Genomic DNA, 72,089 nt, shown 5'->3' with positions numbered 1-72,089 from the left:
GTGGTTCTTAGGTACCTAACTTTTCACCTTTTTCAAGCAAAAAAAGCTTCTCTCACCCGAACAATTAGTCGCTGGTGTATACGGGGTGGGTAAAATTCTTTGTCTACTGAGGGAAACTCGAGAACTATGGCACCTGGAGGAAAACGGATGACACATTCTCGAGCACTTTTTCAGAGAAACAAAGAATGGTGAAAACCGATTTTGAGTTATTAGCAAAAAATTAAACTTTGACGATTTCGAAAATTTTTCATAACTTTTTTTGTCTTTGAAGTTACAGATCTGAAACTTGAACCTTTTACAGACCCTTTTCACGTAGAATCCACTGACGAGCAGCAAATATTTTTTTATTTCGAAACATTAGGCGAACTTTCGTTTTTTTAAATGCAAACTTTCATTGAATTTGTTCATTTTTGAATTGGAAAAAAGATTCTGTCAGTAGAATCTACGTATAAAAGTAACTAAGAAGGTAAGTTTCAGATATGTAACTTCAAACGCAAAAAAGCTATGAGAACTTTTCGAATTCGTCACAATCCCAATTTTTGATTATAACTCAAAATCTAGAAAAGATAAGCCGGTTCTGTTTTCAGATTTGGATTAGTCATGAAAAAAGAGCTAGAGAATGTGTCATCCGTTTTCTTCTAGCTGCGATACTTCTCGGGATCCCCTCAGTAGACGACGAATTTTGCTCACCTTGTAAATAGAGCCATAGATACGAACTTCTGTACAAACATTTCTTGAATTGGGTTTACGTAGGAACCGAAGAAACACATCCCAACGATTCAGAATCTGGTTTCACCAAAATTTTTCACCCCCACGAAGTTTCAGAATAAAGCCAAAATAAGAGTGAAACAGGAAAATAGTAATGAACCACTACTTGGTCAGTTTTTTTGATAATTAGGGAAAATCAGATGTAGATAGATATTAAAATATCTATGAAATACAAGCATTTCAGTTTCTATAATTAGTGCAAACAAAATTTTCCCCAAATCTGCCACCCTAGGCTGCAGCCTACTCAGCCTCTATGGTAAATCCGCCACTGGCGTCAAGAAAGGAAAAGGAGAGTTACTAGCTCCTATTTCCTGTTTTTTGTTTTTATTTTATTATCCCTGTTTATACTCTTAACTCACTATGGAAGCTTTCATCACCAAAATTTTTACAGAACTTTGAATTCTCGAAGGTGAACGCGATTCTTCCAATAATACGAAATCTCCATTTCGTACTAATAAAACTGAATTTTCAGCAGAAAATATTAACTTTCATTGATCCACTTGGTAATGAGCCGAAAAATATAGATTTTTATGCAGGACAAATTTTTAACTTTATGGAATTGAAAGAGATGGACTGCCTCAATTGGAGGAAAGAAATCCTTGAACATGTAATTCAGAAAGATGTGTTCAATTGCGGGGTTTTTGTGATTCACTTCTTTTATAAATAGTAAAGAAGGAATGTTAAACTGATTCCATCAATAGAAATAAATACAGGAACGACTTGAAGTATTTATTGATCAAGAAAAGTTCAGCAGTGGATAAATGTTGTTTTTTCTGTGCATGTTAATGTAGCGAGGAACATTTCAGGTGTAGACTTTGTATGAGATCCACACACGAAGAATGTCTATTGATCTCTGCTGAAATAAATGCTGGTTATTCAAAAAGTGAAAAAACAACATATGGCATTTGTGATCTATGTAGACTGTACTGAAGACACATTTCCATATGTACAGGGTATTCCACTTTTAAGGGATATTTCCCTCACCTTTTGAGATAGAGGGGATCGAGGTTTTCGCAATCTCTTCAGGTGCTTCCCAAAAAATAAATAATTATATTCAAATATTTTCAAAAACTAGTTCAGAATTGAAATTTTGTCAATATTTTTCTGGGGCTGATTTAATTAGGTAGTCTATGTCTTATTTGTCTGGAACAAAATGCAGAAAGTCAAAAACTTCACGTGCTCTTTTCTGATTCTCAATATTTCTGCTGTTTTGGTGTTTCTAATTCAGAATATGGAAGAAATTTTGATTCACAACAATGGCGAATTACGAAAAGTATGATGTGATGATTTGTTCTATAAAATCGAATGGAATCCGAAAGAAATTGTGGAATTATGATACACAGGTAGCATGGAAAATATTTAATTCTGAGTTTGTTTTTGAAAATACGGCATGTACCTACTACATTTCAAGTAGATATTTATATTATTCATTCCAACCATTCCTATCGATGTACTTTTATCTATTATGTTTCAGAAAATAAAATAAAGGCGCTTAAACTGGAGTGTTGTACACACAGTACTCCTTCCTTCTTTTTGTTTTTGTATTATGTTTCATTTCAAATTGATATTGAGTCATTCGGGGAAACTGAGCGCAGTGGGTAAGTGTGCGCAGTGCGTTTATCTCGACTATGCAATGTATGAAAGAGTGGTTCATTTGGATAAAGCAAGGGTGCAGAATCGCCAAATTAGTTTTTCATAGGAGTTCGCCGTGCGACGTTTCGTTAACTTTTTATTTGCTATCAATCAAATTCAATGTTTCTTGTTAATTTTTAGCATTTCTGCAAATTCTGCCAGGTCCGAATTCCGAGTCCGACAGTGTAAGAGAGTATTTTATTCGATTATGGGCATATTAATCTAAATATATAATAAAAAATTTTAGGTTCTCTTAGCTGCTCAACTCTATAAGAATGTCAATTTAAATTTTGGCTTACTTGGGAAAGTATGCGCGGGTAAGTGTGCGCATAGATTCATTATATGGGCATTAGTTCAGTGAGGAATAAATTATGACATTGTTGATTTTCTTGGTTAAGACTCGATCCTAATGGTTCAGAAAAATATGAAGAGCCACCAACAAGGGAATGTATCAAGTGTTGTGTTCACCAGGAATGGTGGCACGAACAATAATGCAGTGCTTGTAAAAAGGCGCTTCTGTATTGACAATGAACAGCATTTCTCTAATATTGTAACATTTTGATGACATTATTTTGTAATTTGTTTTTATTGTGTGCTTCACTAAGCACTGCGTTCACTTACCCCGTGAGGGTGCGCACACTTACCCGCAATACGGGGCATGTGGACGCACTCCGACTTTCTCTATTAAATTCTTTTTTGCGGAAAGAAAACGTTTTTGTTTGTTTGCTTTTTGATGTTTTCTTATAGACTAGAACATTCTCTATCTTATGAATATGTTTTAATTTTCCTAGCTTCAACATTTGAAACAGGGTATGGCTTGAAAGACAAAAGTGCGCACAGTTGCCCCGAATGACTCTACTTCAAAGAATTTCTATAAGGTTTAACAAATGCGTATTCCGCAAATACTGTAGTCTCGTCTCGTCTCGCCGATATGACACAAAGTCTCGTCTCGTAGGCTCCTAGTCTCGTCTGGTCTCGAGTCTCCTTCGAGAGTCTCGTAAAAGCCTCGTGGTCTCGTCGTTGATAACATTTTTTAAGAGCGAAAGATTTAAATCTAGTGATTTTAACGCATATTCTAGTTTATCTACCGAGGAATTCTTTCCAATTATTTGTCTTTGGAAGTATAATTATAATATTATATGAAATTCATTTATTGATTGTTGTACTTGCTTCAAGACCTATAGAAGTAAATGAAGCAAAAACTTCCGTCTATCGTTCAGTATCAGAAATCGAATATCTAGTTATAATTCTCTTAAATCTGGTGAATGAATCGAGTGCTTCCCGGAGAAGATTTTCGACCTCATTCGACTTATTCTGAAGTTGAATATCAAAATCGAATTTCGAATTATCTTATATCTTTTCACACATTGAATTTTTATGGGTTCAGTTGTATTCGATTAATTCTAGTTTGAAACTCTTTGTTATTTACATAAATCGTATCACTCATATCGGTTAGGTTATAAAACTGTTTGAATGAATTGGGGAAATTTGAGGCAACTATTTGAATACATCAATGCGTGAAAGAAACAGAGTCTTTTAAAAATTCCGTATACAGGATGATTCGTAACTATTAGGATATATGGGTACCTAATAGCTTTTCAAGGCACAATTGGTCCTATTAATAGTTATGAATTCCCCTTTATATAATCATTGAATGTTTGGTCCAAAATAATGAGAATAACAGACTGTAGCTAGGAAATTGTCAACAAGTAGAGAATTGTCCCACCCATTCATGCCATAACCCATAGGGTAATATAATACCAATTTATTGAGGGCCGACAAAGGGTTTTGCTGCAAAACAGGCACCGGCTGCATCATTTTACGATCTATTCAGTTTTTCAGAGTAAAAGCAGAAATGAACGGAATATTTATGAAATATATCAAAGACCACCGGCTGGTGTTTTCCATACCCTGAAAGTTTTAACCAATAAGAGTGCGTTGGTCTTGGGAAGTTTATTGCAATGAAATGAAGAATTTCTGCTCTCCTTATTCTGATAAAATTTTCCATACAAACAATTTTTTTTCGTGCTTTCGAAGACATGTATGGGAAAAAATAGTAACATTCATGATATGACTTAAAAACTCGGCGAATTATTTTGTATAACTTGTAATAGGATATTCGGTCTCCCCTTACGCAAATATAAAAGCTCTTTGAATTTCACAAAAAATGCCGAATAAATATCTCACTATTTCAAATTAAAATTGAAAGGGCAATATTTTCGACCTGAACGAGCCTCGAACTCGAACGATTCTTAACAATACGGATTATTTCATTTTGGGGTGAATATAATTTATATTGAGCTCATTTTCCATTATCAGGAATGATGAGACAGAAAAGGTCAAGGGTGTGAGAATACCAATATCTATCATTTATTTGAATGACAAATACAATTATGTTCCCATAATTTGAAATTCGAACATAATATTCATATTGTTAGATGTGAAATGTTTCAATAAATTCTACTACGGTCGATTGATGGTTTTGAATTTCAATCAATCATTCCCGATCTCGATTTGCTTGCTAATGAAGCTTCTGCACCCGAAATGATTCCAAAGTTTTGAAATTCGAAAGCAATACTCCTATCTTCTATCGTCCGAATTATTTACGAGACTACGAGACCACTACGAGACTCGAAACGAGACCGAGAAACGTCTAGTCTCTATCTCGGAATGACACAAATACAGATGATTTAATAGATGTCGTCAATCTACAGCAGAAATATCCTGATTTCATAAGAGAAATAAGCCTGCCATTCAGTATAAAACTTCAAAGAAACCAACAAATTAAAGTTCTCAAGGCACAAAAGTGCCTGTTTTTTTCGATGCAACTGGTTCTGTTGTTAGAAAACCGAATAATTTTTGTAGAAGGATATATTTTTATACAGGTGTAATAAAACTTGAGATGTCCGAAAGAATCTTCCCAATTTTTTCCACGATCTCAGCTATTCACGATTTTAATTCTATTTTCAAATTGCTAAATGTTTTTCGATATGCCTGAGAAGAATAGTTATTTTCCTATCAAGTGCGGAAAGTGATACTTGCCCGCACGAAACTGCCGTTGCCCGAACGATGCGAAGCAGAGTTCGGGTAAGCAGTTGAGTGCGGGCAAGACACTTTCCGCAAGAGTTAGGAACAATATTTTTTCTACAAGCGCTTGAAATATATAAATATATCCATTTCACGAAACAGATCATATCTCATTTGATTAATTCATATATAATGACAGACGTAATACTGCATGTCATTACTATGGGTTTCTCATCGTTGACGTTCTGTGCATAGAAACATGATTGAATTTAATTTATTCTATAAGATTTGCGTGCGGGAAAAACCCCTGCTAATCCATTCCCGCACGCAAATGCGTGCGGGAAAGAAATAGCAGGTGTTTTTCCCGCACGTTTTGGGAAAGTGACTCTTTGCAACTTGGAATGCGTGCGGGAAAAAGGTTGAACGCGCACGCTTGTAGAAAATAGTTATTTTCCTATCAAGTGCGGAAAGTGATACTTGCCCGCACGAAACTGCCGTTGCCCGAACGATGCGAAGCAGAGTTCGGGTAAGCAGTTGAGTGCGGGCAAGACACTTTCCGCAAGAGTTAGGAACAATATTTTTTCTACAAGCGCTTGAAATATATAAATGTATCCATTTCTCGAAACAGATCATACCTCATTTGATTAATTCATATATAATGACAGACGTAATTCTGCATGTCATTACTATGGGTTTCTCATCGTTGACGTTCTATGCATAGAAACATGATAGAATTTAATTTACTCTATAATATTTGCGTGCGGGAAAAACCCCTGCTAATCCATTCCCGCACGCAAATGCGTGCGGGAAAGAAATAGCAGGCGTTTTTCCGGCACGTTTTGAGAAAGTGACTCTTTGCAACTTGGAATGCGTGCGGGAAAAAGGTTGAACGCGCACGCTTGTAGAAAAAATCATTATAAGTCTGTTCGCGCCTTTTTTTTTGTTGTTCCCTGTTTTGGTCTTTTTGTAGATTCATTCCCGGTAACGGGATACAGCAATGAATGAATGAATGAATGTATTGGTGCGAGATTTCTCTTTCGCGAACATTCACGCTATGTGCTTTGCATTGAATATATGTTTATTAAGGGAATATTTGACTTTTTGTTAACAAATTTTGAATGTGACTGATTAATTAAGTTTAAAAAGTCGGATAACAATACATTTATGTTGTGCGCATTTCATCAAAATGGTATGCAAGGATATCGATCGTTTGGCCAAAAATGATTTAAAAAAAAAATATTATAAGGATATATCAGCTGCCTCAATTCTTATTCATGACATGAATATTTTTGATTCTTTTGTCATCAATATATCTGTTGATGAATCAACAAAAGATGAGGAAAACTATTTACGTACAATTTGTCCTCAAACACTCAAAATATCTGAACTCACTCAGTGGAACCGAATGAAAATAGTGAAGAAGAAGCAGTTTTGTATAAATCGCGTCCATTCTATAGAAGATTGCTGCTGAAATTGCAAAATATTAAATTAGAGAATGATGAAGGACGAAAAGAAAACATTTTCTGAATGAGGAATTAAGAGACTCATTTAAGAGAAATACTTACTCTTCGTTCCTGTTTGAAGTGCTCTGATGTTTAGAGATCAATCTCGAGTGAACAACTCCATGGTTGAAGCATAATTTGGACAATTGAAAAAATATATTTTGGATGGTCAGAGGAACTTGAAATGTTCGCGTTTTATAACTGCATTACGTGAGGACATTTTGTCTTTAGTAGTATAGAGTCAGATACGAAAAAAAAATTGGCTCACAAAATGTTACACAGATGAAAATCTTCACAGGAAAAGTGGGCTAAGAAAGTCAGAACATTTCAATGGAGAATTTTTGAAATCGTATAAATTGGAAAACAGATTATATTATTAATTATATATTAAGATTACATGCCTATTGACGTGAACGTCAATAGGCATGTAATAGTAGGCAATTCGAACCTGAAGTTCGAAAATTTTCTCTGCTACCTAAAGGTTGCTAGGAAAGGAGAAAAATAATTGATGTACGGAGGAAGGAAGGATCTTACCAGTTCAACACTGACGAGAATCTAAATTCGGGGGATCTTATCGTCACACGGAGGCCAATGAAAAATTTGAAGAAAACTATGAATGATTATAAAATATGCCCCTCTTCGAAGGGCATGTTCTCCAAAAATACGTTACGGAAACACTACCCTAAATGCTTACCCTCTTATAAAAAAGGGGGCAGATTCACGACAATATTAAGTAACAGGGTAATATATATGATATACATAAAATTGCAAGCCCTGTATTGAGGGATATAGTTTTCCCGGTCCTCCGGGAAGATGAGGTCACAAAATATCGACTGTCACATCTCCATAAGATGATTAGATCAAAACTACGATTAATCGGGAGATTTTTAATCGAATTGAAAAAAATTTACCCCCAAATTCGTGACTTTTCAACAATTTACTGCCCCGATTATTTTGATAAAGTGTTGGAGGCAGTAAATAAAACTGCAAAATTGGACACTCTGCTGTACCACACTAAAAAAATGTGGAAAACTACTAGTGACCATGTCCATAAAGGAGAGGGACAGTAATAAAGAAACCTTAGTGTAAGACTTTTTTAAACTTCTAGAGGAGGACTTCTCCTCGAAAGTGAATAAAACCGTGATGGAAAATCAACTACAGCAAAAAAGGAACAAAAAAAATTAAGTTGCCGACCGTTGATGATGTTTCGACATTTAATAAGTATCTACTTGGATGTTAATCGTGAAAAGTATTACAATGACCGGCTAGACAACTTCAATGCCCACACGTGGAAGGAATTAGCCTCTTAGACCCTTATTGCAATACAATCATTCAATAGGAGGAGAGCAGGAGAAATTGAGAGAGCGACCATCGAGGATTATAAAAATAATCAATCACTGGTGGAAAATGACGATCCCGCATTTTATAGATCTCTGCCCGAAGAATACAGAAAAAATGCGGAAAGGTATTCTCGATTTGAAATAAGGGGGAAAAAAGCTCGAGGGGTGCCAGTGCTAATTTCAAAAAAATTAGTGGCATGCCTCGAAATGGTACTGAAGCACAGGAAGAGAGCAAGGGTTTCACCATCCAACCCATATTTATTTGGGATTCCGGGAGGTTCTCTTGTTCCCAACACCTTAAGGCCTGTGATTTGATGAGGAGGTTGGCAGAGGATTCGTGCATATCGAATCACCACCTCATCAGAGGAACACAGTTAAGGAAGCAGTTGGCTACGCAATCTTCTGTGCTCAATTTGGATGAAAACGAGGTCAGCGATTTGGCCAATTTCCTTGGGCACGATGATAATTCACCGTGACCACTACAGGATGCATGTCGTAAGCCTGTAGTAAGCAGGAAATTGGAACAGTCTCGAGGTTACTAGAAATGGGGGTTCAAAATACTCCCCCATACGTACCTGCTGGGCGCGTTGGTACGTATTTATCTATTTTCAAGAATCCAGTATTTTATTTAACACGATAGCTGTAAACAAAAATCAGACCTCAAAAATTTTGATAAAATTTTCAAAGACAATTGAATTCTCAAACGTCTCTAAAAATCCATAGTGTACAACTTTTTCTAGAGTTAACTCTTTCTTGATGTTGGATTTTTGACACACAAAAGATGATCATAACCAGGATTGCCAACAGATCTATGCCTATGGATGGATTCAGAAACGTGATCTAGACAGCCCTAGCCGACCTTTCCTTTCGGTATTCTGTATCATGTATCTCGAACAGAGGATGTGAAAAATGGGTGTTTCAAATTGAAGGGTCGAAAATGATCGGAATGATTGAATCATTTCGATTTCAAGATCCTTTATCCGTATGATCGAATCCGTGATCTACACAACCCTACCCGACCTCTCATTTCGTGTTCTTACATGATATCGTATCAGAGGCATATGTGCTCCCATACAGTTGGTTTACGGTCAATGGTTTTTCGTTTTTCACGAAACCATCATATTTGAGAAAAGTAATTGGCACTAACATTACTGTTTTTTTTTATCGCTTGTAAAATTTACGATAAAAATACGTATGTATTAGTTTTATTCGATGATGGAGTATATCATTGTACGAAATCATCAAATATAAAACTACGCGAAAATGGACGGTGTAGTGCCAAATGGCATTCGAAATGGTTTGATGCGGAACTCTTGTATAGTGGAAGTCTTTCTATTAAAAATTCGTTGGTTTTCAATGTACCTCGTGTTGGTAAGTATTTTTGGTAAATTGAATTTATTGTTACCGTAAAAAAATGTCTTTCTTTTATCATCTCAGTTCAGAAGAAGGTGATAGAGAGAAAGTTTGTCAGACATTCTTTTTGAATACATGGGGTATAAGTCATCAAGTAGTGAAGATTGGTGCGAAAAAATTTGTTGAAAATAATAATAGATTGATAGAGTAGATGAAGATCAAGGAGGTAGACAGATAGCAAAGAGTTGCATTGACGATAAACGAAAGGAGTTGGTAAAAAATCATATCAACTCCTTTGATACAGTGTAAAGTCATTACACCAGAAAAGATTCTTCGAAAAAATATTGGTCTGGTTCCTTGCACATTTCAAAAATGTACAGATTATTGCAAAGAAAAAGGTGAACAACCTGTTCGTGAATCTATGTATCGCAGGATCTTTGTGAATGAATTCCATCTAGGATTTCATATTCCCAAAAAGGATCAGTGTGATTTGTGCGTAAATTATCATAACGCGAATGCGACTGAGAAATATCAAACCCGATAACTTTCTCCCTATATTATTATTCTTGGTCGATACTCCATTAGAAACTTGATGTTCTTCCCCAGTAAATTATAAACATACTTGGTCTATCTTCCTTTATAAGTCTGTGGGTATGAATCAGTTCTTTGAAAAAAAATTATATTCATTATCTTCCACCATGAATTGAAAAAAATAAGTATCATCCCCAATTAATCAAGGCTCTAAATCAATTATTTTGCAGCTTCTCAAAAACTCCACTTTGAGGGTGATCAACTGGTTCTTGAATCTGATGTTGATGGTACCCGTTTGGATGAAGATGAAATTGTCATCCATCTCAGCAGGGAAACATATATGTTGTTTCAAAAAGGCGGCAAATGGGTCTCGAAATATAATCTGCTCCAATCTGATAGTACGAGCTTTAAGGCTAGTTCTGCGGATTTTTTCATCCCTCTAAGTGATGATACCCCCATGCAAATAGATATAGGAAAGGAAGATCTCCTCGTCAACTCAATAGCGACTGACACCAACATGGAAATAGCGACTGACACCAATATGGAAGAAGTATGGTCTAATTTCAGAATTCCTTGGCTTCTACTGGAAGTCATAAAACATTGCCAAGACGGAAAACGTGAGAAACAATATATTACACACATTTTTCACACCATTGTTCATGAAATGAGACGAATAAAAACTTGAATATCCGGCAAAATAATTGGTTGAGAAATATCCTCAAACATTTAAGGATATTGATAGTGATGGTGTTGTCATAGGAGATGGTACCCACTCCGCCATTTCAAAAATGTCTGATCGAAATCATTATCTCAACAGAGTTCATAAGAGGAGCAGTGTGATCGCCCCCAGTTTGAGAAAAAAAACAAATGAATTCAGTAGCAGGCTGTTTCAATATAATGATAATAATAATTGGGCCCCCACCGTCGAAGGAATCGAAGAGAGTAAAAAAAGAGAGACTAAATTCATTGAATATAGAAAACGGGGAATTTCACAACCTCTTAGAAGAAAATTACGCAGCAATTAGCCAATTTTTAAAAAATTCGAATTCCCCCAACGGTAAATGATCTGAAAAGCAATTGGTCCGTTCTTTTAGGGAAAAGTGACGTACTATGGCATTTTAAATGACTCACAGGAGTTGATTTAATCCATATGCAGGACAAAATGGAATCCTTCGCAGAAAAAATTGTGCACTATGCTGTGGCGAAAAGAATTCCAAGTGCTTCTAATCAAGACAATTCTACAGAAGTTTTATGCCAAGCATTTTGAGCAGAACTTGGGTTTGATTTTTCTCAAAATTCAGGTACGTCTGTCTATTCATGCATCAGAATAATGTTGTCATTATTATTTATTACTTTTATCATTATATGTAATGAACTAATTGTTTTCATTATTCATATATCGTTCCTAAAAGTAAAAAATCGACACGAGGTTCCTTGTGTCGATATAGATATTGGAATTTTTTTATTACTACTTGCCAATTTTTTCATGCTATACTGATGTGTGGAAAAGCTTTCCCATAAGAAAAAGCCAGGTAAAAATTTAAGCAATTGGTACATTCTCCTTTATTTCATCACAATGAATGCGGTTAAATTAGTAGTAGTAGTATTTATTATTCATAACCTTCCAGGATTCAGACATGGAGGTATCATCGATGATTGGGATCATGGAGTCATGCGTGGTAGAATATGGTAAGAGTATTTCTATATTTCTAGTTCATTCCAACTTTTGAGGATTTCTTCTTTTATTCTTCTGTATCGAAATTTTGCTTGTTGGAGTCCTACTTATCTCCTTTTTTTTCAGATAAAGACCATCGATACTAGGTCTTCATGGAGGAATAAAATCTGTTCACAACCCATGAATTCAGGGAGGCATTCAATTTCATGTTTGCCCTCCATTTTATATTCAATTTAGAATACCCAAAACAAATTGGTGCAACTCTAGAAATGTTCCAAAGGATGCACTGTAAGATTCTGGAAGCAAGTCGAGCAGCACAAAGAAAAGAGTTATAGGGTTCATGAATAGATCAAAACGAGTTGTATGATTTTTTCTGAATAAATTTCTGGTAAGGTGGAAAAGATAACACTGATCGGTCACAGTTTATTATTTTACCGTTTGATTAGTACAATGATATAAAATCTCAATTCTGATGTGAATCGACTAGTCTGCTAGTTATATATCGGTACTTGTTTAAAAACATAGTCACCGACGATATACAGGCTGTCAGTATCGCACTACATTTGTACACATTTTTTTTTATATTTATAGAGAGAAATATTTTTCATTTCAGGTGACAATGAAAAACTCCATTGCGTCAGATCACATGACTCCAAACAATCTGAGGCGGTTAGAAAAATTCTTGGTAAAAATTTCAACTGATATCCACTATTTTCATACGTAAGAGACATCAGTAATCTTGAATGGATCGTGGTATTTGTTTTCAGTATTTCAGTAATATGAATGAAGCACAGTAAGAATCTCAATATGTTTATTAATTGTCTATAAATGTTGAATTGATTTGGTCATTACTAAAAAACCATGACGTAAACTGAAGAACTGAATTAGATGAAAATAAATATTGGACAATTTATCGAAATTCAATTTAGCTATAAAAAGGCATGATGCTTTCTCCTTCATAACGTTCTACTGTTCCATAAAGGAAAATAGGTCTCACTTTGTAATATATTTAATATAGAAAATATCTTTGCGCATCTCCCCTCCCTAAATATAATTTACTGTAGGGAAAATCATAATCCGGTTTTCAACTCTGCACTAGTCAATGTACATATGCGAAAGAAAATAAATGTATCTGCTTTAAGTTACTTTCTTTCCTCTGTACTAATCCGGCACGTAAATTAAAAACTGCCAAAAGACACTTCAGTGGCGACGAGGATAACGGACATTAAAAGTTATATTTTCGGACTTGAATAATATTATTTACAAGTATTCAACGAATTTTATTTCTTGTGAAGTGAAATTTATCAGTGACACACGTGTCCATCATGCCGGGCGATCGAGCAGCGGCGACGTCGGCGATCACATCTTTCATCGGTCAACTACGAGAATTTCAGTTGAATATCACCGACTGGAATATTTACAAGGCAAGGTTGAGAAATTATTTCAGTGCTAATGATATAACAGACTCTGATAAGAAAAAAGCAATCTTTCTCAACATGCTGGACGAAGAATCTTATAAAATCATCTTCAGCATATGTAGTCCAGAATTGCCTGAAGCAAAAAGTTTTGATGCTCTGATACAATTATTTGATAGAAATTTTCAACCGAAGAAATCAGTGTTGGCTGAACGTTTCAAATTCTTCGCTTCAAGAAAAGAGCCGGAAGAAACAATTCGAGAGTGGGCTGCACGCTTAAGGAGTTTGGCAGTCTCTTCAGAGTTTGGGGCTGAATTGGACATTTGTTTGCGAGATCGTTTTGTCTGTGGTTTTGGAAAAGGGATGATTCTAGACAGACTGCTGGAAGAAAACAAAAATATCACATTTGAGCAAGCGATCACCGTAGCAGAAAAAAAGATGGCGGCATCCCAAATTTATCAAATTTCGCAATCAGTCAAGACCGAACCAATCAACCTCATACGAAACCGCAGCAATGACAGGCCACGTCATAGGTCAGGTGACCAGAGACACGCCGCCGCAGAGAAATCATCAGGAAAACCAAAGCAACATAGATGCTCCTGTTGTGGGGAAAAAAGACACTTCAGTGGCACACAAAAGATAAGTGCTTTTTCAAAAATAATTTTTGTAAAAAGAAAGGTACTTTTTCAAGTGTTTGTTTCAATAGAAAAAACAAAAATCATTATAATTATATAAACAATGATAGTGATGAAATTCCTGATCAAACAGATGTTCCATTATATGTTTTGAATGAAAATAATGAAAACATTCCTTTTCAAATTGATATAATGATAGAATCGATAATTATTTCTTGTCAAATCGATTCAGGAGCCAGTGTCTCTTGTATGTCAGAAAAATTATTTGAAAAAAATTTAAAAGAACGCATAAGTGAAAACCATCTGATAAGTCTTTATACTTTTACAATGGAACTAGAGTTCAACCTTTAGGCATAGGCGTACCCAGGTAGGGGCAGGGAGGGGCAGCTGCCCCTTCCTTGAAGATAAAATAAACGTTAATTTTCCTGGCAAGTGGGAAATAAAACGTGTTACCTACTCTGCGCAAAGTGTTGGAAAAAAATATCTTTACAGTCAGATATTTTGATTTAAATTTTTTTATCTATAATTAAATATTTTACAACACTCCAGATAGTATACTGTTGGCGACGCAGTATAATTTAAATTTCCCGCGGAACCGTTGCATCTCGTAGTTTCCGCTCCCGACGAGACAATCAGAGCCATCTAGGATTAAAGCCGAATATAATTTGGAGAAAACAACATCTAGCGCTGTCTCGTTACGGACGACAGTACTTTTTGCAGTAGAGAAATAGCATCAATTTTTATACGGTCAATAGCGACATCTTGTATTGAACAGCAATGCCACGAAGAACCTTCTAGCATGGACTATTCTGGAAAGAAAAGACAGTGATAGAAAGTATGAGACAAGGATGGAAATAGAGTCGAGTGCAGTGACGGGAGCGAAAATATTTGAATATATAAGGCAATTCAGTTAGGAGTTTAAGGGCCAGATCATAGAATATAATTATTCTAAGGGCCAGATAAACGCTTGATCTGTGGTTTAAGTGGAACTGTAGTTCAAGCCACAAGAATTCTTATGCGCATGAACTACAGTTCACGTTGAACTACAGATCAAGCGTGTATGCAACTGGCCCTTAAATATTTCATGCGCCATAGTGTCTCATTTTTATAGTTTAGTTGCGGCGACACGAGATTTACGTTTACTGTAAAACAATTGGAAATATTTCTCCGCCAAATGGATATCAGGAAATTCTTTGAAAGAGGTGAGTCAAAACAAAACACATATATGGATTAGTATTATTTGATTTGATTTGTTATAATTGTATTGTGTTCAACTGCTCTTTCATTTATCAAACATGAACGGATATAGAGCATAGAAAATATATGTATGATTTCAATTATTGTAGGTACGTATATTTTTTGCTGGAAGGAAAACATTTAAAAGTAGTTTTGTTTGGTGGGGGTGGTCGTGGTCATGTTCAGGGCAGGGTAGCAACCTATATAATAATAGGGGAGAGTGTCCTAAAATGACATACCGTGTAAAATGACATAGTGCTATTTATTTCGGAACTGCTAGCTCTATCTGGCGAATAGTAGTGGTTTTATGTATACAAAAGTAACCGAATGTCATGTTTCCAACCCATTTGATGTGCGGCTGTGATAAGTTAAAGTTAACCTCAAAAAATATTTTTTACGGGTGTAGAAATTTTTATAGTCGTCTGCTACAAGTTTGTTCTTACTGCCAAATTGTGTTTGTTTGAGGGAGAAATTTCTCTGGCAGGTAGTCGTTAAATATCCAGATAAAATAATTCGGTTACAAGAGAGACCAGAGCTCTGATCTTCCCTAGGAAAAATAGAAAGGAGGAACTTCTAGATGCTTTGCCTCCAGGGTCCTTGGGATTATTCCACGAAACTGGATGGATGACGAGTGATACTTTCATTTTGTGGTTGGAGCATTTTCAGAAATTTGTCAAGGCATCAAGTGAATCAAAAGTTTTATTACTTCTGGATGGACACACTAGCCACAAATCCCTGAAAGCATTGGAATATGCCAAAAAAAATGGAATAGTTATTTTATGTTTTCCTGCCCATTGCACACATCGTATGCAGCCGCTCGATGTCTGCTTTTATGGTCCTTTGAAGACATTTTATAATCAGGAATGTGCAGTTTGGTTAAAGAACCATCCAGGACGAATAATCACGCAAAATCAAATCAGTGAACTGTTTTCTTCTGCTTACGGAAAAGCAGCAACAATAAAAAATGCCACAAGCGGATTGTTGGCCACTGGCATTTACCCATTTAACCCAAATATTTTTCCAGACGAGTTATTTGAGCCGGCTGAAACCACAGATAGGTTATTGGAACCAAGCAGTACAGAAGGAGAAACTTGTCAAACAGAGTCAATCAGCTATGAAATAGAACAAAGCGGTGTTATGGAAGATACAGAGCAATAAGAACAAGACGGAACTAACAATAAAGAAAATGAGGCCAGAGATTACCAGAGAGATAACAATAAAAATCAAAAATCACTTTTGAAAAACAAAATTACTCTGCAGGAAATTTCACCAGTGCCTACAGCAAGTGGAACTAGAAAAAGAAAGACAAGCCAGACTATAACCGGTGTTTTAACAGCGACTCCTAATTTGGAAGAACTTAAGCAGAAAGAAAAGAAGAAGAGACCAGGAAATGTTCTTCAATGCAAAAAGAACGTTTTCGGTACGCCATCAAATTCCACTACGCAGATAGAAAATGATGAAGAAAATCCATTTGGGGTTGAGGATGATGAGGATGAGGTAGCTTGTCTTTACTGCAATGATTTGTTTGGAAATTCTCGTTCCAGGGAACCTTGGATTAGTTGCATGAAGTGCAAGAAGTGGGCACATTGTGAATGCGCCGGCGTATTTCCGAAGATAAAAAAGTTCATTTGTGACATTTGTCTAGACTAATTTCTTGTTTTGTGGCTTTTGATTGTTTTTACTATTTGTTTAGGGAATATGCCATTTTATACCCCATGACTGTGTCATTTTACATTATACATGTTGGTAAAATGACACAGTGTAAGGTTTTTGAAAAACTTATTTTTTTTGGTTTTCAATAGAGTTCAGATGTCTTCGTTTGGAATATTAATAAAGTTTATTCGAAGGAACGCGTAACTTTTTTTTGAACCTGATATTTTGAATGATACCTGCAAAAACAAGTTTCAAATAAAAAGTATGTCATTTTAGGACACCTTCCCCTACAACAGGAATAAAAATTATCCTACGTTCTGGGGACGAGATGGTCCGAAAAATATAAATCAATCAGAAAGTTTTCTCAACATTTCCCAGAGCTTGTGAAATCTCTAGAAACGTTATCCGTAGAGGGAAATTATGCCACCAGAAAATCTGCATATCAGTTGCATTCAGCCGTTACAAAAGCAGTGTTTATTATTGCTCTACAAACAATAGCCAAATATTCAGCAGTTTTAGAACCAGTAGTTAACGCACTGCAAGCCAAATCGATCGACATGATCTCGCTGGGGGAACACATCAAAAATATCAAGGACATTCTCAGAAATGACCGCGAGTTTCCTAATAGAATGAGTGATGAAATGCTTCAAAGAGCCCGAGCTGTTGCAATGGATTTGAACATAGAAATTTCGATTCCACGTCTTGCTCACAAGCAAACACATAGAAGTAATCCGCCATCAGACAATGATAACGAATATTGGCGGCGTTCCCTGATAATACCATACATTGATTCACTCATTTCATCGTTGAATATTCGATTCTCCCAAGAAAATACTCCGGCGTTTGCTTTAAGTAAGCTACATCCCTTGTATATGACCAAAACCAGCATTACAGACTTACACAAGAACGCAGAATCATTCCAAGAATTTTATAACCTGAATATCACCGGAGAACTGAACCTTTGGCATAATTTATGGGTGAAGAAGGCTTTAACAGATGATCAATTAAGGGACATAGAAGTAGTTGATCTGTTCAACGAAGCCAACATTTTTTACCCTGCTGTCAGAAAGGCATTGATTATTTTAAGCACTATCCCATGCACCACGGCGACCGTAGAACGGTCCTTCAGTACGCTGCGAAGGGTTAAAACGTGGCTTAGAAGCACCATGGGTGAAGAAAGGCTTACAGGTTTATGTCTGATGAGCGTACATCGCAATTATTTAAAAGAAAACAGTGAGTTTATTGAAAAGACCATCATAGACAAGTTTTCGGCAAATCCGAGAAGATTACTGTTAAATTAATATATATATCTAGTCAATTTTGATGATTTTTTGTTTCAATATACCCGACCGACCATCTTCTCAGGTATGAGCTGCCCCCCTCTTGCTGAAATCCTGGGTAATATGCCTAAAGGCTTTAGGCATATTACCATTAAATGTAAAGTATAAAAATGTTGTAAATAGTATAAATTTTTACATTATGAAAGACGGTGGTGCACCAATTTTGGGTAGAGATTTCATGAATATGTATAATATGGGTTTTTCTGGTTTACAATTTATCAATGAAGATGTTGGAAGCAAGAAGAAGAAGTTTAATTGCCGAATTTCATGAAGTTTTTTCTGAAGGTTTAGGAAAATTTAATAAAGGCAATATCAATCTAAAATTAAAAGACACTTCAGTTACGCCTGAATTTTTTAGAGCTCGTCCTATTCCATATGCTCTACAAGAACTTGTTGAAACTGAAATAATCGTCTGCTTTCTCTAGGCATCATCTCTCCAGTGGATTATTGTAGATGGGGGACTCCAGTAGTACCTGTGTTAAAGAAAAATGGGTCTTTGAGGCTATGTGGCGACTACAAGGTTACCATTAACCCTTGTATTGAAGTCGACCAATACCCCCTTCCACGCATTGAGGATTTGTTTAGACGTCTACAAGGAGGATCTCAGTTTTCGAAGATGGACCTCTCTGATGCATATCAACAAATCTGCCTAGATGAAGAATCGAAAGAACTTACCACGATTGTAACACATAAGGGATTGTTCAAATATAATAGACTGACTTACGGAATTTCCTCAGCACCTTCCAAATTTAGAAAATTGATGGAATCTTTACTAAGTGGTTTGGAAGGAGTAGTAGTATTCCTGGATGATATTCTAGTCACGGGTAAAGATGAAATCGAACATTCAAGTAGATTAAGAGAAGTTTTGAAAATATGAAAGAATTCTGGCCTTATCGAAATGTAAATTTTTTTCAAAATAGTGTTGAATATTTGGGTTATATAATAGATAGAGAAGGTTTACATACAAGTGAATCTAAAACTTTGGCAATTGAAAATTTCGTTGAACCTAAGAATGTTAGTGAGCTGAAATCTTTTTTAGGCATGGTTAACTACTATGGTAAATTTGTTAAAAACCTGTCTACTGTTCTTTATCCCTTGCATCAATTATTTAAAGAAGATGCAAAGTGGGAATGGACAGAAAGTCGCAAAAAATCTTTTCAAAACATTAAATATCTGTTGAAATCAACAGAAGTCTTGGTCCATTTCGATCCAAACTTAGAAATTAAATTAACTATAGATGCTAGTCCTCACGGTATTGGGGCAATATTGAGTCATACTTATCCTTCCGGAGCTGAAAGACCTATTGCTTATGCTTCAAAGTCGTTAACCAGGGCTGAAAAAAATTACTCTCAAATAGAACGCGAGGGCCTTGCTATAATTTTTGGAGTAATAAAATTTCACCAATATTTGTACGCAAAAAGATTTACCTTGGTAACAGATAATAAGCCTTTGATGGCAATTTTTGTAAATAAAAAATCCATTCCTCAATTTTCGGCAAACAGGCTTTGACGTTGGGCAGTCATTCTTTCGAACTACGATTATGAAATTGAATACGTCAAATCTACAGAAAATAACGCAGATGCCCTGTCTAGAATGTTGCCTGAAACTTCAACACAAGACACTTTTCAGAATGATGTTGATTTACCTTATTGTAATTTCTGAGCAAAAAGTGATCTTTTTCCGGTAAATTTTGAGGAGGTTCAAAAGGAAACACTCAAAGATGTTGAATTGAGTAGAATTGAGGATTTAATGATCAAGGGTTGGCCAAAGTATGTAAATGACCCAAGTATCCGACCCTATTTTTCAAGACGATCTGAACTTGCCATATCTCATAATAATTGTTTGTTTTGGAACCATCGGATTGTGGTTCTCACTAAATAACGTCAAGATTTTCTTGGGAATTTACATCTGAGTCATTTGGGTATTGTAAAAATGAAAAGTATTGCCAGATCTCATTTTTGGTGGCCTAGCCTAGATAAAGATATTGAACGTTTGGTTAAGAAATGTATTGGCTGTTCAAGTAATTCTAACAATCCTCCCAAAGTCCCCTTGGCAGGATGGAAATGGCCTACAGAAGTGTGGCAAAGACTGCATATTGATTTTTAGGGCCTATTGAAAATAAACATTATCTGATTGTTTTGGATGCTCATTCTAAATGGCTTGAAATATTTGAACCTGCATCTACGAGTACCCAGATGACAGATAAATTTTTAAGACAATCGTTTGCCAGGTTTGGTTTGCCTGAAACAATCGTTTCCGATGATAACGCTTCTTGTTTCACTTCCGCAGATTTTCAAAATTTTCTGAAAAATATAATAATAATATTTCTCATGTAACTAGTCCACCTTTTCATCCTCAATCGAATGGTGCTGCGGAAATTTCTGTTAAGACTATTAAAAATTGCCTCAAGAGGTCTTTTTCGGAAGGCACTCCTGTGGACACTAACTAACACAATTCTTTCGCTGTTTTTATTAGCACTCTAGTACTGGTGTTAGCCCATCTCAACTTACGTTTGGCAGAAATATAAGAACCAGATTTGATGCTTTACTACATAAGTCACCCTGTGAGTCTATAGAAAATAGGGTAAGACATAATCAACAAGTACAGAAGCCAAATTTTAAGGGTAAAAATAAAGTTAATTTCGAGGTGAATGATGTTGTCATGTCATAGTTAAAGATTATAGAGATCCAAATTCTGTTAATTGGATAAAAGGCCAAATAGTCAAGAAAGTTGTCAAAGTAACATTTCTAGTCAAAATTTTCAGTTTGGATAGAATATGGAAGACATTCGAATCAAATTATAAAGACATTTAATGACATTAATTATCCAGTAGAAAATGTGATTAATAAATAATGAAACAATTCTTAATTCAAGCTCAGAAACAGATGTAAATAGGGATAATGCAGAAGTAGATCCACCTATTGTTCATTCAAATAGACCAAAAAGAATTGTTGAACCTCCAACACGTTTTGTTCCATGATATCTGAATTGTACATTTAAATTTGTTATATTTAGTAGGTATAGGTATGTAAAATTATCAAGTTTGAAATGTATAATATGTTAACTTACCTTATGAAAAATTATTATTGTTAATTGTAAAGGGGGAAGAATGTAATATATTTAATATAGAAAATATCTTTGCGCATCTCCCCTCCCTAAATATAATTTACTATAGGGAAAATCATAATCCGGTTTTCAACTCTGCACTAGTCAATGTACATATGCGAAAGAATATTAATGTATCTGCTTTAAGTTACTTTCTTTCCTGTACTAATCCGGCACGTAAACTAAAAACTGCTAAAAGACACTTCACACTTTTTGTCATTGACTGATGCATACAAGATAATCAATCTTTTCAATTTTTTGATAACATGTCAATCTTCATGGAAACAAACTGATGTCATTCAAAATCGTGTGGCATAAAATATGCCAACAGATACTCCAGCCACTTGAGATAATGAGATAAAACCCGAACAGAGGTTCGTGGAGCTTCTGTCTTCTGTCATCATTATTGCTTATTTATTTTATTCAAGAAAAGGTACAAACAGATAATGAATCCACAATAGCACCAACTGAATTGAAATTCAAAAAAAAAAAATACACTCATACATCATACTTAATTTCTTAATTTCCCAATTAAAAATAAACATGTCTCAAACAGAAAATTCAAACAATACCCATATGTGTCCAATGGACAAACTTCCGGCTTAACAATAGCAACAAAAATAAATTTACGAGAAAGAAACCACATACACAGTTGAACCCCAAACGAAACCCACCGATCCCACATTACCCTAGTGAAGGAGTTCACGCTTCGGCTCCCTCTTGAAAACATTTGAGGTGGAATTGAACAAATCAACCCTAGGTGTCAGAGTGTTGTAACAGGTGACCAATCTACAAAAAGGAGAATTCTGAGTGACATTAACCCTCCTAAAAGGTATACTGAAAACCTCCCTCGATCTTGTCACTCTCTCCGGCACTGCTGAATAACTCTTGTTTTTATGCTGTGTTTCTCGTACATATTACTTTTTATTTGGACTTATTTACAACACATTTAATGATATATTTTGGGTAGTCGTTTTCCCTTAAAATTTTGCAAACCTACTGTGTAATCTCGTCTCTAAATTTGTTGTCACTTAAGGACAATGCTCTATACATCAGATTAATTGCAGTGTTGACTTTTTGGGTGTTACTATGGTTGCTCTAGTAGTTTATAATCCTGTTGGAACTTATAGTTTTTGTGTACCAAAAGGTTGTCAAATTGTTCTCTTCTCTGGTTATTAAAAAGTCTAAGAAAGGAATCTTGTTTTCAATTTCATCTTCTATAGTGAACCTTATACTGGGATGGTATCAGTTGAACAGGGCCCTAAATGGAGTACGCTCAGTCGAAGAAAAGCAGATGCTGACCATGGTTTCGGTCTCATTCAAGCTCGTCAGAGCAACATAGGCTTCTTCTCCGATGGAGAACGTTCGGAATTGATGAACTCTTATTCAATACTGGCAAGCGCTACTGAGTACTATCCAGTGACATTCCGATAGAATTAATGGAGAATGCTCATAGGTTCGCAAAATAGATTGAAACTTCGTCAAAGTATAGCCTATATGTGAATAAACACATTAGCTTTCGTTTCGATGAAAACGACCTGGCAGTTTGGATTTTACAGCCCCTTGAATATTCAATTCCTGACGGGAGCAGTAAGCCCCTGTGTGATGTCATAGTGCTACACACATCATTTGACAAAATATATAGAAAGTTGTTTAGTAGAACCTGAACGAAACATTGACCGAAACAGAGATTTTCATTCGGATAGAATAGCAGGCACAGCTACTATATATTAATATGCTTATACTTGTAGGTACTTATAACTTACTGTATATAAATTATACAATATTGTAAGAAATCGAATACACGAATATGGTGAGCCGCTGCCGGTCAAAGGGGATGAGCGCTGAGTAAACATAAACGACAGCCGAGATTTGAAGCTGTGCTACTCAGGCAATTCGATTTGAAGATCCCTTCGTGCTCAGATGTACAAGCCGCTCGATATTTCTTGTGTTTACGAAAATAAATAATTAAGTTTGGAATTCTTGAGTTTCATTTCTAACATCAGAAGTGGGATTGTGCCTATCGTTCATAGTGAACTGTTATTTTGTGACTTGTGTTGTTCTATTGGTACAAAAACGATAATTACTAAGACTGCTTTCGAGCTTTTATGGACATTTACTAATACTGAGTGGTTATTACGTCGTATCCTGAAATTTTATCCTGGACTGTGTGTTTACAAGACAAGTGAAAAAAAAAATGGCATCATCGGATGGCGATTCGACTCAAAGCTTACTGGCGGAGTTAGTTAAAGTTCTACAATCGCAGAGATCTGGTGAACAGGTAGATTTACCGTATTTCAAACCCGAAATTAATGAATCGAATATATGGGTGAGTTATGTTGAGACTATTAAGCATGAAGTAGTGTGGTCTGATGTTCAAACCTTGGCAAGGATTGGCCGATTTTTATTGAATGAAGCGAAAAGATGGTTTGAACGTTGGAATCCCGACAACAGAGATTGGGCTACTTTCCGTATCGATTTCATCGAAGCATTTCCCCCGAAAAGGAATCTTGGTCGTATGTTGGAAGAGGCAGTTAAATTCTCAAGTGCTTGTGTAAACACTTATGAAACTTATGTGCATGAGAAGTCAGCTTTATTAAATAATTTACGCGCTAACTGGAGTGAGGGAGATCGAGTAGAATTGATTGTTTATGGAATTTCGGAGCTTGAGATACGAAATGCCGCAATGAATGCTAACTGTCGCACTATTTCCGAGTTGTTAGTTTTCTTGTCATCGTTCGTCAAACCTTCACGATATAACGATGGACAGCAACGAATGATTGGTTATGAGTCATCTCTAAAAAGAAAATATCCTTTTTCCGACAAGAAGGGAAGCAGTTTCAAAATTTCTAAGAAGTGTTACCAATGTGGTAAAATGGGACATGTTCAAGCAAATTGTCGGGTTAAAGACAACAAATTTCAATCAGATAACAAAAAGTTCCCTGTTAATGACCAAGGTGTTTCTAGTACATCTCAAAATCACGAGAGTTGTAGTTTTTGTGCTAAGAAGGGTCACAATATTTCAAATTGTTTTACGAAAGCTGCCATCGAAAAAGTCGTAGTATCAACTTGTGTTCCACAGGGAAACCTGCCGGCTCAACAAAGATTTTCATCGATGGTCATCATCAATTTTGGGCCTTAATTGATACTGGGGCTGACCTTTTCCTTATTTCAGACAAGTACACTCATTTATTCCAAAATAAAGTAACAGGATGTAATATAATTTTGAAAGGACTTAGTAATGTAACCATTGAAGCAACGAAGAAATTTGTTGGTTTCACAAACATCTCTGATGTGAATATTCCAGTTACTTACGTTTTTGTATCTGCCAAGAGTCTTGATTACGATGTTTTGATTGGACGTAATATTTTCGAAGATCAGAGTCTTGTTACCATTACGGATCATCAAGGATCGCGCATCGTACGTCGTGAGTTGCCTGGAATCAACCAGGTTTCGGAGAGTTTCGATTCTGAAATAACTGAGATTGATGTACCTGCTGAGTACCAAATTATTCTACGAGATTTTAGTGGCATGATAACAACTGGAAATAAAGTAGGCGCGGTAAACAATGTGAGTCTTCAGATACGCCTATCAGAAGATACTGTAGTTGCTCGTAATCCTTATCGACTATCCGCTACCGAAAGGGAAGCTGTTCGTGAAATCACAAACGATTTGATGGCGAACAACATTATACGTCCTAGTGAATCACCCTTTGCAAGTCCAATACTATTGGTGAGAAAAAAGGATAAATCCTTCAGAATGTGCGTCGACTATAGTGAACTTAACCGAATTACTATAATATTAAAGATCGATTTCCATTGCCATTAATTGAGGATCAGTTGGATAGGTTAGGAAAAGGATGTTATTTCACATCTTTGGATATGGCTTCCGGTTTCCACCAAATACCGATACATAAAGAATCCATTCCGATGACTGCTTTTGTGACATCTGATGGTCATTTCGAATACCTTCGTATGCCCTTTGGTCTAACCAATGCACCGGCTGTATTCCAGAAGGCTGTCAATCGAGCCCTTGGAAGTTTGAAAGATACTATTGCATTAGTTTATGTGGACGATATTCTCATTCCTAGTGCCACCCCGGAAGAAGGTCTTACCAACTTAAGACGCGTCCTGGAAGCACTTAGTTCTGCTGGTTTTTCTCTGAACATAAAAAAATGCCACTTCCTGCAACCAAGCTTAGAATACCTTGGGAGAGAAATATCAGGTGAAGGTGTAAGACCAGGGAAAGCCAAGGTCGAAGCGCTAATGAAGTCGCCAATTCCAACAAATGTAAAGCAAGTTCGTCAATTTATGGGTCAAGCAGGGTATTTCAGGAAATTTGTCCCAGAATTCGCTAGTAAAACGGCATGTATAACTCGCCTGACGAAACAAGGAATTTCCTTTCAATGGGGAGAAGAGCAGGAGGAAGCAAGAAAATATGTCATTGATCATCTGACATCGAGGCCTCTGCTCGTTGTTTATGTTCCAGAAGCACCCACAGAGCTGCACACCGATGCTAGCAGTATTGGATATGGTGCCATACTTATACAAAAACATGAAAACCAGCCAAAGGTTGTAGCTTACTTCAGTAAAAGGACAACAGACAGTGAATCGAAGTATCACTCATACGAGTTAGAAACTCAGGCAATAGTGCAAGCACTTAAACACTTTCGAACTTATTTGCTTGGGATCAAATTCACCATAGTCACAGATTGCAATTCCGTTAAGGCAACAGCTACTAAAAAGGATTTTATTCCTCGAATAGCCCGTTGGTGGGTTTACCTTCAAGATTTCGATTTTGAGATAAAGTACCGTAAAGGAAGCAACCTTCCAAGTGTTGTACCACAAGCACCACAACCCAGATGGAACAATGAATCTGCAGTGGTTCGTTCCTAGACAAAGTCGCTTAGGGTTACTCTGTATCTTCCATGACGAGCAGTGTCATATCGGCGATGACAAAACTTACCAGTCGATAGCTGAAAATTTTTGGTTTCCACGAATGAGACACTTCATCAAATGTTATGTTAGGCATTGTGTAATATGTGCAGTAAAAAAGATAAGAACAGGACCACTACAAGGTTTTGTACATCCAGTAGAGATTCCCAAAGAACCATTTCACACCTTACATTTGGATTGTTTAGGACCATTACCTGTGTCTACTGACGGTTACAAGCACATTTTGGTTATCGTTGATAACCCCAATTACCATAAAAATGGTGTAGGGAATTGCATTTTGTTGCCAATGAAAAGTGTCACCGCAGAAACTCGTGAAAAATTAGAAACTGTGTTATCATTATTTGGAACCCCTAAACGAGTTATAATGGATGCCGCTACGTCGTTCAAGAATACAACTTTTCCAAAGTATCTGGAGAATTGGAATATCGAGCATCATTATGTTACGCCAGACATACACAGAGGAAATGGACAGGTGGAACGCTATATGAGAACCATTAGGAATTGAAACTCGAGTAAAGGCAGAATGGCCGAGTGGTTTATGGAAAATCCAGCTTGTTCTTAACACAACTGTGCAGAAATCAACTAATTTGACTCCACTGCAATTACTCCTGGGAACCCAAAGTTCGACACCATTGATACAGGCGTTATTGAAAAATGTGTCAAAGGATCTGTCTTCAATAAGAAACCGAGATTTGGATAGACAGCGAGTAGCAGAAAAATTGTCCTCGACACGTGATCTGAACGATGTCAATAAGAGAAGAAGAGATAACGTTCAGTACTCGCCTAGTGACTTTGTGCTGATGCACCGTGATTCTCAGATGCACATTAGTAAAAGCGATTATGAGTTTCTGGGCCCATACGAGGTGGTGAACTGCCTGGATAATGGACGCTATGAAATTAAGAAGGTTGGCACGAACATCGTGACGAAAGCAGCCAAGGAGCAGCTCAGACGATGGCCTATACAATGGGCTTTGAATGTTGACATGAATGAAGTATTGGATTTTCTGGAGTCAGAAAGTGACTCTGTTGAAAAAGAAGGTTAGTGTAGAAAAATCAATTTCAATTATTTTCAGCTTATTCTTTATACAAATACATCATCATTACACTTATACGGGCAAACAGAGAGTTTTTTCTGAGGTTTTTATCTCTGTTTTTTTCATGTATCATACGAAGATATGTATGGTACTCCGTTGACATTTTTCCTCTGCTTACACTGAGATCTGGAACGTGGAACAGGTTTTTAGGATCTGTCTCTTGTTCCATTTCTTTACACCCGCTTCATTGTTATTTTCAGATTGTAAAAGTTTGTAACACTCTTTTTCAAAGAATATATATAATGCTGTTATTGCATTGTCAGTCTCTGTCCCGTTAGTGGTAGAGCTGGGTAATGGCCGAGGCCATTACAGCTACAATTGGTAAAATTTTAATATTTGTCAGTCTCTGTCCCGTTAGTGGTAGAGCTGAGTGATGGCTGGGGTCATTACAGGTACAATTTTGATTTTTGTCAGTCTCTGTACCCTTAGTGGTAGAGCTGAGTGATGGCTGAGGTCATTACAGGTATAATTTTGATTTTTGTCAGTCTCTGTACCCTGAGTGGTAGAGCTGAGTGATGGCTGAGGTCATTACAGGTATAATTTTGATTTTTGTCAGTCTCTGTTCCGTTAGTGGTAGAGCTGGGTGATGGCCGAGGTCATTACAGGTATAATTTTGATTTTTGTCAGTCTCTGTCCCGTTAGTGGTAGAGCTGGGTGATGACCGAGGTCATTACAGGTATAATTTTGATTTTTGTCAGTCTCGGTGCCCATAGTGGTAGAGCTGAGAGATGTCTTTACAGGTGTAATTTCGATATTTGTCTGTCTCTGTAACGTAAGTGATAGAGCAGGGTAATGGCTGAGGTCATTACAGATATAATTTTGATTATGTGAGACTCTGACCAGCAAGTGGTACAGCTGATTGATAGCTGAGGTCATTACGAGCATAATTTGATAAGAGCAGAGTGATGATCGAGATTATCACTGAATTGTATGTCTCTGGGTCTCAGTCCCGTGAGTGGTTGAGCCAGGTGAAAGAAAAAAATAATATTTCTATTTCACAGATAGGTCTTCTGGAAAAAATGCGTCGAGAGCGTCGCAGTTGTCAGGAAGGCCGTGTAAGAAATCGAATACACGAATATGGTGAGCCGCTGCCGGTCAAAGGGGATAAGCGCTGAGTAAACATAAACGACAGCCGAGATTTGAAGCTGTGCTACTCAGGCAATTCGATTTGAAGATCCCTTCGTGCTCGAATGTACAAGCCGCTCGATATTTCTTGTGTTTACGAAAATAAATAATTAAGTTTGGAATTCTTGAGTTTCATTTCTAACAATATAGACCAAATTAGTGAGGTTAGGCGGGAAATTTGAAACGCGATCCATTCGTGGATCTCGTCATTGAATTCCCCAAGTATTTCTTATGGGCCTAAAAATGACGCGTACTTCTCGCCTTTTTTTGGATATTTTAGCTAATTTCTTAAGATTTATTTCTATTGAAATACGTTTTATGAACCCTTCTTTACAAACTAAAAAAAAGAATTTACCAATAAAACGGCATATTTTTCAAATAATTGAATAATATAAAAGACGTCGGTAAATTCCATTCCAGCTTCATCCCGTGTCTGATTGGTGGATGCGAATTGCGGCGGCAAATTTAAAAATGTAAATAAACAAGATTTCGAGTCAAAGACGATACGAAGTGTAAGTTTTAGATTTTTGAGAATCAAAAACAAAATAGAAAAAATGCATTGCTTTGCTCCTGTTTGCAATGATAGGCACCCAAGTGATTGCAAATTCTTTCTGATGCCTAAAAATGAAGAAGATTTTAAAAAGTAGGAAAAATATTTGGCATGGTATGTAACATTCATTCAGGAAATGGGGTATGAATATTGTATATTATTTTGAACCTGAGTTTTCAGCCGAATTGACAGAAAACCAAAAAAAATAGCAGGGTGTGCAGTTGCCATTTTAAAGATGGTCTGAAAGAAAAGGGACTTACGATATTTGCGCATAACAAAAATAAACAAATTGATTTTGAGAGTGATGAAATCCTTAAAAATAAAAGAAAGAGACGGAATTCACCGCCCCCAACTACCAGCACGGGATTGCAGGATACTAGTAGCAATATTGAGTTGAATACAACGGAAACTTGTTCTTCCATGGAACATGAAACTAGAGAAGAACATATCCCAATTTATCATACAGTCAAAGAATCTTTTTAATATGATCAAATAAAACAGAGGAATGATTTAATATAACTCCATAATGGGTTACCAAACCAAAAAGCTTTCCAAGCTTTATTAGATTTTTCGACAACTTTCCAGTTTCAATATTATTTGGGCTAGAAAGTCACAGAAATATTGCCAGAAAATCAACTATTTATAACGTTAATGAAATTGAGACTAAATTTACCCCATCTAGACCTTAGCACTAGATTTAACACAAGCCCGACTACAATTTCGAATATTTTTTTTTTACTTTGGTGCTTCCAATGCATCGTACTATTTATTGTAATATTATGTCAAAAATCCCATCGAGACAAAAAGTATAGTCATCTTTGCCTAAATCTTTTTCATCATTCACGAATTGTAGGCTTGTGATTGACTGTACAGAAATAAAAATTGCAGTTCCAAACGAAATGAGATTGAAACAAGAAACTTACAGTCACTATAAACATGCGCATACATATAAAGTACTTGTAGGAGTTACTCCCAATGGAGTTATTTCTTTTGTAAGTAACAGTTTCCTGGTTCAGCATCAGATAAGAAAATTTTTCTTCTAAGCAAGTTGAACGACTTGTTAGAACCAGGTGACATGTTACTTACCGACAGGGGGGTTCCTAATACACGACGTAGTGAAACCAGGGTTGACGGTCAACATACCCCCATTCTTGATGACACAATAATTCAGTGCAAATGAATGCATGAAAACCCTGGAAATTGCCAGGTCAAGAATCGTTGTTGAGAGAGTGAATGCGAGGATAAAAATTTTAGGATATTACATACTATTCCAGGATCTTTAAAAAAATTTTCCTCTGCAATTTTTCAAACAGTATGTGTGAGGGCGTACCCCGGTGAACTGGTGCATTTAAATTTTGACTTGACTGAATTCCGTTGATTTTTTTTTTTAAACCGTTCGTACTTTTCATTCAATTGTGGCTTGCCTTAGTTGAAATATTTTTCCGAAACCGTGCATGTTTCTTTACACTTAGGGTCCTTTCGCACCAAGCCAGTCCAGTTTAGTCGCATCCAGCCAAGTCTTGTCAAGTCAAGTCACGTCAAAATTTGCTTTCGCACTGGTCGCATCAAGTAGCGTGCGTCAAGCGTCAGTATTCTGCAGAATCTGTATCACGATGGATGACTACTTCGGGCGATAATGTTACGGCGGTTACATAGAAGAAGGCGTATGAAGAAAAGACATTTGTATTGGGTTCATCCAATACACACAAGAAGACCACTGTTCGGTTCTTTCAATCATTTATTTCCGGACTTACTGGATAATCCAAAAAAATTTTATAATTACTTTCGTATGAGCCCGGAATTGTTTCTGCAACTAAGAAATTTGATTGCTGAGTGTATTCGAAAAGAGAATACCAACTATAGAGCTGCCATTTCACCAGAAGAACGAGTAGCCGTTTTCCTCAGGTGAGATAATTATTTCAAATATAACTGCTGATTCTTATGAAAACGTATAATGTTACAAGAAAAAAATAAAATGAGTTTCTGAACAATAATCATAAATGAACTATAGGTAACCACTTACAAGTTCTGAAGTACATAAGAGTCCACAGAATCATCCTCATTAGCCTGTCCTACCGAATATTCATTACCAATGGAATAATGAGGCAAAGTAGAAACGGCATTAAATGGTGTATTTATATTGAAACTTATCACTTCACCTTTAAATTGTAAATTTTGGAGAGAGTTCAATTGTTTGATCGATGGAAGTAAGCTGCGGAGAAACAATAAATCAGGGTCTTTGTCATCGTTCGCTTTAGCAGCAATTGCACTTAGGTGCTTAAGGTATTCTCTATCTATTTTATTTTCGATGTCAGCTTTTTTTTTTTCGTTTTTTCCCTCGAAGTAGCAAGTCATCAGAACGTGTAGAACAACTTGGCGAAAGAATATCTTGATACCCCTCCTGATGGTCCCTCTGAGACTCACGTGGAAAATCTTGCATATTATTTTCAACTCTCTTTGACTGAATGTTACTTTGTTGATGAGAGTCCCCTTCTTCTTGAAGCGACTCTTGGCTTTCTTCTTGCAGCTCATAATCAAATTCAGTGTTATCCTCAGCAATTTCACAAGTATTGAAATTGACGGATTCTGGAACGTTTCCTGAAGTTGCTTTATGTTTCACTGGTGGATCGAGAAACCACAGTGACTTGGAGTACGGCCATGTAATTTTCGCCCTTTTTGCATCGGCCCCAGAAGGGATATTTTTCAGCTTTCGCTTTTCCCTCATATAATTACTTCTTAAATTTTGTCATTCTGCCTTGACTTCTGCTTCTGAAGCAATAATCAGGAGTACAATTGTTGATTTTAGCAGACAATTATTTCAATAAAAAGTTATCTATTTTATTTAAACAGCAACTAGTTGAATAAATGACGTCGATTTCTTTTTTAGATATCTCGCAACAGGAGAATCATTTACATCCCTCAGCTGCACTTTTCGGATGGGAATCAGTACAATTTATTATATAGTGAAAGAACTGGCTGAAGTAGTTTGGACTCTTTTGCAACCATTATATGCCTGTGCCTACAACAGAAAAATGGATAGACATTCGCACAATTTGCCAAATGCCGAACTGTATCGGGAGCATCGACGGTAAACACTGCCGAATAAAATGTCCGCCAAACGCTGGTTCCCAGTTTTACAATTACAAACATTTTCATTCTGCAGTTTTAATGGCTGTCGCCGATGCAAACAGCAATTTCATTTTAATCGACGTAGGAGCCTATGGTAAAGACAGTGATAGCACAGTTTTCTCAGAATCTACAATGGGCAGAGCATTTAAGGCAAACGCACTGAATATACCTAGCTCCGAAAACATTTCTAATACAGACATTAATATACCTTTCTACTTTGTAGGCGATGAGGCTTTTCCTTTGAGTGAAAACCTTATGCGCCCTTATGCTCGTCGCCACTTAAATTTTGCCAATAGAATATTTAATTATCGTTTATCCAGAGCACGTGTGCTTTTGGCATATTAACTAAGAAATTCGGTATGTTTCAAAAAGCTATAGAAACGGATGTTCAATAAACAGAAAACCTAATCAAAAGTGCTTGCATATTACACAATTTTATACGCCAAGCTCGAAATGAAAGTGACAAGATTCTGGAAACAGAGTTTTTGGAACAAAACTCAATTAATCTTGAACTTCAGTCCTTGAGACCTACAAGTATACACATCAGTATAGTATTTTATTTTAGTATTTTATTTCTCCAGGAGGTTCGGTACCATGGCAAAACGAGAAATGTCGAGATGTTATATAGACTTTTCAGATTTGTATACTTTTCCTTTCATAAAAACATATATTAATAAATACCAATTTACTTACCAGTTGTGTTTAATTTTCTGGCTATGCCTCTCCATATATCAGCAATAAAATCCCGATCTCTGTGCTTTGGGTGTTATATTGGCTTGTTTCCTTGCACCAACACAATTAATGCCTCCACATCCATTGTACATGTTCAAGCGACTGTCACGACTGGCATAAAAATATTCAACCGGCTGAGTCGCAATCAGTCCTAACAAGTCTTGACGTGATTGGACTTGACGCGACGCGCCTAGTGTGAAAGTAAATTTCACATTGCATTTGTTTTTAACGGTAAGTTAATGATTCCAATCCTGAAGGGTCCGACTTGACTTGACTCGACTGGACTGGCTTGGTGCGAAAGGACCCTTAGTTTAGTTGAGACTTGACTTAATTCAGTTTATTTTTCCGAAACCGTGCATATTTCTTTACACTTAGTTTAGTTGAGACTTGACTTACTTCCGTATATTTCTCCGAGACTGTACAGGGTGGGCAAAATTCGTTGTCTACTGAAGGGATCTCAAGAACTATAGCAGCTAGAAGAAAACGGACGGCACATTCGCGAGCTCTTTTTTCTTGACTAATCCAAAACTGAAAAAACAGATCCAGCCTAACGTTCATAGATTTTGAGTTATGAACGAAAATTGGAAAATTGTCATTTTCAATGAAACTGAATAACTCGCTCATTTGAACTCGTATTCGAAATCCGTTGTTACATTCTACAGGCACTTTTTTATGAGGAATTCGAATATGATATTATCAAATTTTTCGATCCAGTCATTTTCGAGATACGATAGGGATTTCTGACTTTTCAAATGTAAACTATAGTTAGAAGTTCTTTAATCTTGCTGCAATTGTTTTGCTGATTTCAAAAATGTATCATATGTTGCTATTCACATGAATGTTACACGAGAAAAAAATTCAATACTTTTTCCTGCTTTTCGATTCTATGTTGCATTATAAGTAGGCTGGGTTACCATAGCAACCGTTGAATATGCATTATATTTTGTGAACCTGATTGAAATCACGGATTGCTGAATAAATATTTCGATGATTAATTTGCCATCGTTTGTTCTCGCGATGTTTGGCATGCTTATCTTACGATGGTTCACAATTCGAACACTACCGTTGACAGAACAACCTATTTTTCATCATCTTACTTCTGTAAAAATTATAATTATAGATAGCTATCGTATTTTATTTATAATATTACTGACTCTTGCAGTTTCTTTCATAAATTGAAAAACGACGACGAAAGTCTTTTAATCTCTTTAAAAGGATATCGATCTCGATATCGATATATAAAAGAAATTCGTCAGTCGGTGATTCCTATCGCAGAAGGTTGAGTTCACATAGGATTATGTGGAGTTCACGAACCATAATGCATTTTCAACGGTCGCTATGGTTACGCCTGCCTACTGAAAATTCAACAGTGAATCGAAAAGCAGGAAAAAGTATTGAATTTTTTTTCTTACGTTATATTTATGTAACTATCGACATATGATACATTTCTGAAATCAGCAAAAAAATTGCAGCAAGATGAAAGAACTTTCAACTATAGTTTATATTTGAAAAATCAGAAATCCCTGTCGTATCTCGAAAATGACTGGATCAAAAAATTTATTGATATCATATTCGAATTCCTCATAAAAAAGTGTCTGTAGAATGTAACAACAGATTTCGAATACTAGTTCAAATAAGCGAGTTATTCAGCTTCATTAAAAATGACAATTTCTCAGTTTTCGTTCCTAACTCAAAATCTATGAACGTTAGGCTAGATCTGTTTTCAGTTTTGGATTAGTCAAGAAAAAAGAGCTCGAGAATGTGCCGTCCGTTTTCTTCTAGCTGCTATAGTTCTCGAGATCCCCTCAGTAGACAACGAATTTTGCCCACCCTGTACATATTTCTTCACACTTCGTTCAATTGGGACCTGACTTACTTCCGTAAATTTTTCCGAAACTGTTCATTTTTCCTGAAGTGAAATTTTGCCAGCCGTCCTGCGCCGAACAGACCCAGCCGTTGACGTCCAACGATTTAGTGTACCTACCTGTATATTTTCTTGTTGTGTACAGTTCATTTTAATAGAAATAAATAGTTGAACATCTATTTTTGTTGCCAATTATTTTGCCAGTGAGAGTCTATTTATTTAATCAGTTTCATCTAAGAGTGTAGTTAGAAGAGGTAAAAGTACTCTTTCTGACGCCTAAAGACCGTTGAAAAGCAGACACTTAGAAGACGCTACCTCTTCATCGATACCCTTCTCCACTGATACTCAAGTCTACCCGGGCTCTCCAATTCTTTGGAGATTCTGTGAGAGACGTGGGATGATTGCCCCACTGGCGCCCGAGCAACCGTAAGGAGCGGCCAGAGTACGAAAAGTTTGTCACAAACTATCACAGATTAACTTGAAAATTTCATTAGTCTATGGTATATACTCTTCAATTCTCATTTGTTTATTCATTTAATACTTAATTGAAAATTACAGGACTCATCCGCCAAATATTGCGAAAACTGTCGCTGTTTGAGATGGCAGTCACTGAATTAAAATGTAAGGTGGAAACGATGGGACAAACAGAAACAATTGAACCTGATGAAGACATATGGGGGGAATTCAATTTACCCTTAATAAGTAATGAGAAATTGTCGGAATTCGAGATTTTTCTCAAGGTGGAAGACAATATGAAAAAATCCGTAAGTCTTACATTTTTCCATTTGTGCATTCAATGTATTTAAAAAAAAAATCTATAGACAAAAACCAGAGAATGTCTTGTTATGTGAATGCGTTAAGCTTTATTTAGTATTTAGGTAAATATATTACTAGTTTCTTTCACAAGGCCTCAAGACTAACCAATTTTTTAACAACTAATGTGCTATTTCAATTTTATCATATCCGTGTGGTTACATTCATGAAATGAATACATTACCTAATCTATTTGAGTTTTGTTTGGGATGGATCTGTATTGTTTTCTTGTACATGTCCTTTTTTTAGGTTAAACAACTCTCCAAAGTGGGCGGTGATACCCCATATGAATTCTGTAGAAGGGCACTGGCTACATTATTGTCGAATAAATTAGCCAGTGAATACAGCTGGATAGGCCTGAAGAAAAAGCTGGTGTTTTCAAAAACATTGGTTGCAGATCTTATAATGAGTAAGTATAGTAATATACATATTATGTTGTGGCAATAAATTGGGTAGGAGATGTTAGTCTTACTTAAGGATGACAGACCTCAACACTCACTTTTCCTATGGTGAGAGACTCCTCTCTGTGGATTTCTGGCACTTTTGTCAGCGTGTCTCAGAGTTTCAGTCTCTCCAAATACAAGCGGACGAACAATGGGTAGTGTTCCATTGTGGCCTCAATTCATCCCGTTTTGGCACCACACATAACATATGTTAATCTTATGGGTTGTGGGTATTGCAATATGGAGATTGCATTTCATTTCAATGAAAGAGTTTCCATTTGACAGGCCATCATAGAGAAAGAGAAAGAGTACCTAATGGCCATCGACCTGTGGTCCTTCAGCCCAGGCCATCATATATTTTTTGAATTCACCGAAATTTTGTGGAAAAAAAAATTGTTGTAATTTGAATTTAGTGAGGTTTTCGAATAACTACTTGGAATAATTTTAATTAGGGGTGATAATACAATAATCTAAAATTAATATATGATCTGAAATCACAAATTGGCCTTGTGATTGAAAAAAATAGTTCGAAAATCGGCAATTTTAGTTATTTTCATTAAATTCTAATTATTTTGAAAACGGCATATCGTCGATGCAATGCCAAAACCGCGAATGTGAAAATTTGCCGTTTTTCACCTATATGCACAAACAGCGACGTTAGACTCGGGGGCATTCAATGCCAAAAGCGCGAATGTCCACTGAAATGCATAACCCTAATGTGACTTGATCGTAGTTTCGCGAGAGTGAGGAGTTAGTGTTCGTTCCAGTGCATAAACGACGAATGTGCCACATTCGCGATTTCAGAGTATCGAGTTAGTGCTTATTCTAGTGCATAATCAACGAATGTACCACATTCGCGATATCAGACTGTGGAGTTGGTGTCGTTCCATCGCAAAGACAACGAATGTGCCACATTCGCGAACTAAGAGTTTGGTTTTAGTGTTTGTTCCAGTGCATAAACAACGAATGTGCCACATTCGCGAACTCAGAGGTTGGTTTTAGTGTTTGTTCCAGTGCATAAACAACGAATGTGCCACATTCGCGTTTGCAGCTTATGATTGTTTGTTAGTACTGCTGAAACATTCGTGAAGGTAGTGAATTTATCTGAGCAATAAGCATGAACTCCCGAACTCCAAGAATGATGGAACTTGTCCGGAAAAATAGTGTTAAAGGTAAAACATAATATAATACAAAAACAATTATCTTACATTACATTTTTTCTTTCAGATAATTCTAATGAAAATGAGCTCCCAAAATGCACTATTGTCGAATCAGGATTACACCAAGAAGTTCCATTCGATCTAATCGAATATACTAATTCGGAATTAGCGATTGAACCATCAATTTTGTCCGAAGTCCTAAATCCCGAAGTTCTTCCCTCAGTATCTGGTACTAATGTTTTAGAGGATCTAGACTACTCCAGTTCATCATCACTTGACTATGAACCCTCATCGTCTTATGACGACTCATCCTCAGAAGATATTGAGAACTATAATAATAATAATATGAAGCATTCCGATAAAAACCGCGAGCAACATAAAGAGGAATCCCTGAAGGAAGAAAAAGTTTCTAAGAAAAGGAAGAGAAATGAAAACCTCTGGAAGAAAAATATAAAGAAAGATAGAAGGGTTCGAGGTGAGTCCTACATTGCACATCGTGGTGTAGAGAAACCTGCACGTCCAATTCTACCAACCCCATGTCTCACAAAACCTAAGCATAAGTGCATAACTTTAGTGAATGAACAAAATAGACTTCAAATCTATACGGATTTCCGTAAGATGAATAATATTGAGGATCAACGGGTATTTTTGCAGAGCCATATAGAGCAGAAGCAGAAAAATCGCACGACTCGAAATATTGAGAATTCTCGAAAAAAATACACATGCGTTTATACTTTAACCGTTGATGAGACAAAACGTGTAGTTTGTAGAGAATTCTTCATGGCTACTTTGAACGTGACAGATGCATTCATGCGATCTGCTTTGAAAAAGCGTTCTTCCATAGGAATACAAGAGAAAGATAAACGCGGAAAACACACCCCAGCGAATAAATTAACTGACAATATGGATGCATTAATACGCGAACATATTTTATCTTTTCCGTCAGTGGAGTCACATTATTGTAGGGCTTCAAGCACAAAAAAATACCTTGACTCATGTCTTAATGTGTCGATTATGTATAGGATGTACAAAGATATGTGCAGTACTAAGAAATTAAAGACGGTTTCTTCAGAAAAATACCGACAAATATTCAATGAATACAATTTAGGTTTTTTCAAATGATTTAAAGAAAATGTGCCAAGATCTTACTATCCCCAGAGTGTACCATAGTTTCTATAGCTCATTGAAAAAGAGTAATACTGAACGAGATAGATTACCACAACCAGATGCTGATGAAGATACAGATTATATTTCGGCGTCCAGTCCTCAATATCACCTAGAATACCATGTAGTACGTGTTGTCATGTACGCGCGCACAAGGTTTAAAGATTCAAATCCCCACTCCGCTGCTCCATATCCCCGCTGCATCCATGCCCGACTCCTCATTGTGTTTCTTGTGCTCGGCGTACGAGGTTGTCGATTCAACTAACAGAATACGACGTATAAAATAATTCGATTCGGAGAAGACACGTAAGTGGAAATCATCTAAAATATAACTAGATATTTCAGGGTTCTCTTACAGCATGGGAAAATCCAAGCATAAACGGGACTCTAGTTCAGACAGCTCGTCGGAAAGATCTAGTTCGAAGCGTTTGCTGAAACGTATTAAACAATTGGAAAAGAGATTAGACGATCGCCGTAGAGACAAAGATGGCAAACGCAAACATAGATCCCGCTCTCTTTCTCGTGCAGAGAAAGGTATTCGTTCTCGTGCAGAGAACGGTTCCACTGACCGATCGCTTTCTCGTGCAGAGAAACTTCGACGGGTGGAAAAAGACGAACATTTGGAGCAAAGACGACACAGTAAGTCTCCCTCCAGAGTGTCACGTAGATTTCGTGCAGTTTCTACGGACAATTTCGCAACTACACCCCCTATTGAAGTAGGTTCCGTAGATGCATACAGTGTTACAGAACCTACAGACGACGTATTAGATTTGAATACGGATGAGGATACACTAGAGGAAGAGCTGTCAGAGAATATTTTACATATTCTCGGAAATAGCGATCGTAATAAAAATTTGGAAACCCAATTTGGATTACATGGCGCTATAGCCCCCGTTTGGGAAAATATTTTAGTGAAAGGTTTCAAGAAGGAGGAAATCGAAAACCTCCTGCAGAGATATGAAATGCCTAATAACCTCACATTATTAGCACCTCCAAAATTAAACAATGAAATCACAGCCATTCTTTCGAAGACAAATGTTGCTCGAGATGGATCTTATACAGAGATCCAACACCAGGTTGGCAAAGGTCTATGTGCCTTGGGCAAAGGAATGAACCTTATCTTGGCAAACAGGGAAAATATTCCTGAAGAGTACAAGACAACTCTACTAACCTATTTGAGTGATTCTAGTCGCATTCTAGCGAATGTTTTTCATAGAGTGTCTGTGACACGAAGAAATTTAATAGCTCCCCTTGTAAACAAAACCATAAGAGACCTGGTAGTCAAATCGACCCCAGGAGAATATCTCTTCGGGGCAGATTTATCCGAGACTATCAAGACTGCTAAAAACCTTGAGACTATCAGTAGAGATTTGAGACTGCAAAATTCTGTCGAATCTCGACGTAGTCAAAACAAAGGGGGGGAGTCAACTAAATACAAACCCAATCCAACCAAGAACACTTTAAACTACAGGCGCCCAGTCCGTCTTCTGGAAGAGACGAGGCAGAAAAAAGGGCAATCTTCCAGACCTCAACGTTGGGAGAACCAGAAACAGGAACCGAGAAAGCACCAGAACGACTACTGGAAGAACCGTCGTTAGCTAAGGTAAGTGAGGGACTAGCTGGTCGCTTGAAGTTATTCATTAAGGAATGGCAAAAAATAACTTCAAACCCTGTTGTGCTTAGCTGGATTGAAGGTTATAAAATTCCTTTCAACAGTCAACCTTTACAGTTGAATATCCCTAGTCAGAAAATATTTTCAAAATCTGAAGAACAAATTATTCAGGAGGAAATAAGTAGGTTACTGAAGTTGAATGCCATTCGGAAATGTTTTCCTTTGCAAGGAGAATTCAGATCGTCTTTCTTTCTTGCTAATAAATCGAATGGAGGAAAACGTTTCATTTTGAACTTAAAATCCTTGAACTTGTTTGTATGTGCCCCTCATTTCAAAATGGAAGACACGAGAACGGCGTCACGCTTGATTACTCAGGGTTGTTATGGCGCCACCATTGACCTAAAAGACGCATATTATCTTCTATCTATTGATGATGACTATCGAAAATATTTGAGATTTCTTTTTCGTGACACTTTATATGAGTTCAACTGTTTATGTTTTGGTTTGTCATCGGCACCTTATACGTTCACTAAATTGATGAAACCAGTTATTCAAACACTACGTTCCGAGGGAATCATATGCGTCAATTACTTGGACGATTTCTTAATACTTGGAATCTCAAAAGAAGAGTGCTCTAGAAACGTTTTTAAAGCCTGTAGACTACTAAACTCCTTGGGTTTCATTATTAATGAGGAAAAAAGTTCTCTGAAACCGCAAACCAAATTCAAATTTTTAGGTTTCATTTTCGATACTTTGGACCTTTCCATCGAACTTCCGATTGAAAAACGCATGAGAATCCTTGAGAAAATATCGAACCTTCAGAAACGTAAGGTAATTAAAATCAGAGAGTTTGCGCAATTTATCGGAACTCTCACATCAGCCTGTCCGGCCGTCAAATACGGATGGCTCTACACGAAAAGGTTTGAAAGGGCTAAATTTCTTGCTCTTGGCAAGAATAACGAAAATTTTGATAGTTTTATGTATATTGGGAAAGAGTTGACACCGGACTTGCAATGGTGGTATCATAACATATTTTCTTCGAAAAATGATCAATTTGATTTAGAGGTTTTCACCGATGCTAGCCTTTCAGGATGGGGGGCTTACTGCATGGGTGAGAGCACCCATGGCTGGTGGTCAGGAATAGATAAATTGAAGCACATTAACTATCTAGAGCTGAAGGCGATATTCCTTGGACTGAGATTCTTCGGGAAACATTCTTTCGATGAAAAGATTCTCATCAGAACGGACAATACAACTGCACTTTCTTACATAAATAAAATGGGCAGCGTGCAGCATCCAGAATTGAACGAGCTATCTCGTCTCATCTGGAAGTGGTGCGAAACGAAAAATGTAGTGTTATTCGCATCATACATAAAATCGGAGGACAATTGGCAGGCAGATAGGGCTTCACGCATTCTACCTCCCGAGACGGAATGGTCATTAAATAATGACGCTTTTAAGACAATTGAAAGAAATTTTGGGACTCCCGAAATTGACTTATTTGCCTCTGCTAATAACTATAAATGCAAAAAATATATATCGTGGTATAGGGATTCCGGGGCATACGCTGTAGATGCATTCACTTTGGATTGGTCGGCTTTATACTTCTATGCGTTTCCTCCGTTCGCCATGATTAGCAGAGTGTTACAGAAAATTTCAAAAGAAAAAGCTGAGGGTATAATTGTAGTACCTCTTTGGAAATCCCAAGCTTGGTACCCGCTTTTTCTCAAGTTGATCACACAATCACCAATAATTTTTGAACCAAAGAGTAATTTATTGATCTCTCCCTACAGCAATGCAGCTCATCCTCTGGCAGACCAACTTACCCTGGTGGCCGCGAGATTATCCGGAAAGCCTTTATAATGAAGGGCGTACCCAGGGAGGCAATCAATACAATACTCGGCTCACTTTCTACTTCAACCATTAATCAGTACAATACCACATACAAACATTGGTGGAATTTTTGCGATAAGAATGAATTTTCACCTTTTGATGGAAACCCTAACAATATTTTAGCATTTCTACAGAACCTTTTGGAGACATCTAATAATAGCTACGGTTCATTCAACAGTCACAGGTCAGCCCTATCCTTAATAATGCCGAACGATATAGGAAATCACCCCCATATAAAACGTTTTTTGAAGGGTGTGTTCCGTAAACGACCACCTACTGCAAAATACGACACCACGTGGGATCCTAGTCAGGTTTTAGATTACCTGCGCAACACATCCTCTGATCTAAAATCCTTATCGATGAAATTAGTAACTCTACTAGCATTAGCGTCGGGCCAGAGGATGCAGACATTATCTCTCATCAAATGTTCAAACATCCAAGAAACCGAGGAGGGCATCAAAATATTCATCCCTGATCATACAAAGACTTCAGGTCCAGGGAGATTTCAACCCTTCATAAACCTTCCATATTTCAAAGAAGAGTCGAGGTTATGCACAGCTTCCTTGCTTAAACAATATCTCTTACAGACGAAGGTTGTTAGGGAAAATGACAACCTCTTCATCACCTACAAGAGCCCACATGGAACGGCCTCAAAACAAACGCTGAGTAGATGGGTGAAAGAAATATTGAAAGCATCTGGAATAAGTGACTCGTACAACCCTCATTCTACAAGACATGCTTCCACCTCAGATGCCTTCAGAAAGGGCCTTCCTCTAGACGCAATTAGAAGATCTGCCGGCTGGAGCTCTTCCTCCCGCATCTTCAATAAATTCTATAATAGACCTTTAGCTGAAACAAATACATTCATGGAAACTGTATTCAAATAATAATAGTTCGGAAGGTTAGAATCACATTTTCGTTTAATGCCTAAATTTTTTAATTTTCTAATAAAACCTTATAAATCGCAATTTTCTTTCGTTTACTTTACTATGAGTTGGCAATTCCTATATCTTTAAACAGCTACATGGTATTCTAGGTGATATTGAGGACTGGACGCCGAAATATAATTACTAGATCAAATGAACTTACCTGAAGTTCGATCGTAATTATATGAGGCGTCCAGTCCGAAAATATCACCTAGTACCCTACCCAAAATCCCTGCCCTGGGAATTGCCAAAAATCTTTGAAGTAATGAGGAGTCGGGCATGGATGCAGCGGGGATATGGAGCAGCGGAGTGGGGATTTGAATCTTTAAACCTTGTGCGCGCGTACATGACAACACGTACTACATGGTATTCTAGGTGATATTTTCGGACTGGACGCCTCATATAATTACGATCGAACTTCAGGTAAGTTCATTTGATCTAGTAATAATGACTCAAATTGAAGCAAGTGCAGTTATTTGGCATGTACCTAGTTATTTTTTCAGTATTTTTTCCAACAGAAATGTATAACTCTTATTTTAGAAGAGATATCTCCTTTTATTTTCGTAAAGAACTGTTTATATCAATATATTCATTTTCACGAAAAGTGATTATTGATTTTATTTCCAAAACTGAAACGAACGAATGTGCAATAAGAAAAAAAATCATCATTCATTTTGAATCTTAGTACTCAAATAATACAGTGTATCATCTGCTATTGCTATATGTATGAACGAAATTGGTTTAGAATTATTTGTGATTTTATAGTACTCCTCTGAATATTCAAACGCCTTTATCTCGTTACTATAATTTTTCACATTCGCGGTTTTGGCATTGCATCGACGATATTTTCGCTGGTGTCATCTGATAGTATTTGGTCTACACCAAACGTGGTGTGACGTTTGATTCACTAGTTTCGGGACACCCTGTATATAGAGTTTCGATTCGAATTTTCTTCCATTAGAAAACACTTGGTCTGTCGGTTCTCTAGTGTACTTAGCATTAGTTAGATTTATTTCACCTATCTAAGGTACAGAATATAGAAAATTCAAAATTTTCTATATTTTTTCTTTCAGGATCTGCTCAGCTAAATGGAAAAACCAGAGATTCCCCTCTTAAGGAAATAGAGGACGCAATAAAAAAGTTTCGAGGAGGGCCAAGGAGAGATCTGTGGCAGAGGAAAGAAAGAGCCAAATTTAATATCTTTTTTTTGTTCTAGTTTTTGTTGCTGTTTTAGCAAAGTTATATAAAATGAGTGCAATATACATGATTTTATGTTTGTTCAAATACTTTGTTGTTTGACGTCAACACCTTCCTTTGCTAATGCTCTGTTACGTAAAGAAACTTTAATTGCTTTTCGAGAATTGAATGTCGAAAGCAGTTCTAATCAACTTTTCAAAACTAGTAGGTTGGGAATAAGTAGTCAGAGTTCATTAATTTGATGGGAAAAACAAGTAGAGAATTGACACTTGCTTCCTCAGACGTCCAATGTACATTCTGTGGATATCCATAGTGATATCTAATTATGGTCCAAAGTGGATGTCGCGCTTTAAGCTAAAGTATACTTCAAAAACCTAGTCTATTTCATAATGAAACTTAAAGGGACTTTACGTAAAGCTGTCTTTAGGCAAAATAGTGTATGTTGGCATTACTGAATGTGATTCATTTGACCTAAAATTGAGAGTAGCGCGATATTTAACCTCTCTTTTCCTTCCGACTTGTTTACGATGTTTGTTTGTGTTTACGTTATAAGTGTCTATACCAAAGATTAACCAACTGAGTTTTCCTATTTTGAAAAATTGAAGAATTATTTGATGATGGAAATAAATCAAAATGGCAAAAGAGTTAGCTCCTCAAATTTTTTTAGAAGAGGAACTCTTGCTTGCAAATGAAGTGCTCAAGTACAAGAACATAATTGAATGCAAGACAAGGAATGAAACTTCGACGTTGAAAAAATAAGAATTGAATATCCTATATAAAATCGAATTTGAGCAACTATTTTTCGTTCAGGAAGAAGCATGGAAGAAAGTCGAAGATGAATTCAATGCTAAAAATTTCCGCAGCAATTTACAGCAGTTGAAAGCCAAATTCGACAATTTGAAGACAAAGGCCCGAAAAGAGGTGGCTCAGCAAAAAAATTATTTATATGGGACTGGTGGAAGCCGTTAAAGTTCTAGATCCTATAACGGAAATTATATTAGAAATAATAAATTTCAAAACTGTTGTTGGCTTCCCAGCCTTGATTATTATATTCCAAAGTCTGCGTCTCTCACAATCAGTATCAACTCAAGTTTATGAAGCTGTCAACGCTCCTTGAGATTGTTTATCGAGAGCCGAGTCAGAGTTTTTCTCTGACTGAGTTGTAATTCAATGGGCCTATTCGAATATTTTACGGATTCGAATTAGAATATTGGTTGAAGTCAGTTTTTTAATTTTAGAGATAATCTTGAACACGAATCTCAACCTAATATCTTGGAGCCTGAAATAACTAATGTCGAAGAAAATTCGACCGCTTTGGATCTTCCAAAACAGAATTTAAGTGTATTGGGTCTCAAGCCAAATATTGACAGTATCGATGGTGAACCAATTCATAATGAAATTGTCATTCGTTGGAATTCCTATTTGTTGAAAGGTTTAACGAAAGACTAGCAAAACGATCTTCATAAAACTTACAAAATTCCTCTGAATTGTGAAGCTCTGCTCCCTCCACAGGTAAATGGTGAAATCAAAGCCTTATTACCTAAATCCGCACTGGAAAATGATAAATATATGGCTAACTTACAACAGCAGCAGGCTCACGGCCTATCAGCCTTTTAGGCGCCCTCCTACAAAAATATGCTTCCTAATCGGAGTGTGTTAAGATTTTAGCAGACGCTTGTCAATTGTTCAGTAACGTTCATCACAACATATCAGCTCACCGAAAATATAAAATGATCCCAGATTTGAGTTCCGATTGTGAAAAGGTCGCGAGAAGTATGGAGATGGATGAATTTCTTGTCAACAAAACTTTCGCAAAAGCGGTTTAAACGGAGCAGTCTTTAAAGAAGGCCAGTGCTGTCTTCAAAAATAAAAAATCACCGTCCAATTGACAAAGGACGGAAAAGGGAGAGGGGGGAGAAAAAGGAGAAGAATTCGTTAGATCATCGCCCCAGATACAAAAACACAGCCAAGAAATTTTACAAACGATACCTATTAAGTACCACTTTCCAGTTTTATTCAAACTTTGAGTACTATTACCTACACATGACCATTCAGTATTGGGATGGGTTAAGGGTGTATCTATTCCCTTCAATTCAAAACTTCGACAGATATGCGAACCTTCAGTAAAAATCATTCAAGAGCTAATGAATGATTATAGGCAATCGGTAGACGATTTGATTAAAATAGGCGCTACAAAAGAATGTCTTCCGACAGCGGGGCAGTTCATATCTTCCTATTTTTTGATAAGAAAATCAAATGGTGGTTATATTTTTCTCGATATAGTGGACTGTACCTTTTCTAGCACTGGTTCAATAATGATACACAAGTGTTACTTTTAACACTTGAAGATACCAGTTTATTTTTCTACAATTTGTGTACTTACACATTAACAAAATATATTGTTGTTAAACAGCTGACGAGAGAAGAGAGAGAGTGAAATTTTTACATTTGCTACATCAAATTGACCATAGAATATTGTTAAGAACTGAATAAAGAAAACTTAGTGAAGAATTATAAAATAAATGAAAAAGAATAAAATTTACATTAAAAGATCTCGTTAGCTGAAGAAAAGGGAATTAATTTATATATATCCAGTTATATAATTCATAAAACAAATTATGAATTACATTAACTCATTTGATTCCGACGTCATCTATCGGAAGCTATAGCAATTTCTCCAAATGGTAAAAACAGATTCATATTGAATCTCAAGGATCATAATACTTTCATTGAATCTCCTCATTTTGAATTGGAGGATTATAGAACTGTTTTGAAACATTTGAGTAAAAATTGTTTCCTATCAAATTTAGATCTTAAAGATGCCTATTTTCTTGTGCCCATAAAGCCAAAATCCAAGAAATATCTGAGGTTCTGATTCAATAATATATTGTATCAGTTCAATAGTTTACCTTTTGACCCAAACTGCTGAAACCAGTAGCCAAGAAACTTAGACTTTCTGGTACTGTAACAGTTTTTTATTTGGATGATATTCTTAGAGTTGGTAGAAATGAGGAAGCATGTTCTTGCAATACACATTACATTGCTGTATCCCGTTACCGGGAATAAATCTACAAAAAGAAGAAAAAAAGAAAAAAAAATTCGAACAGACTTGTAATTTCTTAGTGCTAGTTGCGACTGTGTGCCCTCCTGTGACTAAAGAGACCCAACCGTGACCTGCAGATCCTTCCACACTCAGGGCATGGATAGTCACCAACCAGATCTGGCCGCCGCTGTATCCTTCTCGATTCTTCATTATAACTGTGTATCAAAGACCTCCACTGTGACCTGTCTAACGCTAGTTGTTCCCAGTTATAATTGGCATTAGGGATTTATGTAGTGTATCCTTAAACCGCTTATACTGGCCTCCTGGTTTCCGGGCTCCCTCAGTGAATGCGCCATATAGAGCCATTTTGGGGAGTCTTGTGTCTTGCATCCTCAGAATGTGGCCGCTCCATCTGAGTCTGGCCCTCGTTACTTGAGTCTCAATTGTTGTACAACTCGCGCGTTGCAAGACTTCTGCATTCGAAACTTTGTGGAACCATCTGATGAGCATTATCTGTCTTAGATGACGTTTTTGCGTTTGTTCAAGCTGTTTAATATGTCGCCTGTAGGGCGTCCATCTTTCGCATCCGTAAAGAAGCGTTGGGAGGACCACTGCTCTGTAAACAGCTGTCTTGGTCTTCAGATTGAGGTCGTGATTTTGAAACACTCTGTCCTTCAGCTTCCAGAATGCCCGTGATGCCGAATTGATACGGTTGTGTATTTCCGTGTCAAAGTTAGCCCTAGTATTTATGAAGCTTCCCAAGTATTTGAACTGCTCGACCTGTTCTAGAGTTTCATTGTCCAGGCTGATATATGTTTGAAGGCTTTCTGGCGGACTTACCAGGATTTTGGTCTTGTCAATATTGAGTCTAAGGCCCAAAGCTTCGTATATATGTTTATAGGTGTCCAACATTATCTGTAGATCCTCCGAGCTGCTAGCGATAAGTGAACAGTCGTCTGCATATTGAAGTTCCGTGATAAACTTGGTACGGGTTTTTGCTCTGAGGCGCTTCAGGTTAAACGGGCCTCCATCAAATCTGAATCTTATCCCAACACCTCTTACAGGCATGCTCATGTCAGCAATTATCGATACAGCTATGGCGAAAATATTGAACAGTAAAGGCGCTAATACGCAGCCTTGTTTTATTCCAGAGTTGGTTGAGAAATGGTCGGTTGTAGAGCCATTATGCTGTATTCTAGCGGTGTTGTTGGTATGAAGGCTTTTACACACTGCTAGGAATTTTTCGGGTACTCCAAGGCGTGCCATGATTTTCCATAGCGCTCTCCGATTCACCGAGTCGAATGCCTTACTTAAATCGATGAAGGCTGTATAAATCCTTGATTGTTGTTCACGGGCCTTTTCTTGTAGCTGTCGCAGTGTAAAAATTAGGTCCACCGTACCTCGATTTGGTCGAAAGCCGCACTGGGATTCAGGTGAAAGCTTCTCTAAGAGTGGAACGATTAGCCATAATCTTCGAGAGAATTTTACCGGCCACATTAAGCAACGATATGCCCATGTAATTGTTGCAATTCGACGTATCGCCTTTGTTCTTATAGAGGTTGATAACTAAAGCGTCTCTGAAGTCTTGTGGCACATCTCCCTGTTCCAAGATCTTGCGGAATAGTATTAGGAGACTATTGACAATGTCCTCATCCAAGGCTTTGAATATCTCCGCTGGAATGCCGTGTAGACCAGGTGACTTATCATTTTTCATATTTTTAATCGCATTTATGATTTCCGACATTGAGATTTCGTCATCAAGCGATGCCATCGGACTATACGCGGGCAGGTCTAAAATGGATAAATCCGAGTCGTTATTTTGATTCAAGACCTGTGAGTGATGCTCCTTCCATCTTTCGAGAATTTTTCTATCATCAGTTAGAATAGCTCCATGAGCATCTCTTATAGGGAAGCTAGCTTTTCTGCTTGGACCGTAAACAGTTCTAATAGCTTCGAAAAAACGCCTGTAGTCATGGTTATCGGCGTAAGCTTGTATTTCAGTAGCTTTTTCTTTCCACCAGCTATCCTTGATTTTTCTTATTTCTTGACGGACCTCGCGTTTTATGTTTATGAAACTTATTTGGGCTGCAACATCGCCAGGCTTGTTAATTGCGGTTTGCAATACACAGTTAGCACTTGAACTTCTTCATTATTTGGGTTTTATAATAAACCGAAAAAAAAGTACATTGAAACCTAAACAATGAATTAAATTTTTGGGTTTCACTTACGATACCGTGAATATGCCCAGAAGATAAAATAACCGTCATTCAAAAACTGATTGAAAAATTCATGGAAACGAACAAAAACCATGACTTGAAAGACTTTGCTACGATGATAGGCAAATTTGTAGCTTCTTGTCCCGCCATATCTTACGTGTTCATTCATATAAAACCGAGTATAAAACCTTTTTAGAAATTAAAATACCAGTCATTGTTAGAGGACTGCCTAAATTATCAAAAGAAAATTACTCTACCAAATTCTCTGACAACTGAATTGGATTGGTGGTAAAAAATGTCGGGTTGGGACAGAATATAAAACCTCAGCCTTTCTCTGTTGAAATATTTTCAGACGCTTCACAGACAGGGTGAGGAGCCTTTTGTGAGGGTTTAAAATGTCACGGATTCTGGGACAACGAGGAATCTATAATGCATATAAATTAAATGCATATAAATTTTCTAGAAATCAAGGCCGCATTTTATGCCCTGAAATCCTTTGCCAAGTCCAAACTAATATTCGTACATTATTGAGAATAAACAATCAGACTGCTATTTCCTGCATCAACCGAGGCGGAAGTATAAAATATTCATATTTGAATTCTATCACTAGAACAAGATTTTTGAGAGGTGTTGCCATTGTTCATCCACCAAGACCTAAATATTCTTTCACGTGGAACCCTGATCCCTGATCCGGTCCTGGAACACTTAGAGTCATTATACCCTTCAGAAAATCTAACTATAGAATTGCAACTAAAGAAGCTTGTCACACTTATGGCTCTGACTTCAGCTAGTAGAGTTAATCACTCTCACTAATAAAACTTGAGAACATCAATATTAAACCAGATAAAATTGAGATAAAAATTCCCGAAAGTGTAAAAACGACTGCTCCAGGTAGATATCAACCATTATTAATTTTTCCAATTTTTAACAATAATCCGAAACTGTGTGTAGCCTCCACTATTGTAGCATATACAGGGTGTGGCGTAATAAATGGATAATATGGAGCCTGTGGGTAGATGACTCTATGGCGGTTCAGAAAATTATGTTTTATTTTTAGTGAAAGTGCCTTGGTTTCCTAGATATTGGAGATTTTCGAAAATTCAAGAGAATTACACCCTTCGCCACTCGTTTTGCAGGCAAGACTCCAAAAGATGAAATTTTTTCGAACTGTTTTTTAGAGAGTATTCCTGGATAGATGATCTATCGAATGTAATTCATTATTTTTGAGGCACATGAAAGTTCTTCATGAAAAAAAGATCTAACTCAACTTTTTCGTTTTGCTTATTTTTTTTCATAAGTTCAACCTAGCGTGGTGAAAAAAATAATATGGTTACCTGAGAGCCAATGCAAGAAAAAACCGCCCGTTTCATTGAGATTCCGAAATGGTATAACTCTCTGTATTTTCAGCATTTAATACGAAATAAATTCCTATTACAATCAGTTGAGGCCTAGTTTAATGTAAACACTGTTTCTAAAATTTTAAGCAGCTAACATGAGAAATGCAAGCGGAATAAAGCAATCATTTATAAGAAGGTATAGAGCATGTACTGAAGCTCATGGTGCCTCTAAGAGCATCTTTTGTGAAATTCAATTCAATGAAACGATTCTTATTTTAAAATTGTTGATATGCAATAAAGCTGTGATTCATTAGAAATTGTAGACTATAGAGCATGTATCAGAACTTATGGTGGCCAATTCGAACATCATTTGTGAAACTTTATTCAATGATTTCTTAATAAACTTTTTAGGGTTTTCACTCCCAATCTCTGAAACAAAATCAATTAAAAATGAAATAAACGATTTGCTCCCGCATACATTTTTGCACTAATTTGTCAGGAGCAATGAAACTAATTGTTATTTCTTTTATTATTGAACCCCAACGTTGTGAAATCAATATTTTTAAGTTAATTTCAAGTTATAAATTAAATTTCAGCATTTTTGTAACAAACGTCTTGACTCATTGTAATAGGAATTCATTTTTTGCTTTTTTTCTTAATTACAAAAGTGCTCAAATTCACTTCGTTACTTGAAATTAGCTTAAAAACTATTAACATTATAACTATAGGGCTTAATAATGAGAGAATACGAGAGAAAAAAAACCAATTTTAAAATATCCACACAACACAGTTGTGCCGCAAAAATGTGAAGAATCTCATATTGACCTTGAGAAAACCTATTCACGCTGCATTTTCACAGACCATAAGTCGCTGGATCAAAAAGACCTTGTATGATGCAGGAATAGATACATCAGTCTACTCTGCCCATAGCATAAGGCATGCATCCACAACAGCCTCATTTAGGGCTGGTGTAAAAATCAAACAAATTCGAAATACAGCAGGTTGGACACTGACTTCAAAAACTTTTTTTTCAAATTTTACAATAGACCCTTGAAAGAACCTAACGATAATTTTGCTAGGGCAATTATGAACCTGGGCAAATAATTTTTTTTACTTGATAGAAACCCACTTTACCTTTTATTACTCTGTCTTAATTCAACATGATTTCTGGGACAGTTACTTTAATTTCAGATTGTGATGATTCACTTTGTATGAAGTTATAGACTGAATATATTTTATTCGAAAAATCCCCTTTTTTACTCTGAACATCTACAATGTAATAATTATAATTATCAAGGACAAGCGAAGGAAAATTAATAAATTAATCGACTTACCTGAAGGAAGATTAATTGTAATTTTCTGAGCTTGTACGTAGATATAATTATTACCCACCCTCCCAGATTATAGGTTTCGTTAGATACTTACTACCTGAAGCCCGTTTGCAACAGCCGAGAATTCTCTGGAGAATTCTCTACCAAATTTTGGTTAGAATACGGCAGAGATTATTTTGTATGCAACCGAACAGAGAATTATACCGAAAGTGCGTATGCAACGGTATACAGGGTGTGGCGTAATGAATGGATAATATGAGAACTGCCGGTAGAGGACGAGGTGACGGTTCAGAAAAAAATATTTTATGTTTAGTAAAAGTCCCTCGATTTTCGAGATTTTCGAAAATTCGAAAGAATTTCACCCATTACCACTTTTTTGGGTGGCAAGACTTCAAATGAAGGAATTTTTTCTATCTGTTTTTTGAATAGTATTTCTGGATAAATGAGCTATCGAATATAAGTTATCATTTGTAAGGCGCATGCATAGTTTTTTTTTTTTCAAACAAAGATGTAACTCAAATTTCCTGGTTTGCTTGTGTTTTTCCAAAGTTTAACCTGACCTGGTGTGAAAAAAAAAATATGTTCACCTTAGTGCCAAATTAAGAAAAAACTGGCCGGTTCCATGGAGATTCCGAAAGGGTATAACTCGCTTTATTGCCAACATTCAATACTAAAAAAAATTCCTATTACAATGGACGAAGTCCTATTTAGTAAACCATGTTTTTCAAATTTTTAGCCACAATGCCCTTTATAGCCCATTGAATTAAAGAAAAAGACCTCTCTGTCAGGTAAGGCGGCAACAGACTGAGTTCACGCGTTATCGTGGGAAGTCACGGCACGTCAAAAAAGTGTGGTTTAAAGTAAGTACATGTATTTAATGGGTTATCAACTGTCTAGAGCTACACTGATTGTATCAGTGCATTTTGGGCATGATATCACTTCAAATGATTCCGTACATGATATCACATGAGCTCACGTGACGTTACTTGCACTAGGCAGAATAAGCCGACCGACGGTAAAGCTAAAGAATAACAAGTGTAGTTCCTTGTCTTGATATCAAGACGAAATAACTCATTGAAGTCTAGATCTCGTCAGCAACATTATGGAAAAATAATTAAATGATTTTAGTTCACCAAAACCAATATAATACATAATGATATATTCAGTAATTCTTGTGATCTAACAAAAACAAATATCTTGCAGGAAACATTCTTCAAGCCCGAGGACCGCTCGGGTTATATATCGTGGCGACTTCGAAGTGCCAATAGAAGCAAAAGACCTTTGAATGGAAAGGAAAAAGAAACTCCTTCGAAAAAGATTAAGACAGATAAAGAAACCGTTCACATCGATATTTTCGAGAAGGATATAGAATACTTGAAGAATACTCTACCTGAAGATCCATTGCTTATTGAATATTTCAAAAAAACTTATCCATACAGAAGATCTCTTTCTTCAAATACTACAATATTGGAAGTATTTCCTAGGTTTTTGGATACTCCTGGTTTGGTGAGTCGAGTCAAAATATCGAATAATTCATTTGTATAAAGTCATATTATTATAGATACCTTTGTTTAATGTTATTATATATGATAACAATTATTTACCAATAATATTATTATTATTATTTTATTATTATTAAAAAAAAAGAAAAGAGAGGAGGTTTACACCTATAGACTCTCATGAAATACAATAAAAAGAAGAAGAAATATATCAAATGCACGCAATAAGCTCTGAAGTCACAAAAAAAAAACAAAATTAGTAGCTAAGTGCATCCAAACGGTTCTTGAAGGCTTTCAGACTAGGAGCGCAAGCAATGTATCCCGGTAGGGAGTTCCATCTGTCGAATATCCTGTTGGTCAAAAAATGCTGTCTGTGAATCGTGTGATACTTTTCGTGATAAAGTTTCAGCTGATGACCTCTAAGGTTGTTGGTATTAAAGAGTATAAAGGTGCTGGAGATCACAACCGAACAATCCATTCAGCGCTCTATATGTAATTATCAGGTCGCCACGCTCGCGACGTTCCATAAAGGTACGGAGACCGAAGAGGCGTAATCTTTCCTGATAAGTAGGCCGAACAACACCGAACGGCACTCGCGTTGCACTACGCTGAACTCGTTCGAGACGTTCACGATCACGCACTAATGTGGGCGCCCAGACAGGACCGGCGTACTCCAGGATAGGTCGCACATAGTTGTTGTATAGTATCTTTGCCGAACCTACCGAACACCGAGGAAATGCCTTCCGGATCAAGTATAGCACTCTCCTAGCCCTCGCGACAACCCCATCTATGTGAGCAGACCAAGATAAATCCGACTACACAATCACTCCGAGGTCGCTGTGCCGCTCGACAGCTTGAAGAGGAACATCATCGATGTAATAGCATCGCCGTGGATTGTTTCTTCCCAAATAAAGCACCTTACACTTCCCAACATTCAGGGGAAGAAGCCACTCACGACAGCACTCAGCTATACGATTCAGATCCCTCTGAATCGTAGAAGAACGCGCCTCGGCAAATATCCTAAAGTCATCTGCGTAAGAGGAACAAGGAGACAAAACAGCCAGTGGGAGATCAGCCACGTATATCAGAAAAAGCAGTGGCCCAAGGACAGAGCCCTGTGGGACACCACTCGTTACAGGCTCGTTCTGGGACAGTGATGCACCGACCCTAACCGCAAACCGGCGTTCACTCAGAAATGATTCGATCCAACGAAGTAACTCCCCCCTAATGCCGAAATGTTCCAGCTTGTGAAGAAGTCTCCTCCTGGGAACGCGATCGAATGCTCTTGAGAAATCCAAATATACCACATCAACAGGATTATTCGAATCGAGAGATTTAGTCCATGCATTCAGGGACTCAAGCAGGCACGTTATCACCGAGCGGCCCGGAACAAAACCGTGTTGACAGTCGGGTATCGTTTTGTTGGAGATCAAGAAAGGTAGCATGCGCGAGCAGATGACCTTTTCAGCAATCTTCGACACAATGGAAGTCAGACTGATAGGCCTATAGTTGGATGCTGAGTGTCTGTCTCCTGCCTTGAAGATAGGCGTTATTCTCGCCAAACGCCATGCCTTCGGCACCCGAGCCGAACTAAAAGAGGAACGGATGATCTCAGTCAGAGGCTTGGAAATCTGATCGGCGCAAGATTTTAAAACAATGGCTGAAAGATCATCGGGTCCAGGGGCGCTAGAGGGATCAAGCTGACTCAACAATCTTCCAACATCCTCCTCAGTCACCTCGACACAGTCCAAAGAAGCAGCAGACCGAGCGGCCCCAACCTCCGGCACAACCCCAGGAGGCTCTCGAGTGAATGCCTCAGCAAAGCACTTAGCAAATACAGCAGCTGTTTCATCGTCATTGCGACAAACATCATCAGGTGTTCTACGCAACGAAGGAATAGTGACCTTCGAATTAAGCATCGAGCGAACATGTTTGAAAAATTTTTTACGGTTCCTCGAGGAGGCAATCCGATCCTCATAACTTCTCCTGGCATCACCGAGGAGAGCAGACAAACGGTTGGAGCATCGGCGATGATTGTCGTAATCTTCCCTAGTTCTATGTCGTAGGTATCGCTGCCAAAGATTTCTTTTCGTACGGATAACACTCAGAATACGTTCATTTATCCAAGGTTTGGATGGATTCACTCTAGTGGTCCTTGCATGCGAACAAGATCTTATTTCATTGGAGAGTAGATTGTAAAATGAGTCCCACTTAGCGTCGACATCCTCACAACTAAGAGCCTCACCGAATTTGACCTAGGAAGCGCGCAGTCAGCTCTTTATAACTTCTATGTTTTTACGACTGTCAGAATGAGATTTTCACTCAGATAAAGGTGGACTATTCAGGATTCATAATCCGTGAAAAACTTTTCTTGCACCCCTTGCAGACTACCCTTTTTCGACCCTTTTCCGTATAAAACACCGAATTTGCGATATAAAGCGCGCAGTCAGCTCTCTATAACTACTATGTTTTTACCACTGTCAGAATGAGATTTTCACTCAGATAAATGGACCATTAAGGATTCATAATCCGCAAAAAACTTTTCTTGCACCCCTTGCAGACTACCCTTTTTCGACCCTTTTCCGTATAAAACACCGAATTTGCGCTATAAAGCGCGCAGTCAGCTGTCTATAACTTCTATGTTTTTACGACTGTCAAAATGAGATTTTCACTCAGATGAAGGTCGACTATTCAGGATTCATAATCCGTGAAAAACTTGTCTTGAACCCCTTGCAGACTACCCTTTTTCGACCATTTTCCGTATAACACACCGAATTTGCCCTAGGAAGCGCGCAGTCAGCTGTCTATAACTTCTATGTTTTTACGACTGTCAAGATGAGATTTTCACTCAGATGAAGGTGGACTATTCAGGATTCATAATCCGTGAAAAATTTTTCTTGCACCCTTTGCAGACTATCTTTTTTCGACCCTTTTCCGTATAAAACACCGAATTTGCGATATAAAGCGCGCAGTCAGCTCTCTATAACTTCTATGTTTTCACGACTGTCAAAATGAGATTTTCACTCAGTTTGATGGTCAACTATTCAGGATTCATAATCCGTAAAAAACTTTCCTTGCACCCCTTGCAGACTACCCTTTTTCGACCCTTTTCCGTATAAAACACCGAATTTGCGATATAAAGCGCGCAGTCAGCTCTCTATAACTTCTATGTTTTCACGACTGTCAAAATGAGATTTTCACTCAGTTTGATGGTCAACTATTCAGGATTCATAATCCGTAAAAAACTTTCCTTGCACCCCTTGCAGACTACCCTTTTTCGACCCTTTTCCGTATAAAACACCGAATTTGCGATATAAAGCGCGCAGTCAGCTCTCTATAACTTCTATGTTTTCACGACTGTCAAAATGAGATTTTCACTCAGTTTGATGGTCAACTATCCAGGATGCATAATCCGTAAAAAACTTTTCTTGCACCCCTTGCAGACTACCCTTTTTCGACCCTTTTCCGTATAAAACACCGAATTTGCCCTAGGAAGCGCGAGTTATATATCCGAGAACGATGAACTTCGTTGGAAGATCGCAGGAAGTGCAATGTCAGCAACGTCTCATTTTCCTTAAACTAAGAAAGTGTACCGAGGTTATAAATTGTAATTTTATCATCATTGAATCAGTTCTGACATAACATTCACTGTATATACGTATTGTATGAAATATAGCTTTTTTAAAAACGCTTTTCCTGCCTTAATAAATATAACTGGCGCAGTCGACGGAGTTTCACGGAGTTTTCATTGTGAAAAACTTTAGAGTTCTACCCTCTTTTTGGTGAAACGAGAACCTACCCACAGCAGTTACAATCAAAAATCCATCTAGGAGGAAGAAGATAATGCAGTTGTGGATAATCATAACAAGGTGGTGAGCGTATTTTTATTCGTTGATGTCAGACTCCTCTAATCCTAGTATTGATTCTGTAGCGGAAACCAATTCTGAATTAGAGAAAGATTTGTTAGAATTATTTAATAATCTTTCACTTAATAGTAATAATACAACTTTGAATATGCCTAACGTACCTGAAAACTTTTGATATCAAAAATTTAAGCATCTTTCCCGATTTCGATGGGAATCCGAATAAATTACATAGGTTCAATCAAGCTTCGGAAGCAATTTTGAATCACTATTTTGATGTTGAAAATCAAAATAACTTCCAAAATGTGTTGATATTGAATGGTATTTTGAATAAGCTTCACGGCAAAGCGGAAGAAGTTGTCGCAATTCATGGAGCTACCAGTAATTGGAACGACATAAAAAATTCACTTTTATTACATTTCGGTGATCAACGAGATGAGAATTGTCTTAATCAGGATCTAGTTAATCTGAGGCAAAACTTCGGAGAATCTCCTCATGACTTCTATGAAAAAGTAATTACATTATTAAATACAATTTGTAATTATATTGATTTGAAATGTGAAGTTGGATTTAGAGCAAGTAAAAGAGATTTTTTCCAAAAACAAGCTTTTAAAACCTTTTTAGCCGGTTTAAGAGATCCTTTGGGTCCTATTATTAGGGCTATGAGGCCTAATTCTTTATCTCAAGCACCACAATTCATAGTTGAAGAAGACAATATAAAACATTGCCAAAAATCTAATCAAACGGTAATCAATAATTCCAGAAAATTCATGAATTATAGTGATCACAGAAATAATTCAAATAATTTTTCAAAATTTCGTCAAAACTTTTTTACAATGGTACCCATCGAACGACAAAATTTTGTTACGAATCAGCAATTTCCTAGCAGACCCATCATTACTATTCAAAGAAATATAAGTTACAAAGAGCCGAAATATTTCAGTAACGCTCAAATTTTCGGAAAGCAGCAACAACCTGCACCTACTCCAATGAGTATATCTACTAATCATACTAAACTGAGAACTCAACCGATGAGTACCTCAACAAATAATAGATATTTTACAAACAGGCAAAATCAATCCTTTCCTCAGAAACCAAATTTTGTAAGTGAAGAGCTTTTTAATACCGAGTATCATAATAATCCTCACAGCTCTAAAGAAGAATTCAAAAATGACGAAATTGCTGAAGATTACGAACAAAATTTTCGGAACGTTCAATTTCAGACCCACAGCACATAATAGAATCTTGTGAAATTTCTGAGATTGTAACTTGTTCTAAAAATAGTCTAGCAAACGTAGAAATTTGTAATGAAACCAACGAAGATGTTATCCTCATTTTAAATAAACCGATTGAATCAATATCTATACAGAATGATTTCGAAATCTTTCAAATGGAAACTAATAATAATTCAGAATATATGAGCGTAGAAGAATTAATTAGAACCAATCATATGAATGAAGAAGAAAAATTTCATATTTTAAAATTATGTCGAAAATATCCAGATATCTTTAAGTTAGAGAATCAACCCCTTTCTTTTTCAAATCAGATAAAACACTCTATTAAAACTAAAGACGATTTCCCTGTCTACACAAAATCTTATAGATATCCTTTTATTCATAAAGAGGAAGTTAAAAATCAAATAAATTCTATGTTAGAACAAGGTAGACCCAGCCAGTCACCTTGGTCATCGCCGATTTGGATAGTACCAAAAAAAAGCTGATGAATCTGGTAAACAAAAATGGAGAGTTGTCATAGATTTCCGAAAACTCAATGAGAAGACTATTGACGATAAATATCCTATACCTAATGTTCACGCCAAGTGAACACGAGAGAAATCTAAATTAAATTTCTACAATTTTCAGTCAATTATTTTAAAATATCGAATTTATTTCAGTTGAATAGCAACCGAATAAATATTGGTAACAGCTGTGATACTTGTTACCCCCCTTGCCTCTCCTAATGAAGATTAAAACCGCACGCATGTTTTAATTTCGATATATTTCAGTATCAATCTTTGCGTAAAGAACGAAAGATATCTGTTTCCATTATCGATTACTTTTTACGAAATCGTCAATTCCTCGACTTCGAAAAATTTGCTTTTTGCTTCCATTCGTAATTCCATTTCAAAGTGAAATTGAATTAGTCAAAGAACATTATTTTAATTTGTTATTAAACATTGAACTTGAGTCAAACCATTGTGTGGAGTTTTTTTTTCGCCTTCGTCAGTGACGTGAAGGGTGAATACGACAAGGACAATTGAAGTTTCATTAACTAGTTGCAGCATCATTTAAACCGAAGGATCTTGCACCTCCGTTCAGTTTGTTGAGCTCGATAAATCTGCTTCTGGAGCGTGAGTACAGTTAAAAGGTCCATTTCTTCAAGTTCATCCACCTAAAGGTAAGAAAATCATTATAGTTAATGATAATCTCATTTGTCCTTTATTCGTGAAATGTTGGGATTCTTTTGTTTCCTTTAAGTTTAGAATGCAGTCCATTATTTCCACTAATTTGAAAGAAAATCGTAACAGTAGTTTTTCAATAAGGTTGAACCACTTCAGTTCTTCCAACTGAATTTTCCCCAACACCTAATATAAATGATGTTCTTGATAAAATCGGCAAATGTCAATATTTTACAACACTAGATTTAGCTAGCGGATTTCACCAAATAGAGATGGATCCTGCTGATATTCCTAAAACAGCTTTCAATGTAGAGAATGGCCACTACGAATTTCTACGTATGCCATTCGGATTAAAAAATGCGGGTTCTACCTTTCAAAGGGTAATGGATAATGTACTCAGAGGACTTGAAAATTGTTTAGTCTTTCTAGATGACATAATTGTCTTTTCAACATCATTACAAGAACATATTGTTAATCTTTCAAAAGGCTCAGAGAAGCCAATTTCAAAATTCAGTTAGATAAATCTGAATTTCTAAAAAAGGAAGTAGCTTATTTGGGGCATATTGTAACAACAGATGGAGTCAAACCAAATCCAGACAAAATTCAAGCTATCAAAAATTACCCAATACCTAAAACAACAAAAGAAATTAAAGGATTTTTAGGGTTATTAGGATATTATAGAAAATTTATCCGTGACTTCGCGAGAATTACCAAACCTTTAACGGCTTGTTTAAAAAAAGGTGCAAAAATCGAGCACACCACATCGTTTATCAACTGTTTTGAATACTGTAAAAATTTGTTAATGAACGAACCTATTATTCAATATCCGGACTTTTCGAAAGAATTTATTATAACTACAGTCGCTAGTAATTTTGCCATTGGTGCAGTCCTATCACAAGGAAAAATTGGTAGCGATAAGCCGGTCGCATATGCATCAAGAACTCTCAATGATAATGAGCAAAATTACAGTACAATTGAAAAGGAATTACTCTCTATCGTTTGGGCAACTATGTATATACTTCAGACCTTACATTTTAGGCAGAAAATTTAAAATCGTAACAGATCATAAACCATTACAATGGCTTATGTCACTTAAGGAGCCTAATAGTAAGCTTTTAAGATGGAGATTAAAACTCGAGGAATTTGATTTCGAAATTGTTTACAAAAAAGGTAGTTCTAACACAAATGCAGATGCTCTATCGAGAGTCGAGATTCACAACAAAGATTTTTTTGATTATATGGAGAAATTTAATAAAGAATTTTCCGAGAAAAATACGAATAACGATAACGAGTCGATGATTGTTAATTTGGAAGAAGCAGACGTTGAGGAGATATCATTCGAGAAATTTGAGAAGCTTTTTAATGCAAATGAAATATATTATTGTTCAACTGTGACCGAAAAAATTGGCAATTCATTTGATGCTCCGGAATCCTACTCCCTTGCTCATTGTGTATCTGATTTTTATATGAATAAGGGTATTGCACTTCATTTCAAAGAAAAATTCGGTAAAGTTCAAGAACTCAAATCTCAGAATAAAAGAACTGGAGAAGTGGCGAAAATTTCACACAACAAAAGAAAAATTTATTACTTAATAACTAAGGAATTTTATTATCATAAACCACGATATGAAACAGTATTCGAATCACTTTCAATCTCAAAGAATTGTGTCAAAAAGACAATGTTAAATCCTTAGCATTACCAAGAATTTAGTGTGGTTTGGATGGACTAGAATGGAGAAAAATATTCAGTATGATCAACTATATTTTTGCAAATTCCACCATAAATATTAACATTTATTACTCATCTCAAGACGATTTAATCAATTCCAAGAATATTGAAAATCACTACGAATCGGATGGTAATACTATACATTCCAATCACGAAAATCCAATTCAAGACGTCCCCATTTCTGAGAAAATTTTAAATATTTTTGACAATCAAATAGTTTTTGAATTTGTTTTTCATTCCCCGGCGGAGGTTAGAATAAAAAAAATTTTTTCGAGCAAACAAAGAATTTTTGTTCAAATATCTACTAACGATTTGAAAAGGGAAATTATTGACTTTTTCAAAACATACTTAAGACCTAATATTCTTTACGCTCTGTATTTCAAAAAAGATAATTATTACAAAGAAATATGCGAAATTCTCAGAAAAACATTTAAACAACCGCTTTCAAATTATTGAAGTGCAATGAAATCTTAGAAGACGTGGAAGAAAAAGACGAGCAGGTTAGAATTGTTAAATATATGCATGAGGGAAAAACAAACCACAGAGGAATTTCTGAAACTATTTCTAAAGTAAAGAGAACATATTATTGGCCTGGTATCCAAAATGATGTAACGGAGTATATTAATAATTGCGAATTATGTCAAATTAATAAATATGATAGAGACCCTCCAAATCAAAAATTAATGCTTACACCCACGCCATGTAAACCCTTCGAAATTGTGCACATTGACTCTTTTCAAGCACAAAACAAGAAATTTCTTACAATTGTCGATGCCTTTTCGAAATACGCCCAAGCATATCCATTAATTTCTCTTACAGCTATAGAAATAGTAAGATCTCTTGTAATTTTCATGACGCATCACGGTTCACCGTCAACAGTAGTGATGGATAATGGAACTGAGTTCAAAAATAGTATTGTATCTGAATTTCTTGAACTACACCAAATTCCTCCTCATTATATCACAGTAAATAATTCACAATCCAATGGTATCATCGAAAGATTTCATTCTACTATATTAGAACATTTGAGAATTTTAAAAAGTAAAAACAATGATTCATTAAATATTGAAGACTCAATGCCCTACGCAATATTTGGATATAATAATTCTATTCATTCCTTGGCGAAGCAGAAACCTATTGACATAATTAACGGCCATTTGAATAGTAAGGATCCCCTCAATATAGATGTAAACAAAGCCATTATTAATAACTATGTAGAAAACCATAAACAAAAAACGAGAGAAATTTACAAAAAACTGAATGAACTCATGGGGGAGGGGAAGCAGAACATCATAGAAAAGCAAAATCAAAATAGACATGATCCTTCAACGTATAAACCTGGTACTATCGCGTACAGAAAAATTAAATCCAACATGAGAAATAAGCTTACTCCAAAATTTTCGGAAGAGAGAGTACTACGTAATCGGAAAATTAAAATAGATAGTGATAAGAAAATTTTGCACAAACAAAACCTCAAAAAACCTAAAACTAAATCTAACTTTTTCAGGCTAATCCTTACGATCCTGGTGACAGCACAGGACATTCAAATAATAAACCTGAAGGACAATCCGGGAGTCCTTCCAATTCTCCTAGGGAAAGCGAAAGTTAGAAGCAAATTTCACAGTTTCATACATTACTATGACCTTCAACCCATCTCCACACACAGTTAAAATATTTAGAATTTCATTATAAGACAGTATCTAGTACTATTTTAAATACTTCAAGCTCCGTGTTTCGTACAGAATTGGAAAATCATAAAAAGTTTTATGAATATCAATTAAGCTCAGCAAAACAAAAATTGAAAAGTTTGATACCAATGGGAAGATCAAAAAGAGGAATTATTGATGGATTGGGAACCATAATAAAAAGTATTAATAGTAATTTAGATGCAAATGACGCATTACATTATGAATCGGCATTAAAAGAACTTCTAAATAATCAGAAGGATATTATGTTCAATTTAAATGCAGGTATTTCATTAACCGGTGAAGTAATCGAAAATTTCAATGAAACTATTTCTGTCCTCAGAAATAATCAAATAACAATTGCTTCCCAACTTGAAGGAATTTCAGGAAAATTTGATCAATTAAGTGATTATTTTTATATGTATAGTCAGATTAAAAATCTCATGGACCAAATCGGAATATCTGTCAATATTATTATAGAATTAATCGATGAAATTGAAAACGCCATTAGTTTTTCCAGACTCGGAATATTGCATCATAGCATTATTAAATTTTCCGAATTATATTCAATTATCAATAAAACAAAAAATTTATATGGTTCAAGTAATCTGATATTCGTCCACGAGAGAGAATATCACAGATTTTATGAATTGATAAAAGTAGATGCATATTTTGTTGAATTTAGAATTGTTTTCGTTCTCCATTTTCCTATTGTACACCCCGAACCTTTTTCTCATTACCATTTCTTTTCAATCCCAACTATAAACAACACTATTATTATTCCCAAAAAAAACCTATCTGACAAGCAATGAAAAATGGTATCAATACGCCTCTTCGCCTTGTATTGATTTACACCCGCTATAATGGGTCAGAAGTAGAAGATTGCCAGTTCCAGCTACTGCAACTCCAAAAATCCACTGGTTCCTGCCAAAATCACCTTGTGGGAACTAGCAAGAACGTTGTCCAGCAGATTGGTAATGGAAGACTCGTCATGTTAGCTCCAACGGGGATGAAAATTCGCACAGTATGCACACGGAAAAAAATGATCCAGAACGACGGTCGTACAAATGTGCAGCATATACCATTTACATGAATTTCATATATTATCTCTTTAATGTTACATTGACGTAGAAACCCTTTCAGATACGAATGAAAAAATTAATCTTACTGGAAATCGTTCTCCAATGACAGATTTCTAGACTATTGACCGAAAAAACCATCTTATACACGTTATATACTCAGTCGCTCTATACAATTTCACACCTCCCTCGTATTCCCGTCGTATAAATGGAATATTCTCATCTGATGTATGTGACCATCCGTTCTTCAAGAACAGACTTCCTTCCTTCTGCTTCCTTCTAGAATTTTCGATCAGCGTCGTATCTGCCCGACAACATGCGATGCACGAAACATCGCCGCGTATTTTGCAAGTACAAACTCGTAATTCGCACTCGCACTTGGACTCGGCCTCTTGCACTTTATTATAGTTGTTCGTCTTGCACGTTATTGTTAATATTAATTCAATTTCCATATTTCTACTTCCATTTGTGAGCAGTGAGCAGTCTTTTATTAAAAATAGACCAGCAGTGATTTTTTCAAATGGAAGCCTTCCTAAAAAAATTAAATCTAGAAGAAGAATATCTACAGAGGTTTCTAGGTAAGTGAACATTTGCTTTATTGTTTATGCTAATTCGGTACATAAGTTCGTCACCTATTCGAGATTTGTAAATTTACGTCATGAATTCATTCTGTACATGTTTATTGCTCTGAAGACCAACCACATCAATTATTCATTGTACAAATTTTCTTCACATGTCTGATAAAGTGGCGTCGAATATGGAATAATTGTTTTTTAAGCATACCAATAAAAATCATATTATTAATGTACAGAATTACACCTGCAAAATCAACATGCATGTTTATTTTGCAGGTGTAATATCGTAAAATCTATATATCATGCTGAAATCTAAAGATTTTTTGGGTTCATTGACGAGGGAATATAATAAATAATTTCGACTAAAATAATGAATTATAACATTCAATTTATCTCAGTACACATCTGAATGTATCATGATGATTTTATCAGACTTTTTAATTTGAGATTTTATATCAAACATCTAGGTACATTAGGATCGGGGGATGTAGGAATAATTTGATATATTTTGATGCTATTCGATGATTATGATCGATCTAATGGTACCCATAAAATAAGTACGAAAAAACAATTCACCAAAAACAGCCCCGCCTAATTTATCGGCTGATGTAATGATTTTATTTCCAGATGAGGGAATCGATCAAGAGTCAGTTAAATTGCTCGACGCAGACACTTTGAAAATTTTAATTCCGAAGATCGGACCTCGTCTTAAATTTCAAAGAGCACTCGCTCTTCATGTAGGAAATGAAAGTGTGAGTGACATGAAGTAGCTTTTCTAAATTATTTGGCATTTTCCGCTGACATGTTGCAAAATTCTTGTTAATTTCCAAAGTTATCAGCTCGGCTATCAGTTATGTGCTAATATTATAATCATCAAATTTAATCTTTCACAGCTGACTGAAATTTGTACACCATAATCTCACCAGAATTCCATAGGGATCCCTTGGAATCCCACACTCCTGTACATACACCATAATTCCTCAGCAGTTAACCCATCGATCTATCAACATTTTTTTTGCTAAATGATTATGATTGATAAAACATTATATTTTAGTACACATCTTCCAGTATTGAAGGGACTCCAATATTTGAATCAATAGAATCTACTGACACTGACTGTGAAACTTATTCTTTTTCTTTGGGATCAGAATTAGAGTCCATTTTAAATGAAAATATCTCATTAGAACAAGCACCATTAATTGAATCATCACTGAGAAAGAAACCCGAAAGTAAAGGAAGTTCACCGGATCTTCCCAACCGGAATTTAAATTTAGAAGGAATAAAGAGAAAGAGGGAGTTACTTTTTCCCGAAGTAAGTCATACATTAGGCTTGAACAGAACAAAATTTTAAATCATTTTTATATTGTTGTACCTTGAAGAAATACTTACCATTCCGAAAATAATGAAATTTGTCGAATTTTTAGGGCTTGGAAAGTTTTTTGAAATCTTCTATAGATGGAAGATTTGTTCTTTCATTCCGAACAAATTTAGGATACCGAAATAGTCTCCCAAGAAAAAAATTATGCAAAGAGATAATCAATAGATTTTTGCAGATAGAACATGTGGATGAGTGAGTATTTTTTTCTTATTTAGATTTGTTTGTTTCTTTTTGCAAGGGATTATGAAGGACTTCAAAGTCAAAATTAATGTGGTTATTCATTTCAGTGTAGCCAAACACCCGTGGATGTTTGAGGAAGCATCAGCAGAAATAATAAAATTATTTCCGAATGAGCAGAAGGAAACATATTATATTCCCTATAAGAAAAAATCTGCAACTAGTCCAAAAAAGGCACCCAAGGGACGCTTATGGTCTAGGTACCATAACGTAAGAAATTTATTAAGAATTACAGAAAAGACAACAAGCACATCTAAAAAGATTCTTTTCCGAGAAGACACCAATGGAAATGGTAAATATAATTGAATGCTTAAATCCTTCCAATTTAGGAATTTTTCGATTCTACAAAACAGAAAAGTCATTTATTCTTTCTTTTGTTTTGCAGAAATATTAATAGATCATTCCGAAGATACCAAAAACTACCAATTACTGCATACAGTTTTGGAACCAAAAACGAGAGTTATAGAATTGTGGAAAGCTACTTTAAAATTTAGGAAAACTCATTTCAAAAATCTCACGATAGAAGAAATTTTCGATGAAGTACCTGCACTGAAGACTGATATCGGATCAGAACTGGTAAGTTCCTTTCTTTCAAAAGGATGATATAATATTCTGCCCATGTTGTGACTAATTGGAAAAAATGTTTTCTTTAGATCGACTCTGAGTTTTGCGAAAAATTCCCTGAAAATTCTAATAATGTGTACTTGAAGTGGCCTTCTTTATCAAATGCAATACTGAAAGAATCAGAACATAGAAAAATAAAAGCAGTAGAGCACTCTGCTGATGTTGGTGAGTATTTTCTATACACCTAAGGCTACTTGCATAAGCATTTCAGTATTATGGTGTTTAAAAGATTATTGCCACACTTAAATTCTAAATTATTTCCAGATCCATCGATATTGGCTTTACTAACACTGCCCTTTCTTATACCCCCAGTTACATTGAAAAGAGCGAAAGGGTTCAATTGGAGACCCAGCAGGTCTGAAATACAAGAAAGTTTTTTTTTTCATGTTGAAGTAAGTTAACTATGTATTTCAGTCACGTATTGTGTTCACAAGTATAATAATTCCCATCAAACATTCGAGCAGTTATATTCACCTATAATATGATAAAACTAATTGAGTTTTTGTTGGTATGTGAAAGTTTTAGCAATAATGTTTTTTGTTTCAGAAAATAGAAGACCTGCCAGAAATAATACAACGTAGGCAGCAGAAACTTTCGTGGGCACACTCTACTCTCCAGCCCTTTGGTCTCATCGTCGGACCCCTGACTTTGCCAACAGAGTATGGGGTGTATGTAGGTGAAGTAACATATAATATTGAATCTTTGTTTCGAGTACTCGATATTTTGTACAAATCTTTTCATTCATTGAATATCAAATACCCTATTGAATCACAACATATATGGTATTTCATTGAATCTATTATATTTGATGTTAAGTGTCGAAACAGCTCTGCGTCATCACTAATATCGGATTTAAAACCATACTTATACACATGAATTAGATGATTTAGACATCTTACACATTCAAGTCAATTATTGTAAATAGATATATCTCTTGAACTCAGAATGCCGACTTGTTCTTTCTGTCATAAAAATTTCAGTAACATCAAATACTTAACTACACATCTTAAACTTCTTCATAACTGTTCTGAGTATAGCAAATATCAATGCATTGAACATAACTGTTCAAGGAATTTTTCAAACATAAATTCGTTCAGAAAACATTTGAAAACACATGAAATCGTAGTCTCCAGTTGTAACAGTGAAGAATCTGAAATTATAAAAACTCACCACGGAATTACAGTAGATCATGAAGCTATTGAAAATTCTAATATAGAAAGTCAGAAACAAAATGAAACCACTGACTGGAATTATATTCATCAAGAATTTCAAAACTTATTAGATACATTGAAGACCACATATTACTGCAGATTATATGGGAATAAAACATTCAATAGAAAAGATGTTCAGACAATTATAGATAATACTAGAATCTTGTATGATGAACCACTTCAATTGATTCATCATGAGATGCTTAGTTTGGCTAATAAATATAATTTTTCCTCAGTTCATATCGAAGGAATAAATCTTATGTTCAACTCTGTACTGAATATTTTTCATGATACTAATTCAGATTATCGCCGTTTGAAATGTTTGGAAAGGTCCAAATTCCTTATTAACCCTTTGGAAATTGTTATTGCAGAGGATGTCCAGGACAGTAAACTAAAAAACGAAAAAATGAAACATATACGCATTTAGTCCCCATTAGTGATATTTTAAAGAATTTTTTTCAACTACCAGATGTTTTACATAACACTTTATCTTATATGAAATATTTTGATTCCAATATGTCAACACATAAAATAATTCATTTTATTCAAACTCCTTTTTGGCAAAACAAAATTAAAAACTTTCCCTTGGGGGATGATAAATATGTTCTTCCTATAGTATTTTATCACGATGATTATGAAGTTTGTAATCCTTTAGGATCGCATGCCACTGTTCATAAGCTTGGCGCTATTTACTATTTTTTACCTACAATTCCACCAGCTTATCGAGCATCATTGGACAATATATTCATAGCTTTGCTTTTCCATTCCAATTATCTTAAATCATACGGACCTAATAAAGTTTTGTGTAAACTCATTGAACAAATACAAAATTTAGAAAATGAAGGAATTGAAATAAATGATACAGGACGAAAAATTAAACTATACTTTGCAATGCCTTTTGTTTTAGGTGATAACTTGGGGATTCATACAATGTTAGGATTCACTGAAAGTTTTTCTGCCAATTATTGTTGTAGATTTTGTAAGTGCCCTAAATCAGAAATGAAGTATTTAACAAAAGAAAAGGTATCTCTTCTTAGGAATGAACAAAATTATACAGAAGATTTGAAAGTGTGTGATGTGTCGTTAAGCGGAATAAAGTCTCCATCTGTGTGGAGTAATATAAAATCTTTTTGCGTCACAGAAAACTTAGCAGTCGATATATTACATGATTTATTTGAAGGTGTTGTTCTCTTTGATATAACACTTCTTTTGCATCAATTCATTTGTATTGAGAATTACTTTAGTGTAGACATATTGAATTGTGAAATTCAGTCTTGTGATTTTGGTGATAATTTATCTAATAAACCCAGTCTCTTCTCTATGGATCACATAAAAAAGAAAACAATTAAAATGAGCGCTTCTGAATGTAAAACATTCTTATTGTATTTTGGCTTATTAATTGGTCATTATATTCCGGAAAATAATGAATATTGGTCATTATTCATTCTTCTGGGAAAACTATTATCTATTATTTTGTCTAAAACTATAATTACATCTGATTGTTTTCAATTGCGAATGTATATTTCTCATCACCATGAACAATATATCAAGTTATTTGGTGAAAATCTAAAGCCCAAGCATCATCATCTCATTCACTATCCAAGAATTTTGCAAACTATAGGTCCTGTTGATTATTTATCTTCTTTCCGTTTTGAATCAAAACATAGACAAAGCAAATTAGCTGCAAATGTTGTATCCTCAAGAAAGAATATAACTAAAACTTTAACTTTGAAACACCAGCTTCAATTGACAGATATATTTTTGAATGGACTGGGGTTTAATGATAAAGTGAATTATCCTGAAAAATGTTCTTATGGTAATATTGATGACTTAGTTAAACAATTTCCAGACTGTGTTCGACCAGAAATAATGAAAAATTTCACTGAAGCTGCCATCTTAAATAAAGTAGTTTTTCATAGCACAAATTATAAGATTAATCAAGTAATACAGATTTCTCGAAATCCTAAACCATCATTTGTAATGATTCAAAAGATTCTTGTGAATAATAAGAATGAAATATATTTCATCACTGTTGAATTGGAGACTTCATTTCATGAACATTATAGTAGCTTTAGAATAAGTGAATCAAGTAAAATAATATTGTTGTTACATTCTGAATTACATTTCCATAAACCAATAACAATTTTCAATCATAGTGATGGCAATAAATACATCTCCGTTTTTTCTTGTGATTAAGAGTTCAACAGCTATATCTATTTGGATAACCTGACCCTTTGTGTTATTGAAGCTTTTAGCATTTTTTTCGATATTGCTATTTTTATTGTTATGTAAAGATTTTTAAAGAAAGTTTTATTTATTTTTATTCTGTTGTAAGCATAAAATTTTATTTTTATTATGTATTTTGGAAAGATGAATAAATTTCCTGAAACTTCAACCGATTTTTTTTATTTTCATCATATATGTACATATTCTAATGATGTGACATTCCTTATTCATCTGCTGGATATTGATTTAATCTGAATCATCTGGATGAACAAGGTAGAACTGACCAAAATGAATCGAAAAAATTCTTTTTCAGTTCCCTGGCTCATACTGATATGAATAACATAGATCAACATCAGTGTGATAAACGAGAAATCCACTCATATGACAAGAAAGCTAATTTTATATTTTACTAGACTTAAAATAATAGGAAAAGATGACCAGATCTATATAATGAGGTTTCTAAATTCATATGACTAAATCATTAGTGCAATATGACTAGATTGTAACCTATAAATGCAAATATTACTAGGTTCGAAAGCGTGAATAACTAGTACTAAAAATCGTGGTTATATGATTAATCTGCCTGGATTCCCATTATTATATGCCGAGGATCCTACGTTAGTGTAAGATGGTTGTAGAACAATATGCCAAAGTCATCATATCCTGCAGACCTGACTATTTACGAATATATGAAAGTGGACTAGTTTCATGATCGGATGCGCGTTCCAAATAGGAGACTGCCATCATATAAGATTAGATGTGCGTTCTTCTGTCACGCCGAGTATATGAAATTCAGTTAATCAGAATATGAATCTCGTATATTAAGTACAATATTTTTTTTCCGTGCAGAAGAACCGACGTCAGCACATTGAAGGGAAACTTCCTGCTAAATGTACCAAAAGGATGTCATCTCGAAAACTCTCAAGAAAAATTCTACAACGACAAGGAAATCTTGAAGGGAGAACCGATGTACCTTCCTCAAATTGCTGCCGAGTTGAATGCAACAACCCTAACTGCATTCAAAATAAAACTTGAAGATTTTTCATTGGACCAAATACACAAATTGAAGAAGAAACAAGAGGAAGTTCAACCTTTAATGGAAAAGCAAAAAAGTAACAAATCATTGCATGAAGTCCTGCTAATTATCATTTATTTGCTAATTTTCATAATTATCTCCTATTTTGGATCGAGGAAAACTAAGTTGTGGCTAAGATCCAGGGTCCCAAGAAATCAAACAGAAACAGAAGAATTCCAACCACGAGCAGTTCCACGAAATCAACGAGAGAGAGAGAGAAGAATCCCAAGCTAGAGCAGTTCCATTCTTCACTACGTAGACACCTTTCTGAGGATGGAGGAGTTATATATCCGAGAACGATGAACTTCGTGGGAAGATCGCAGGAAGTGCAATCTCAGCATCGTCTCATTTTCCTTAAACTAAGAAAGTGTACCGAGGTTATAAATTGTAATTTTATCATCATTGAATCAGTTCTGACATAACATTCACTGTATATGTATACGTATTGTATGAAATAAGGCTTTTTTAAAAACGCTTTTCCTGCCTTAATAATTATAACTCGCGCAGTCAGCTTTCTATAACTTCAATGTTTTTACGACTGTCAAAATGAGATTTTCACTCAGATAAAGGTGGACTATTCAGGATTCATAATCCGTAAAAAACTTTTCTTGCACCCCTTGCAGACTACCCTTTTTCGACCCTTTTCCGTATAAAACACCGAATTTGCGATATAAAGCGCGCAGTCGAAGCGCCTGATATCTGTTGTCGAAGTTT

The 72,089-nt window shown here is 36.0% G+C and overlaps 5 protein-coding genes across 5 annotated transcripts; all 5 read left to right on the top strand.

The window, feature by feature from the left end:
* Window positions 1-18,366: 18,366 nt before the first annotated feature.
* LOC123312876 (uncharacterized protein K02A2.6-like) lies at window positions 18,367-31,952 on the top strand. The gene is made up of 2 exons (XM_044897437.1): window positions 18,367-18,931; window positions 31,824-31,952. The coding sequence occupies exons 1-2, from the start codon at window positions 18,724-18,726 to the stop codon at window positions 31,898-31,900; spliced, it is 285 nt and encodes a 94-aa protein (XP_044753372.1). The 5' UTR covers window positions 18,367-18,723; the 3' UTR covers window positions 31,901-31,952.
* Window positions 31,953-35,019: 3,067 nt separating this feature from the next.
* On the top strand, window positions 35,020-43,949 carry LOC123312875. The gene is made up of 4 exons (XM_044897436.1): window positions 35,020-35,161; window positions 35,220-35,425; window positions 35,724-35,883; window positions 43,746-43,949. Exons 2-4 carry the CDS (start codon window positions 35,261-35,263, stop codon window positions 43,886-43,888), a joined length of 468 nt encoding a protein of 155 aa, XP_044753371.1. The 5' UTR covers window positions 35,020-35,161; window positions 35,220-35,260; the 3' UTR covers window positions 43,889-43,949.
* Window positions 40,910-42,075, top strand: LOC123312871. The gene has a single exon (XM_044897430.1). It carries the CDS (start codon window positions 40,961-40,963, stop codon window positions 41,714-41,716), a length of 756 nt encoding a protein of 251 aa, XP_044753365.1. The 5' UTR covers window positions 40,910-40,960; the 3' UTR covers window positions 41,717-42,075.
* Window positions 43,950-64,011: 20,062 nt separating the features above from the next.
* On the top strand, window positions 64,012-65,975 carry LOC123312972. Its single transcript, XM_044897613.1, has 3 exons — window positions 64,012-64,627; window positions 65,252-65,376; window positions 65,679-65,975. Exons 1-3 carry the CDS (start codon window positions 64,570-64,572, stop codon window positions 65,973-65,975), a joined length of 480 nt encoding a protein of 159 aa, XP_044753548.1. The 5' UTR covers window positions 64,012-64,569.
* A 148-nt stretch (window positions 65,976-66,123) lies between these two features.
* LOC123312971 lies at window positions 66,124-67,051 on the top strand. The gene is made up of 4 exons (XM_044897612.1): window positions 66,124-66,194; window positions 66,295-66,531; window positions 66,625-66,815; window positions 66,893-67,051. Exons 1-4 carry the CDS (start codon window positions 66,185-66,187, stop codon window positions 67,049-67,051), a joined length of 597 nt encoding a protein of 198 aa, XP_044753547.1. The 5' UTR covers window positions 66,124-66,184.
* Window positions 67,052-72,089: the final 5,038 nt, after the last annotated feature.

This window comes from Coccinella septempunctata, chromosome 5, assembly GCF_907165205.1.
Source record: "Coccinella septempunctata chromosome 5, icCocSept1.1, whole genome shotgun sequence".
NCBI lineage: Eukaryota > Metazoa > Arthropoda > Insecta > Coleoptera > Coccinellidae > Coccinella > Coccinella septempunctata.
The sequence above is the reverse complement of the archived record's forward strand: the minus strand, read 5'-3'. Positions and strand labels throughout refer to the sequence as shown.

Bases quoted from the DNA above. Each gene is read 5' to 3' on its own strand.
- LOC123312871 (XM_044897430.1), top strand. From the start codon at position 40,961: ATGGGTGAGAGCACCCATGGCTGGTGGTCAGGAATAGATAAATTGAAG.
- LOC123312972 (XM_044897613.1), top strand. From the start codon at position 64,570: ATGGAAGCCTTCCTAAAAAAATTAAATCTAGAAGAAGAATATCTACAG. The intron at 64,628-65,251 runs GTAAGTGAACAT...TTTTATTTCCAG, and splicing joins ATATCTACAGAGGTTTCTAG to ATGAGGGAATCGATCAAGAG. The intron at 65,377-65,678 runs GTGAGTGACATG...ATTATATTTTAG, and splicing joins TTCATGTAGGAAATGAAAGT to TACACATCTTCCAGTATTGA.
- LOC123312971 (XM_044897612.1), top strand. The intron at 66,532-66,624 runs GTAAATATAATT...TTTGTTTTGCAG, and splicing joins AGAAGACACCAATGGAAATG to AAATATTAATAGATCATTCC. The intron at 66,816-66,892 runs GTAAGTTCCTTT...TGTTTTCTTTAG, and splicing joins CTGATATCGGATCAGAACTG to ATCGACTCTGAGTTTTGCGA.
- LOC123312876 (XM_044897437.1), top strand. From the start codon at position 18,724: ATGGACCTCTCTGATGCATATCAACAAATCTGCCTAGATGAAGAATCG. The intron at 18,932-31,823 runs GTAAAGATGAAA...TTTCTTTTTTAG, and splicing joins GGATGATATTCTAGTCACGG to ATATCTCGCAACAGGAGAAT.
- LOC123312875 (XM_044897436.1), top strand. From the start codon at position 35,261: ATGGCAGTCACTGAATTAAAATGTAAGGTGGAAACGATGGGACAAACA. The intron at 35,426-35,723 runs GTAAGTCTTACA...TCCTTTTTTTAG, and splicing joins AAGACAATATGAAAAAATCC to GTTAAACAACTCTCCAAAGT. The intron at 35,884-43,745 runs GTAAGTATAGTA...TTTTTCTTTCAG, and splicing joins GGTTGCAGATCTTATAATGA to GATCTGCTCAGCTAAATGGA.